At 39.2% G+C, this 72089-nt stretch overlaps 3 protein-coding genes across 6 annotated transcripts in view; 2 read left to right on the forward strand and 1 right to left on the reverse strand.

The window, feature by feature from the left end:
* Window positions 1-3423: 3423 nt before the first annotated feature.
* Window positions 3424-36108, forward strand: RUFY2 (RUN and FYVE domain containing 2; the record flags this gene model as incomplete). Its single annotated transcript, XM_084245204.1, is given in 19 exon segments — window positions 3424-3553; window positions 3556-3588; window positions 5200-5373; window positions 7510-7627; window positions 9819-9920; window positions 12094-12217; window positions 12704-12765; window positions 13287-13352; window positions 16577-16646; window positions 18001-18102; window positions 18229-18345; window positions 18874-19041; window positions 19812-19909; window positions 22331-22450; window positions 29886-30015; window positions 30292-30386; window positions 31101-31149; window positions 35802-35879; window positions 35965-36108. Coding segments are annotated over 19 exon segments (1980 nt in total).
* Window positions 36109-39655: 3547 nt separating this feature from the next.
* On the reverse strand, window positions 39656-44145 carry HNRNPH3 (heterogeneous nuclear ribonucleoprotein H3). Of its 4 annotated transcripts, none has more exons than XM_084245384.1 (9): window positions 43975-44145; window positions 43293-43431; window positions 42601-42785; window positions 42092-42178; window positions 41709-41824; window positions 40867-41002; window positions 40091-40186; window positions 39916-40008; window positions 39656-39793 (listed from the first exon to the last, which is right to left on the reverse strand). In XM_084245384.1, exons 1-9 carry the CDS (start codon window positions 44084-44086, stop codon window positions 39717-39719), a joined length of 1041 nt encoding a protein of 346 aa, XP_084101510.1. In that variant the 5' UTR covers window positions 44087-44145; the 3' UTR covers window positions 39656-39716. The 4 variants fall into 4 exon arrangements, with proteins under 4 accessions (XP_084101510.1, XP_084101508.1, XP_084101507.1 ...); XM_084245382.1 differs by having other exon boundaries at window positions 42646-42785; window positions 43975-44120; XM_084245381.1 differs by having other exon boundaries at window positions 42619-42785; window positions 43975-44120.
* Window positions 44146-54766: 10621 nt separating this feature from the next.
* The window catches only part of PBLD (phenazine biosynthesis like protein domain containing), a gene marked incomplete at its 3' end in the record, with an annotated part of 22103 nt that continues 4780 nt past the window's right edge, over window positions 54767-72089 (forward strand). Inside the window, exons 1-6 of the mRNA XM_084245206.1 lie at window positions 54767-54853; window positions 65002-65101; window positions 65469-65567; window positions 68544-68653; window positions 68745-68774; window positions 71818-71906. Coding sequence (XP_084101332.1) covers window positions 54770-54853; window positions 65002-65101; window positions 65469-65567; window positions 68544-68653; window positions 68745-68774; window positions 71818-71906 — 512 coding nt within the window. The 5' untranslated portion in view covers window positions 54767-54769. The remainder of the gene's footprint in view (window positions 54854-65001; window positions 65102-65468; window positions 65568-68543; window positions 68654-68744; window positions 68775-71817; window positions 71907-72089) is intronic.

Below are 72089 nucleotides of genomic sequence, written 5' to 3' on the forward strand. Positions count from 1 at the left end.
AGATTTCAGGACTAATTTGACTTTATAGATTATTTTATCATATTTTGTTATTTGAAAGATAGGGTAAAAAAATAATTTTTCATTTAAGAAACACAACCTTGTGATTATTCTTTTTGTCAGGGTTTTTCCTGACTTTTGTTTTCTGGTATTATATGTATTTTCCCATTAAATCTAGTCTTTTAAGTTATTATTTATAAATTGTCTTGAAGTAATTTTTTATTTCTTCCATTTTTTATTTTCAGTGTTTGGTGTTTCAGCATCGTAGATTTTGATAAAAAATTTTCATTTGGAAAGAAACCTTGCTGAATTGATGATAAATAGAAAAGGATATTCGTATTTTTCACCTTTATTTTTATGTTCATATGCCCCTTTGTTTTGGGGCATTACTCAATTTTCTCTTTTTATACAATGATGTTTCATAAAAATTTACTTCAGAATGCCTATTTATATATATATATGGTGACAGGTATGTAGTGAATGATTTGGTGTATCCATTTTCTAGGAGAAATCCTTAATTTCTTGCAAAGTTTTTTGAAATGAATGTTAAATATGTTAAATTTGTTAATTCTACCTCAGGTGGTTTCTTTTTTGTTTACTTGAAGTTTTTATTAAAGTGTTTTCTCCTGCTAGATCTTACTGTGTTGATTATTACTATTTAATAATAATTAAGTTCAGTGTTAACCAACATTTTTTCCAGTAGGGACAGGTGAAATATTGATCATGTGCTAAGGATGAAATGAGAGGGTTGACATTTACAAAGGAGGACTCACAGTGAACTTGGTCACAGGAAAAACTGGAAGGAGGCCTGCAATAGAGTTTAAATATTCACTGGATATCATAAAGTAATATAGCAGTGAAAAATCTAGATAATTTCAGTTTCTGGGAGTGAGCTAACCCACTGCAGCAGACCTCTCCTGTTTCTCCTGCTGCCGTTAGCAGTGTATTTCAGTAAATGGAACTGTTCTGCTCCCCACTCTGTCTCTGATGAAACCTTTCACACCTGTGCCCTTCCCACCCCCCACATTTGGCCTATACCCCAGTTCTTTTACATAAATAAAAATCTTCCAGGAATAATTTTTTTAAAAGATTTATTTATTTATAAATACAAGAACTGGGGTGTAAACCAGAGGTGCAGTGGGTGGCTGGCAGTAGCTTGATAGCACTGTGTTTAACCCCTGCACCACCAGGGAGGCCCTGCAGGAATAATTGTTCAAAAAAAAAAAAATATTAGAAGGGGCATGTAAGACCATTGGTGAAAGGATAATGGCCCTATCTCATGTCATTCACTGAAATCAAATCAGGGTGCAATAACAGACCTTGGGGGTAAGGAGAATTTAAGACACTAAAAGTGAATCATAAATTTAACTGCAAGAAAGGAACTTATAAAAAGGTTTCCATAAAGGAAGAAAATATTAACCAGATCTTGGTAACGCATATAAGCCAAACTAGTACATACAAACCAATAAGAAATAGATAACAGGAAAATAGGCTAATGACTTCAATGGGTTTTTTGCAAAAGAGGAACTCCAAGAAGTAAGCATGATGACTCAATGTCATCAGCAATGAGATAAATTCAAAATAAACTCACCATACAATCAAGTTATCTACAAGATTGGTAAAAAACAAAATTCTAACAATTCCAGGCACTATAATGGACACAAGCAACAGAAAAACAACATGGCTGATAGGATTATTATAAGTTTAAAAAACACCTTGGCATTATCTAGTAAATTTAATGAAAGCCATACCTGATTTCCCAATAAGTGTATTCTTAATCAAATGAGATTTTGAACACACACTGGGATGTATGTAGGCCTTGGAAATAACTTAGCGCTATGTGTTATGCCACCTGTGAACGTTCTTAAGCAGGCAAATAGGAAACCTACGTTGTTGAGGGGCACATACTTGTGTGGGTGTAATACACAGCAAAGCAATGAAACGACTCTCATCAGAATAGTGTTCACCCCTAGGGGAACTGTTAAGTGCTCACTTGATCTGGCGGTGGTCACCAGGTATTCATGCCGTGATTCTTTAAACTGTCAATTCTTATACATTTTTATCATGCATGATTATCTCACAATAAAGAAAATTCAAAACCAAAAGAAGTCAAGAAGCACAACGGGGCCTCCCCGGTGGCGCAGTGGTTGAGCCCTGGGTTGCGAAGCTGCCCGCGGCCTCTGCGGCGCCAGTTCGATCCCCGGCTGCTCCCCGGCCACCACAGGAGGGTCCCACATGGCGCGCAGACCTCTCCTGCCGCCCGCTGCTCCCCTCAGCAGTGTACTTCAGTCCTTCTGCCTGCTCTGCTCCCCGCTCTGGCTCTGGTGAATTCTCTCACCCTCCCGCGCTTCTGACTGTACCCAGTGCATGTATAAACAAACAAACAAATAAAACATGCCTCTATAAAAAAAAAAAAAGAAGCACAACGGCACTGATCAAAGTGATGAAGAGAAAAAACATCGTTCAGTTTTGATGAAATAGCTCCATCTGTTTCTTGCTCACTGTGTTGGCATCTGCTGATCCAACTAGATAAAGGCTCCCTCATTCCAAATCGATATAACTTAAACCTGTTACTTGACCATGAGGTTCTTTTTCCTTTGAAATGAGAAAACTGTTCTTGTCTACCTCTTCCCCTGTGATTAGAAAGGCCACTCTTCATTGTTTTTGTTTGTTGTGTGTGTGTGTTTCTAAAACCAATTATTTCCTGGCTTTAGCCTCGTGGTTTGGGCTGTTTAAAATAGTTTCAGCACATTTCTGCCTCCACTGTTCATTGTTTCGGATTTTCTAAATTCCTTGCCCCCTTTACGACTTTGTGAAGATGAAAGGGAAGCGGTCAGCCATCAGATGAAACCCATTCGCCCCCTGAAGGTGGGCTGCGGGTGGCTCGCACGCCCTCTGAACGCAGCCTCAGCTTTCAGGCGAAGCCCCCCAGGGTGAGGAGCCTGTGGTGGGCCAGGGGCCGGCCCTCAAGCCTCCACCCCCCAGCTCTCCTCCCGTTCCTTCTCCTTCCGGCCCCAGCGGCCGCCTGGAGACCCGGCGAGGGCGGGTTTTCTCTGCAGCGGGCTGGCGTCTCGGCGATCCCCCGCCCCACCCGCCGCGCCGCGGGACCGCGCGGGCGTCCTCCCGCCGCCGGGAGCGCTGTGGGCCGCGGCGGGCCGGGTCGCAGGCGTCGTGGCGGCCGCCGCGCGCCTGAAGGGAGTTGCTGGCGGGGCTCAGGGAGCCCCCGCCCGAGACCGCGTCGCCGCCGCCATGGGTAAGGGGAGTGGGTCGAGGGCGCACGCCGGGCCCGCCTTTCTGACTGAAGGCCGCAGCCTGACGCGGAGGCCGGCGGTGGGGAGCGCTGAGGTCGCCGGGTCGCAACGGGGGCCGCGACCCGGCCTGGGGCTGGCGGGGGCAGCCGGGGACGCCCTGGCGCCCGGGGTCGCTATGGCAACGCGCGGCGGTCCCTCCCCCCCGGCGGCGTCCGCGGGGGTTCTGGGGCCCGGGGGCCGAGGCTTCGAGGTTCGACGGCTTCGCGCGAGCGAGGGCAGGGCGGGCCTGAGTTCTGCCGCCGAGTCGGGGAGCGGTCGGGGACGGGTGATGACTTTTCAGGTTTGGGGGTGGCGGAGGGAAGAGGCGGCTCAGGGTTTGACATTGGTGACAGACGCCGAGAGCAGGAGACGGACAGACATGCCGCGTCCGACTCCGGGTGAGCCCTTCGCGGGGGTCCTGGGGGCGCCCCGAGCCCTCTGGGTAACCCCTCTAGGTTGGGAGGGAGGCCGGGAAGGGGTCTAGCCCCGGGCATGATGCGGGGGCGGGCCTGTGGCGGGATTTGGGGGCCGCGACCGGCCGGGCACGGCCTGGAGTCGGGGTGGGGCGCGGCCGGGGTGCGGACGGTCCTCTGCGAGGACGCCGCGGGGGCCAGCCGGGTCCCGCCTCGCAGCCACCGCAAAGGAGCCCTTTGTCTGGTTGTCGCATCGCAGGTTATGGATCGTGATGGGCTCTGTGTTCAGAAAAATGAAAATTGTCACGTTATGAAACATCAAGTGGTTTCGCCCCCGGAAAAAAAACAACCGAGAGGGAGTCAGTCACATCACCATGCAGATTTGAAGAAATGTCGCGTCTGGCTATTTTTCACCAGCCAGCGTATTCATAGCAGTTGTGACTGCGTTTTAAGTTGCTTAGGATTCAGTGTCAAGCTCCATACCTAGCTTTTTGAGCTCAGAACTAGAATACTAGATCATTGGGGATCCTAGATTTTTGTTCAGAGAAGGAAAAACGGACGTTTGGTTTAGCTGGACAGTGCAGTCATTGGTCAGCGATTAGGAAATGTTGTGTACTAAGTATTTTATTTTTATGCATTTAATGTTGTCATCTGTGTTTGCTGAAAATATCGCTGCCATTCACTACATTGATGGGAGTATGGGGAGTCTTCTGGGGTTCTAACACAGTAAAATTATGGGAAAGAAAATATTTCTGTGAATTGAAAATATCAGGTAACAATGAGTTCTTTTGAAAATGCATTCATTAACTTGATATTCAACCTCGTCAGCTGTGCGGAGGGGCAGGGCACTTTTATGTGAAACTGGTTCCTCTTTATTTCCTCTGGGCAAATAGAGGAGTCAAGCAATACAGAACCCACTGCAATGGAAAAACAAGATAGAAAGAGGGTTAAAGTGAGTGAAAGAATTGAAGGTCTTCCTGTAGCCCCTTGTTTATCAGGGTATTTTTATTTACCTTTGGGTCTGTTATAGGAGACACTGAAATCTTAGAATTTTAACTATCTTTTATTGCCAATTTATTTTGAACATTTTTTTTTTGCCTTGAATTCATCCTTGGAACTTTCCTGCTACCCCTCTTTTGCTCAAGACCCTTAAACATATCTGTTACCCCAAAATTATCTCCACAGAAAGTCATTAATAAACTCGTCATTCTTCCCGAAGAGGTACTACAAAAGTAAGATAAATAACAGAGAATGGTCAATTTTCAGGATCTTGAGAATAATTCATCAACTTTGGCTGGAGTGGGCATGGTAGTGTTCTATGGTATGTGTGTGGTGTATGAGAAACATAAAGAGAAGTTAATTAGGGGTTACTTAGGAAGACTGACTTGTTGCTGAAGGAAAAATAAACCACTGTTGGTTTTATAAGGAAAGGAAAGAGTGTATATTTTTCCACTGTCATGTTAGGCAAATGATGTTGGACTCCTTTCTTCTGCTTTCAGCTACAAAAGATCCCACCGCTGTAGAGAGAGCAAACTTGTTAAACATGGCTAAACTGAGTATCAAAGGACTCATTGAATCTGCTCTAAGCTTTGGCCGCACTTTGGATTCGGACTATCCCCCCTTGCAGCAGTTCTTTGTTGTTATGGAACATTGTCTGAAACACGGTCTTAAAGGTATCATGAGATTTTAAAAAATTAACTTTAGAATCTCCCCCTTCATCTTAAGCATCCTTGAAAATGTGATATTTTTTGAAGCCATATTACTTTCATTTAAAAATACTGGGTAGTTTGGTTTGGGGAGAAAATATGCTACTGCTTTGTTTTCTGGTGTATCCTTCAGAAAAATGTTAGTGTTTTATAAATAGCATATTTGATTTTTAAATTTTTTTCAACATATTTTGAACTGGTTTCTATGTTCTAGGATGATTATAGTTATTTTTTTCAAATTTAAACTTGGTGGTTCTGATATAAAATCTTATTCTGATATGAACTCTTAAGAGTTTGAGCCCTATTGATCAAATACTTCATTGTTGAAATATAAACCTCCTTAGTGCATGGAAAGAGATCTAGAAAAATTGTCTTCTGGATTGGGTTGTTGTAGATATTGGAGCATTTTCAAGGGAAAATGATAATAATAGATATTTTATTCTTCTGCATAGTTCATATTGAGTTATTGCTACCAGAAATGTTTGTATTATATTTGGTTACCTAATATACATTGCAAATAACTTAATTATATTAGTAACTACTTATAGTAACAGTTGTTGGCAGTTTTGGTCTCTAGTTCATATGAACAACATCTATGTAGAGGGCTGTGTAAGTAAGGGTTGTATACTGGAGTGTCTGTTATATAGCAAAAGATTCTGGGTTCCTTATTGGTATACTGGACAACTGGGTAAATTGGGAAGACCTAGAAGTCAGATTATGGCACATGAAAGTGGGGTTCAGTGTAAAAAGTAAAAGAGACTTGCCTAAATGTGGTTTTAGTAAATGATTAGTCATTACAAAGTTGTGCTGATTGATTTTCTCCCCTAATGAGAAACCCTATCTTAGTGGTTCTCCTTGGGTGACATATTTGATAGGTACACTGGATCTGCAGAGATCTGGTCAGTATTTAGAAAGAAACATACTGGCCATGGGTTTTTTTTTTTTTTTATAGATTTATTTATTTATTTATTTATTTATACAAGCACTGGGTACAGTCAGAAGTGCAGGAGGGTGAGAGAATGAGCCAGAGCCAGAGCAGGGAGCAGAGCAGGCAGAAGGACCAAAGTACACTGCTGAGGGGAGCAGCGGGCGGCAGGAGAGGTCTGCGTGCCATGTGGGACCCTCCACCGGTGGCCGGGGAGCAGCCGGGGATTGAACCGGTGCTGCAGAGGCTGGGGGCATCTTCACAACCCAGCGCTCAACCGCTGCGCCACCAGGGAGGCCCAGTCATGGTTTTATGTTATTTAAGTTTCAGAATAAAATAAAAGGAAAAGGAAAGTCAGAATTGTTCATGTTTGATCGGAAAATGACTTTTTTGATGTTTTCCTTTTATTAAATGTCAATCAGTATCTATTGAGTTACCTACAAAGTGTGTGAATTATTTCAGCCATCATTTGCAAATTCCATTTTAGCAAGCTGGAGGGAAATAAAGGTCTATATCACTGCCATTAAAAAAAAAAGTTTTGTGTTTTTTTTTTTTTTTTCATGAAAGAAAATTAAAACTCAAGGCTTGAGATCACACTGGTGACTTTCTGATATATTAAAAGGAGTATTTAGAGAATGTTAATATAAAAGGTAAATAATCTAAAAAATAAGATATAAGCTTGAAAAAGAGTAGACAAAAATATGGAGAAACAAACAGTTACAGCCACTATTTTTTTTTAAATAAATCAGAGAGGCCTTCATTAATGCCAGTTCCCTATATCCTTTGACCCAAGTAACTTTACTCCTAGGAATCCTAAAGAAATCCCAGCATAAAAAAAGTCAAGATTAAATAAAAATATTAGGAAAATGACTATTTTTGATCCTTGATTTATTTAATAAACTGATAACAATCAACTTGGTAGGGATTCCAGCCTCTTTTTTCTGTACTGGTAAAGAGGGAGTTCACTTTTTTTTACTTTAATTACTTGCCTGTGTATTTCTGATGTGGAAGAATGGCTTGCATATTTCTCATAAGGAATAATATCAGGATCTTAATTAATAGGTCTATGTAGTGATAACAGAGGAAAGGTCACTGAATATTAAGAAATGTTGAAACTAAATATTTTAAAGGAAGTTATTTTATATGTTGCTGTTGGATGTATTATTTTCTTTTTTCAGTCAGAAAATCATTTTTGAGTTATAATAAAACTATCTGGGGCCCGTTGGAACTAGTAGAGAAACTCTATCCAGAAGCAGAGGAAATAGGAGCCAGTGTCCGGGATTTACCTGGTCTTAAGTAAGTTATTTTATTGTTTGTTCATCCGTAACCACAGGGATATATTTACTATTCCTTAAAAGTACCTCACCTTCTAGTTTATTTTCTTCTCCCAACATTAAGTAGCCCCATTCCATTCTCTTCTAGTAAAATTCTGTTCATTCTTTATGGTTTGGCTAAAATTTAATTTTTTTTCTGAAGTTTTTCTTAGCTTATTCCATACAGTTTAGCTACTCATTTATATTTATGGCTATTCACTCTTTATTAGATCACTACTTAAATTTTATATTGCATTGCAGGAAGTTGCAAGTTCCTTTAAGAAAGAATGTATCAATTTTGCACCTCTGTTTCCTGAATGTTACTTAGTTTGCAGTAGAGGTCAATGAGTAACTATTTGTTAAAGATTGAGCATAAATCCATGGCAAAGGCTCAGGAGATTTGAGATTTTGTTTTTGTTGTTGTTTTTCAGGTTTGAGTTTCAGATAAGCCATTTATATGCTATAGGTCTTATGCAAATTATTTTTCTTCCTCTGACAATTGGGACCTCTAGTGTCACCTGCCGATTTTACTAGACAAATATATATGAAATATACAAAAAGTTTGAATAGTCTAATCTGTAATGCATCTGTGTTGAAAGTTTTGCAAGATAGTGTGTTATTAAGGCTAAGTTCTTATGCTTTTTAGGGTATGATTAAGAGGGAAGAGCTCTGTTTAGTTTATCTTAATTTTTATTAATGAGGCAACTTTTTTTTTAAAAAGATTTATTTATTTATTTATACAAGAACCGGGGTACAGGCCAGATGTGCGGGAGGGTGAGAGGATTCACCAGAGACAGAGTGGGGAACAGAACAGGCAGACTGATGAAATACACTGCTGAGGGGAGCAGCGGGCATGACAGGAGAAGTCTGCCACGCCATTGGGTTGCTCCCTTGCTGGCCGGGGATTGAACTCCTGCTGCAGAGGCTGCAGACAGCTTCATAGGTTGTATCTTAACCCCTTGTGCCACCAGGGAGGTCCCAAACCTAGTTTTAGAGTTAAATAGCAAGCAAGGGCCTCCTGGTGGTGCAAGGGGTTAACCACAGCACTACAAAACTATCCCCACCCTCTGTAGCACAAGTTCCATCCCTGACCAGGAAGTACCCACATGGCACAGCAGACCTCTCCTCTATCTCCTGCTGCTCCCCTCAGCAGTGTATTTCAGTGTATCTGCCTGTTCTGCTCCCCACTCAGTCTCTGGTGAATCCTTTCTCACCCCCCGCCCCCCACACCTCTGGCCTGTACCCCAGTTCTTGTATGCCTAAATAAACCAATCTTTAAAAAAAAATAAATAGCAAATGATGTTCCCACTTGATATTTCTTTTTATTCTTTTTTTTTTTAAGATTTATTTATTTATTTATTTATTTATTTATTTATTTATTTATTTATGCAAGTACTGGGTACCGTCAGAAGCGTGGGAGGGTGAGAGAATTCACCAGAGCGGGGAGCAGAGCAGGCAGAAGGATGGAAGTACACTGCTGAGGGGAGCAGCGGGTGGCAGGAGAGGTCTGCGCGCCATGTGGGACCCTCCTGCAGTGGCCGGGGAGCAGTCTGGGATCGAACCAGTGCTGCAGAGGCTGCAGGCAGCTTCGCAACCCAGCGCTCAACTGCTGCGCCACCAAGGTGGCTCCCCACTTGATATTTCTAATGATACATTTGCTGCAGTGATTTTTAACAATGACAGAGGAAAAAGGGGATTTCACCTCTCAAAAAGAGAAATATGGATTTGGTTTTACTTTAACAGGATTAAAAGTCAAACTCTAAGTAAAAGTGAAAAAATGTTTTCTTTTTTTCAAAAATTTATTTATGTATATAAGAACTGGGGTGTAAGCCAGAAGTGCAGGGGTAGGGGGGAGGTGAGAGGATTCACCAGAGAGAGTGGGGAGCAGAACAGGCAGATCTACTGAAATACACTGATTAGGGGAGCAGTGGGTGAGACAGGAGAGGTCTGCTGTACCATGTGGGTAGCTCCCTGGCTGGGGAGGGGGATGGAACTCTGCTGCAGTGGCTGGCTATAGCTTGATAGCATTGTCTTTAACCCCCACCCCCGGCCTACACCCCAGCTCTTGTATGCATAAATAAATAAAGTAAACCTTAAAAAAAGAGAGAGATATATAGAACATGTAGTTTATAATCTTTGGGGCTATTTTCTGACAAATTGGTTTTGCTTTTCAGGACCCCTCTGGGTCGTGCAAGAGCCTGGCTTCGATTAGCTCTTATGCAAAAAAAGATGGCTGATTACCTGCGTTGCTTAATTATTCAAAGGGATCTCTTAAGGTTAGTACCATTTAATCAAATTCATTTTTATATTTGTTTCATGTCTGTCCAGTCTTCCAAAAAGGATTGGAGTTGTAGTACAAAAGAATATATAACATACAATCAGATAGCATAAAATTAAAGAGGAGGAAAGTGAGAGTGAAAGTCATGGTAGGGACATAACATTGATCAGTAGCTAGCCTTAAAAATGAACACCATATGTTTTTTTTATTAACTAATAAGTGGGAAATTTATATTTCTAAGTTTTACCTTTTCTAAATTACAGTTAATTTTATGGATAAAAGTTTGTGTGGGAATTTAGGCCATTAATTCAAAAGGTTTCTTTTTTGATCTTCAATGTCCAAGCTACTGCTTCAATTTTATTTTGAGTACTTTTTAAACAATTGTTTTAAATTGAAGGCCAGATGATTAACAAAATATATAGTAATCAGTTCTTGAAGGGAATAGCCAATGGGAGACCCTCCATTTGTCCTTGTTCTCTTAGGGTATCTCTCTGATATTTTGGAGAATGTAATCATTTTTGGTGTTATTTGTGACTGTGTTTGTACATCTTGGTTTTTGCATTTGTTAAAATGAGAACAACTGTACTTTAAGCACTTGTAGTTTCTCAGTAATACTCTGAGGTTAATTAAAGTCATTAAAATAACATACATGGAAATTTTTGTGTAATACATGAGATGATAACCTATTCTCTGAATATAAATTGACAAGTCTTATGTCTTTTTACTGTCCTTAATTCCTCCACAACTTTCTTATTTAAACATTTTTAGGATTTTGATATCTATAAGTATCTTTATTTTTTTAATCCAGGTATAATTGACATTTTTTTGGTGTGTATTTAAAAAATTTTTTATTGAAAAATTTTTTAATTGTATATTTTTTAGGTAATTATATTAGTTTTAGGTATATAACATATTCAATATTTATATATTTTGTTGAACATCTATAACATATAGTCATAAATTTTTTTCTTATAAGAAATTTTAAGGTTTAGTCTTAGCAACTTTCAAATATGCAGTACACTGTTATTAACTATTGTTGCCATGCTGTACATTATTTCCCTGTGACTTATTTTAATTAATTAATTAATTATTTATGCATACAAGAGCTGGGGTACAGGCCAGAGATGTGGGGGGGGGGTTGTGAGAGGATTCACCAGAGACAGAATGGGGAACAGAAGAGGCAGACTGACTGAAGTACACTGCTGAGGGGAGCAGCGGGAGAGTCAGGAGAGGTCTGCTGCACAATGTGGGTTGCTCCCTGGCTGGCCTGGGATTGAACTCGTGCTGCAGCCACTGTGGACAGCTTCATAGGTTGTATCTTAAACCCTTGTGCCACCAGGGAGGCCCATGACTTATTTTACAACGGAAATTTGTACCTTTTGACCCCTTTTATTCCATTTCCCTGCCCCACATATTATCACCCTGCCTCTAACAATCACCAATGTATTGTCTGCATCTGTAAACCTTTTTTTTTTCTTTTTAAAGATTCCATGTGTAAGTGAGATAGTATGGAATTTGTCTTTCTCTCTCTTATTCCATTTAGCATAATGTCCCCAAGATCCATTTATGTTGTTGGAAATGACATGATTTCATTCTCTTTTATTTATGAATAATATTCCTTTATAAAAATATAGCGGATTTTCTTCATCCATTCAATTAGTGGATAGTTAGGTTCATGAATATCTTTAACATATGATTATCTATTGAGAACATTTGCAATATACATATCAAATGCCATTGACTTGAATTTTGGCTTTGAAATATTTTGTATATTCATTTCCCCAACTTACTCTTTATCCCAAGAGTCTTAGTAAACCATAGGTTTGAAAATTCAGTCAAATAATTTCAACTAATAAGAAATATTATAATCAGATCAGCAACTGTCATCATGTCCTGAGAGTGAAACGTTCCAGGCCTCAGTGATCCTCTTTTCATTTTGATCCCTCTTTTTTTCCTCAAAATTCTTTCCCTTTTTTATTGCTTTCAGTCTCTTCTGTCAAAACTTTCTGTGTAGGCCCTTAAGTCTTCAAATTTTGGTTACTTACATATAGAAAGGCTGGTTGAAAGTACCTCATTTTATATGGTTTCATGCTTATAATCGGGGGCTGAGGAATTTTAAATTTAGTTTTGAAATTTTTGATTTAAGCTTTTTATCATTTTAATTTTTACAGTGAATTCTATGAGTATCATGCACTAATGATGGAAGAAGAAGGATCAGTAATTGTTGGGCTGCTGGTTGGCCTGAATGTGATAGATGCTAATCTTTGTGTTAAAGGAGAAGATTTAGACTCACAAGTAAGTGCAAGTGACCAGTGCCCCAATGCAGAATGTTCCTATTTGCACTGTTTCTCTTTGATCCAGATATTATTTTTTTTCTTTTAAAGATTTATTTGTTTGTTTATTTATTTATTTATTTGTTTGTTTGTTTGTTTATATAAGCACTGGGTACAGTCAGAAGTGTGGGAGGGTGAGAGAATTCACCAGAGCCAGAGTGGGGAACAGAACAGGCAGACCGATGAAATCACTGCTGAGGGGAGCAGCGGGCAGCAGGAGAGGTCTGTGCACCATGGGGGACCCTCGCTGGCAGCCAGGGATCCAACTGGCACTGAGAGGCTATGGGCAGCTTCGAAGCCTGGTGCTCAATTGCTGCACCCACCAGGGGAGGCCCCAGATATTATTTTAAGTTGTAAATAGTGCTGTTAAATACTAAAGAAGAAATTCAGTTGCATGTTATAAGTAATTCTGATATTTTCCCTTTAAATAAAAATGGCTTTATTTTAGGTTGGAGTGATTGATTTTTCTATGTATTTAAAGAATGAAGAAGATATTGGAAATAAAGAAAGGTATGATTTTCTTAAGTTATTTCACCTGGATTTTTTTTATGTAGCTCTGTATAAATCAGTCTGAGATCCATCTATTTTCAGTGTAATTTTTATTTTCTTTATTCCTCTACATTGTTTTTACTTCAGTTTATAAGCTTTATAATGCAAATGTCACTTGGAAGAAGGAGGCTTTAGTATGAAGTACAACTTTTGGTTACACCCTTATAGTTTCTGAGACCCATTTTAAATAGTTAAGTGTGTCTTATGATAAAAAGGGATAAAACCTTATTTTCTTAAACTTAAAAATGCCGTTTTTTTCAAGAACTAATTGTGCTTTAATTTAAAATACACAAATGGTCTTGTTAAGTCTAGTAAATTAACAAAAGTTACAGTTATTTAGTATACAACTTATTGCTACATGATTACATAGATTCTTGAGTTTTGTTTTAAAAATAATACTGTTTTACCGTTATGGTTTTATAGTAATTTTAGCCCCCAAATACTTTTCCAACTAGCATAAAGCTACTTTGTTCTTTCTCTAGGAATGTTCAAATTGCTGCCATATTAGACCAGAAGAATTATGTTGAAGAATTAAACAGACAACTGAAGTAAGTATTATTGGTACTTGGATACTTTGTTACACTTATGCCTGTTTTAATTTTGTTTTCTCCTTCAGGTCAGCTTACCGCTGTCTTTGTTTCTAAGTATCATTGAGAAGGGGTTAAGGTGATAGTGAACAGAAAGTAAAAATACAGAGAATTATTGGTGATAATTCATTTCCAGGAGAAAATGAGAGTCAGATTTTTATTTTTTTAATTTTTTTAAATTTTTTTTTTATAGAGGCATGTTTTTATTTATTTATTTATTTGTTTGTTTGTTTGTTTGTTTTGTTTATACATGCACTGGGTACAGTCAGAAGCGCGGGGAGGGGGGTGAGAGAATTCACCAGAGCCAGAGGGGAGCAGAGCAGGCAGAAGGACCAAGGTACACTGCTGAGGGGAGCAGTGGGCGGCAGGAGAGGTCTGTGCGCCATGTGGGACCCTCCTCCGGTGGCCGGGGAGCAGCCGGGGATCGAACTGGCGCCGCAGAGGCTGCGGGCAGCTTCTCAACCCAGCGCTCAACCGCTGCGCCACCGGGGAGGCCCAGAGAGTCAGATTTTTAAATAGAATCATCAGACTACTTTAAAATGAAAATTTCAAACTTATTCCTGTAAGCTTGAGAAAAAAGGCTGGATAGGGTGGAAGTTTATATCATTTTGATGGTTCAAAAATTCATTTTTCCTACTTCAAAGGGCTCATATGTAAATGTGAACTGTCATCTTCCATGATAGAAGTTTTCTCCTTACATTGTGATCCGGTCATAGAAGCCATCAGTGAATACTCTGTGAAGAATTTCTGACATCTGTATGTAAAATAGTATAGTGTAGTTCTTTCTAACAGAAATATAATGTGAACATATAGGTAATTTAAAATTTCTAGGGGGTCTCTCTGGTGGCACTGGGGTTAAAGTCTCAGCGCTATCAAGCTATCGCCAGCCACTGCAATATGAGTTCAATCCCCAGCCAGGGAGTTAACCCACATGGCACAGTACACCTCTCCTGTCTCTCCTGCTGCTCCCTTCAGCAGTGTTCTGTTCCCCACTCTGTCTCTGGTGAATCCTAACCCACTGTGCCTCTGGCCTACACCCCAATTCTTGTATGCATAAATATAAAACTAAATCTGTAAAAAAAAATTCTACGATCCACATTTAAAGGGTAAAAAAAAAAGATTAAAATTAGGCAGATTGACTGAAATACACTGCTGAGGGGAGTAGTTGGCGAGTCAGAAGAGGTCTGCTGAGCCATATGGGTCAGTTCCCTGGCCCTGGATTGAATTCATGCTGCAGTGGCTGCGGATTGCTTCATAGGTTGTGTCTTAACCCCTTACGCCACCAGGGAGGCCCCTCTGTCTTTTAAATTTTTTTTATTTAATAGTTATAGCAATATTAGTGATCTATTTTTGTATATTTTATATGTTAAAAGGTTTTATTGTTTTCTAATAAGTGGTTCTGTGCACTTAGAATATTTTAGAAGTACAGAAAACGTAAAGAAAAAAAACAGAATTTACCTATTATTTCTCATGCAAGAAAACCACTAATTGAGACTTTATTTTTTTCAAAGTGCTTTTATTATTATTTTATTGATTCTTATCTAAAAAGCAGGATAAATATTACTGATTAATTTTATAGGTAAAGAAACCAAAGCTCAGAAAGGTTTTATAGCTTTCGAGTTGACACAGAAAATAGAAAAGCCAGTCTTAACCTTCCATTTCCTAATCCTATACTTGTTAAATCTTACTATCAATATACCATGGTGCTATTTCTGAAAAACTCAAGTTTAACCTAAGAATCAAGTTTAACCTAAGAATCTTTATATTTTAAAAAGATTTTGGGGCCTCCCTGGTGGCACAAGGGGTTAAGCACTGCTCTATGAGGCAATCTGCAGCCTCTGCAGCATGAGTTTGATACCCGGCGGGCCAGGGAGCAACCCACATGGCACAGCAGACCTCTCCTTACTTGCCTGCTGCTTCCCTCAGTGGACCTTTTATTTTATTTATTTATTTATTTATAAAGATTTATTTATTTATTTATTTATACAAGCACTGGGTACAGTCAGAAGTGCGGGAGGGTAAGAGAATTCACCAGAGCCAGAGCGGGGAACAGAACAGGCAGACTGATGAAATACACTGCTAAGTGGATCAGCAGGTGCAGCAGGAGAGGTCTGCGCGCCATGTGGGATCCTTGCTGGCGGCCTGGGATCGAACCAGCACTGCAGAGGCTGTGGGCAGCTTCGCGGCCCAGCGCTCAAACACTGTGCCACCAGGGGAGGCCCAGACTTTTTATATAAAAAAAAAAAATAGATTTTGTAAGTATAAAAACATTTTTATTTTACCAGTGAAACTAAAATGTCATTACTTATTTTATAGCAATGGTGCTATAAAATGTTATATATTTATTAGAGATTTTGTAGTAATGTATATAGCACACTGCATTTTATTAGAAAAAGTTTGACATGATAGAATCAAGCATGCCTTGAATAATAGATTCAGTAAAGTCTAAATGATGTCATGTTGATCGTTTCAAACAAAAATGCTAAAAACGTGTGTGTATGGTGCAAACTTTCTTTTGACTATCCCTTGAGACATGGAATATTTGCTCTGTTGAAGGCTTAATTATAAAATGGACATTTGAAGCTCATCTTTTAAAAAATAATTTAAAATTTATTTTTAACAATATTAGTCATTTTTATTTTTGAAGATTTTATTTATGCATACAAGAACTGGGGTACAGGCCAGAGATGTGGGTGTGAGAGAATTCACGAGAGACAGAATGGGGAACAGAACAGGCAGACTGACTGAAATACACTGCTGAGGGGAGCAGCAGGCGAGACAGGAGAGGTCTGCCTCACCATGTGGATTGCTCCCTGCCTGGCTGGGGATTGAACTAGTGCTGCAGAGGCTGCGGATTACTTCATAGTGTGGTGCTTAACCCCTTGCACCACCAGGGAGGCCCACAATATTAGTCATCTTTGTGTGGAATTTCCATTCCTAAATATTATAAATTAAGCGTAAGAAGAACATTTAAGATGAAACAAACAAATGAGCAGCATCAAATGGAATTTTAATGGGAATATTGATTATTTTCTCATAGTGTTTATTACTTTCCTAGCCAAATCAGGTTTAACCACTGAATGAAATTTTCCACATATAAAAATTCAATCAACATAATCCAGAATAACATAGTTTTTCTTGCCATTATATGATTTTGAGTGAGTTTTTTTCTTTATTAATTTCAGCAGCACAGTCAGCAGTCTCCATTCAAGAGTTGACTCATTAGAAAAATCAAATACTAAGCTGATTGAAGAGGTATTGTTACCCAACCATGTGTAATTGTCTTTCATGAACCTAATATTTGTGATCCTTTTCCAATTTAAATATAAATGCATTAAGAATGTACATGCGCACATAAAACACATACATACACATTTTCATTATTATGATGGAATACTTATAGTTGTAATTGATGATTATTATAAGTTTTAAACCATATATTCTTCTAGAAATGGGCTTTCAAATGAAACTGATATAGATTCTTCTATATATAGGCTGATTCTCTTTTTAAAATTGGAATGACCCTGTATTTAATAGTGGAGTCATCTGTTATTAGAAATTCCTGTTTAAATGATGGTGGCCCTCTTGTTCCACTAGTCAGATTACTGTTTTTTACAAGCATCATGGCATGATCATGTCCACCCCTTAATCCACCCTCCTATGAGTAAATTCATCCCATGTGCTCCTGTTTCCTGCATTGTGAAAGTGGCTGTCTGGTGGTCCTAGAGCCAGAAATTATCCTAACATTCTTTTTAATACATTTATACATTTGCTTTTTAGATAATTAAAAACAAATCTATCAAACCATAGAATTTTTGCTTTCTATTCAGAATTCTATTTAATTTTCATTTTAATTAAACTTATTTTTTTAGAACTGGCTTAATTTTATAAAACAGGGAGCACATAATTATTTGTGTGACTGCATTTAAGAAAGCATCCTCATTTTGATAGTTGAACTTCTGGTTAAGAGAGATGCTCAACAGTTTGTGCCTCTTACACGTCTTTGCAGTTTCACTGTTTAACTCATAGTTTACATGCTTGCTTTATTTTCAGGACATGTTAGTTTTTTTTTTTTTTTTTTAAGTTTTTTTTTTTTTTTTTTAAGATTTATTTATTTATGTATTTATACAAGCACTGGGTACAGTCAGAAGCGCGGGAGGGTGAGAGAATTCACCAGAGCCAGAGCGGGGAGCAGAGCAGGCAGAAGGACCGAAGTACACTGCTGAGGGGAGCAGCCGGGCGGCAGGAGAGGTCTGCGCGCCATGTGGGACCCTCCTCCAGTGGCCGGGGAGCAGCCGGGGATCGAACCGGCACTGCAGAGGCTGCGGGCAGCTTCGCAACCCAGCGCTCAACCGCTGCGCCACTGAGGAGGCCCAGGACATGTTAGTTTTAACTAACATAATGGTAGAAACAAAAAGTATAATTTCTTTAATTGCTATCTTGGTATAATATGGGGCACATTTTTCTTATGAAGTTTGCTGTAAATGTGAAAGACAAAATGTTTTAGGATTTTATTTTTTATTATAAAATTTGTAACCATGAGCAAAATAGATAAAGCAAGTGTAAAGATGTTTAAAATCCTCTTTCTTTCCCGTTTTGTAATTTTTAGTTAGCAATAGCAAAGAATAACATCATTAAACTCCAAGAAGAAAATCATCAGTTACGAAGTGAAAATAAATTAATTTTAATGAAAACACAGCAGCAACTAGAGGTAAGTATAGAATAATTACAGTCTGTGTTAAAAAATTCCGCTCTTAGGGATTTTGCATAGTAGATATTTCTAAGCTGTTGTAATAGTAGTGATTATTGAATAAAAAGTTTTATGTTTTCTTTTTAGGTTACCAAAGTGGATGTGGAAACCGAGCTTCAAACATACAAGCATTCTCGGCAGGGGCTAGATGAAATGTATAATGAAGCCAGGAGGCAGCTTCGAGATGAATCTCAGTTACGACAGGTAGATTATATTAGCTAATAATAATAATAATAATAATAATAATAGTAATTATATTGTAAATATGTGTATGTAAATATGTTTGCAACCACCACCAGGGGAGAGTATTGTCAGACTTACTATCTCTTTTGCTGTTTGTCTTTAATGTTAAGGAACTCTTTTCCTTCTGAAATTAAAACTGTGAAATTGAATTTTTGAGTTACCTTTATCTACACTTTTACAGATTGCTTCATTTCATTTTCTTTAAGGAAAATTACCACTAAATATATGAGGCATAAATATATATAATTCTAGAGCCAGCAAAATAGTGATAATTAATAAAGTATAGAAAATACTTTCATTTTAGTGAAATGTGCATTTGAAAATATTTCGATTGTTATTTTGTCTTATAGAATCTGATTGATTGCCTACAGTTGGACTTGTAACTTGAAACCAGTAACATACATATTGAATGGAAATTCTTGATCTCATTAACTGTTGTAATCTGATTTTGACACTCTAAAGTGAATTCAGGATATGTTGATATTGCAGGATGTGGAGAATGAACTGGCAGTACAAGTCAGTATGAAACATGAAATTGAACTGGCCATGAAGTTGTTGGAGAAAGATATCCATGAGAAACAAGATACTCTGATAGGCCTTCGACAACAGTTAGAAGAAGTTAAAGCAATTAACATAGAGATGTATCAAAAGTTACAGGTAAGGAACATTCTTAAATTTTAAATTCTTAAAATTTTTTACACAAGTTGACAGTGAATATTTGTATGAAGGATTTGTTTTTCAAGAGATGAAACCATTTTAACTGTACCATATTAGTAGCAAAATTAGTGACTTTTTTTCTAAATTGGAAGCTTAAGAAATATAGCAAAGAGAAAAGGTATCAAAGAACAAACAAAATCAATGATCTGAATTTGTTTCTTGATGCTGAAAGGTTAACAGAATCCTTTCTTAATACTGAAAGGTAACAAAATAGAAGAGTAATTAACCTTTTAGAAAACTCTCTAAAAATTCAAGACATTTTTGTGGGCTAGTTTACACAGTACAATTCTGATACAGATTTACTTTTGACTAAAATACTTTACTATAAAAATTATTATGAATTTCCTAATAAATTGACATTGCTGTTGCAGACTTATTGCCAAAACCCCACAATTCAATTTTCAAAATAGCCTCTTTTATAGCAGTTTAATCTGTTGTCTTTTAAAAACATTGAAGACTGTTTTTTTCTCTACTATATTTTAAATAAAATGTAGATGTATAATGAAATATGGAAATATAGAATATAGTAGAAATATAGAAATATAGAAGTAGAATGAAATACAGTAAAAGACTAGTAGTACTGCTGCTTCATTTTGTAGGAATATTTTAACCTATTTCAAAGTAATTCCACAGCAAAATGGCACAATAAACTTACAAATATTCAGGTTCCAAAATAAAACCCACTATAGCTTTTATATTTTCGTAAATAGGGTTCTGAAGATGGTTTGAAAGAAAAAAATGAAATCATTACCCAATTAGAAGAAAAAACCAATAAAATTACTGCAGCCATGAGGCAGCTGGAACAAAGGTACAGCATTTCTAATTTGTTTCTTTTTTCATTCCTTTCTCCCTTTTCTTTATTTAATTCTGACACCTGCCACAAAAACCATTAGGAAACTTTACATTAGGACCTGGTTTTTCTTAAGCCCAGCAGAATTTTTGCCTTTTTGTTTTGGTTGTTGCATGGAATCAAGTTGCTTTATATTAGGCTGATTCATTTGAACTTTTCAATTTGTAGATTTTTAAAAAAAGGCCTAATATCAGCAATTTCATGTGGTTCAATCTTTTGCATAAAACAAATACACAAACAGAAACCTTGATAAAATGAATAAAATCCATGGTGGAATTATCCCTATTGATTTCCATGCATATTAATTGTCATATCCTTTATCATTCACCATCTCTTTTTCTGAAATCAAGCTTTCTGAGTTGGCAGTTGTGTTTCTTTGAACTAGGACCCTCAACCCAAACCAAGAAATAATTTTGTTTAAATTGAATTGTTTTATATTGGCATTTTTCACTTTTATTGTTGGAAAATGTAATGTATTTCCATTGACCTGTCATGTTGGTGTCAACATATGTCTTATCATTGCTTTCTTTGAATCTACTTATGAAAAACATAACTATTAATGCTTTATTGACATGAATATTCTTTTATTGACATCCTCTTTCTTCTTTTTTCTTTTTTGTTTTCTTTATCCCCATTTTTACATTTTGGACATCTTTATTACCTTTTTCTGTCTTTGATTTCTGTCCATTCCATTATGAAGTGACAATGATTTGTTAACTCAAACTAGGACAATTGCAATGTCATTGGTCAAATGTGCCAGCAGTGACACTCAGGACCAGTATAAGCTGGTCAAAGATATATCTTTCTGAAAAAACACTTATATTTAAACAGACTAAAAGAAAATCAACAATTCTGTAATATATTAAATAGAAAAGAATTTATGCTACTGCTATGTATTCTAAAAGGGTGTCAGGAACCCTGTGCACTTCTTGAACAGCTGGTGTGGTACTACACTACCACAGAACAGAGTGGGTGCACTTGGATTTTAAAAAAAAAACACATTCTGCAAACCTTGTGCACAAGGACTGATTTGAATATTGACCCTTTGAAGGTCAGGATTTTCAAATTCAGTTTTATCTTTTTAAAGCTACTTTTTGATGAAAAATATGATAATTGTGTAAAAATAAGTTAACCTTTGTTTAGCCATGTGTTGGCACAGATTTCCCCCCCCCCCCTTTTGGCCCACTCTTTGCCTAATGGCTCCTTTACTATTTTTTAATATGTTTTTAAATAGTTTATAACCAGATTGGCCATTCTCTTGTTCTTTTACACATCAGTTTTCCAGTTCTCCTTTGCCCTATGATAGCACAACTTTGAGGCCTACCTCACTCTTACTTTAGTTCCTGTAAATTCAGATTAAAGCTTGGGGCCCCATCCCCTCCTAATATTTTTAATTTAAATTTAGATTTAGAGATAACTTGGATGTTTTTCTCTTTTCCTTCGAAGTGGCATTTATACTTTGAAATATGTGAGGGTTGGCCCATTGGTATGATTTTGAGGAAGAAAAGAGGCACTTTTTTTGGTTGTTGTTAGTTGAATAGAAATTTTTCATTTAATTCCTTAGAAGGAGTTAATATCCCTTGCATACTTTGGAAATGTTTTCTTATAAAAACTTTGAAGTTGAATCTCAGAAATTCTAGATGGCCATAGGAGGCAGGGAGTGGAGCTAAGCATAGGGAGAAGCAATGACTTACAAATAAAAACAGGAAAAATGAAAATCACATTTTTAGCTAATTTTTAAATTCAGCGACAAGGAACAAAAATGATGTCTAGTGAATGTTGCCAACCAGCACTAAATTCTTTTGAATCTTAAAAAATACAAACACGTGCACACAAATGCAAATACAGCTTTCGCATACTTTAATAAACACGTAAATATCCTGTAGGGAGGACTTGGCTGTTATTTGATGTAATTGCAGGTCTTTGCTCTTGGCCTTGTAGCACACTTGATTCCTGGCATATACATCCTAGCATAATATATAACAATGTGGCTTCTTCACCTAGTGTAGACGTAACAGCTATGCTTTTCATGGTTTTGTAAAAAGTCAGTAATGCACCTATTATATTTTGAAAGTTAATTCATTATGCTCTACATAAGTGGGAAAGGCTGTATTTCTTTGCATTGTTAATTATGAACAAGAAATAAAACAAATTTGAAGATAATATACTGGGCATATTATATGTTATATTGAAAAAAATCACAAAACAATTTCTAGACATTGTGTGGCTCTTTCACGTTTGAGTTTGTGAGTTTTCCCAAACTTTGTTTTCATTTAGAAATGTTTCTATTTCCCCATTTTTCTTTTATTTGTCTTCTTCACCCTTTTACACCCTAGTTCTAGCCTCAGTTTTACCCAAAGTTGATTTGAATTACACCAGATTGCAGCAAGCAGAGAAGGCGCAAATGGAAGCTGAAGAAGAGGACAAGAAATATCTACAAGAATGTCAGAATAAATCCAGCAGTCTGCAGAAACAAATCTCCCAAAAGGAGAAACAACTGTGAGTATTTTACTCTTAGAACAAATTCTTATGTTAATATAATTCCCACTACCCTCCTTTTTTGTACATAATGATAGAACACCTTTATTTTCATTTGTTTAATGATATCAGCTAGATCATGGAGATCTCCTTAAATAATAAAAAAAATTAGAAGATATAATTACCATAAAACATGTTTTATTCCTTTTCTTATTTAAAAGCACTTTCAATTCTGTCTTATATCTTATTGCTCTACAAGAGTTTCATTCTTTCTGCTGCTATTTAACACCAATCTAATCACTAGTACATTTCTAGATACTGAATAGGGAAGGCCTTTGTAAGTCCAAGGAGTTTATATTATCAAAGAACATGATGCATTCTGAGAACATTTTTATTAGTATTTCATGTGCCAGCTTTCTATATCACTAACTAGGAAGTGAAGTCAGTATATGATGATGTCAGTATACTTTATTGAGTTGAAAATAACAGTTGCAGCTGGTCTGCTAAGTATGACCTCATTTTTCACAAAATTAAAATCATGCACTTGTGTATATTTACATATACATAGAAAAGAGTTTAAAATAGATTCTAAGAGAACGATTATCTCAGCAGAGTAATGGCAGATTGACAAGATTATTTTAGTTTTTACTTTATATCCCCTCCCCCCAGTAAATATGTACCTCTTGTATTATTAAAAGAAAATCCCCCCAAAAGAGAGTTTTGATTACTGTTTAACAAATCATTAAATAAGACCACATAGCAGGTATGAAGTTTCACTTGCTAAACTGCCTTTTTATCCATTGGTTGAGCTTTTGTTACAGTCTTCTCTGTCCTTGCTGATTTTCTGTATAGTAGTTCTGTCAATTAGCAAGAAAGGTTTTGTTGAAATATCTAACTATAACTGTGAATTTGTATATTTCTACTTTGAGTTCTATCCATTTTTACCTCTTATATTCTGAAGTTCTGTTGTTTGATACTGACGCATTTACAACTGCTAAGTCTTTTTGCTGAATTAATCTTTTTATCCTTTTATAATGACTATCTCTGGTAATTTTCTTTGTTTTGAAGTCTACATTAACTAGTTAAAAAAAGAAGTCTACATTTTTTCTGATGGTAATATAGCCACTCCTGCTCTTTGAGTAATATTTTCATGTAGTAGATAAAGATTAATGTTTGCATTTTTTTCTTTATTTTCAGCTTAACCTTTATCATATTCAAAGTGAATTTCTTATATTTCATGTTTTTTATCAGTTCTGTTACCTCCCTTTTAATAAGTTTCTAACCCATGTAGATTTAGTGTAATTGTTGATATATTAGAGCTTAATCTATTATTTGATTGTTTGGTCTTGTCCTTTTCATTTTCCCTGTCTTCCGTGGGTTACTTGAACATTATTTATAATACCTTTTTAATTTATTTGTAGTGTTTTTGAGTGTATCTCTTTGTATATAGTTCAGTGGTTGCTTTCGACATTATTTGTTTGCAGTTTTTCAAAGTCTACTGTTACCAACATTTTACTACTTTGAATGATGTATGAAAGCCTTATAACCACTTAGATCTTTTTACCATCTCCACTTTATAATTTGCTTAAATATTTCCTCTACATAATATTGAGAACCATATCAGCTGTTGTTACAGTTTGGGCTCCTACCACTAAATATAATCTAGAAAATACTTTCTTTTTGTTCTTTCTTCTTTTCTCATGTTCCAAGATTCATTCTTTGTATCTGAAGAACTTCCTTTATGAATTCTTTTAGAGTAGGTCTTGTTGGAAACAAATTGTCACAGTTTTCTCTCTTCTGAGGAGGTCTTGACTTACTTTCTTTTCTGAAGGATATTTTCAGAATATCGTTAGAATTCTGAGTTGACAGTTCTTTTCTGAGCATTTCAAAAGTGTATCACTTTCTTTGGTCTTCATGGTTTCTGGTGAAAAATAAAGTATTACTTGAATCATTGGCCTACTAATCACTGCAGATTTTTTCTTTTGATTTATCCTTTTTTGACTTTGGTAAGTTTCTTGAATCTTTTGGTTTATCATTACCAGCTGTGGAAAAATTTTAACCATTCTTTTTTCAAATGTTTTTCTGGTCTGAAATGGTTGCTTTCCTCTGGTATTTTGCTGGATATTTATTGTCAAAAAGTTTTTCATTTTATTTTTATCATGCTTGGTTTGTCTCTTACCAGTATTTTGGCTCCAGAGAGCAGGCTTTTCTTTGAGAATTTTTTTTGTCTATGTGCATTGCTGTTTGTGGGTGCAGACTTTTCCAGCACTCAGTCTGAGCTATAGAGGAAGCCAAAAAAAAATCTCGGGAAACTCACCACCATGTTATTCTTGAATCCTGGAATTACAGCTTATCTGCTTTCTTCTTTTCTACTTTTGAAATCTTATGTTTGTTTACACATGATGTCCAGGATTTTTTTTTTACTATACGTAGTTGGAAAGGTAGGGGGAAAGTTGTTTACTTTATTGGTTCGGAAACACAGTTCTAAGTTCCCTTTAAATCTGACACAAAAGCAATATTTTGAGAAGTTGGAAATATTATCTTGGTTGAAAACTTGTATATATGTGTACATTGTGAAATTTTTTTTTTTTATAGAGGCATGTTATTTATTTATTTGTTTGTTTGTTTGTTTGTTTATACATGCACTGGGTACAGTCAGAAGCACGGGAGGGTGAGAGAATTCACCAGAGCCAGAGCGGGGTGCAGAGCAGGCAGAAGGACCGAAGTACACTGCTGAGGGGAGCAGCGGGCGGCAGGAGAGGTCTGCGCGCCATGTGGGACCCTCCTGCGGTGGCTGGGGAGCAGCCGGGGATTGAACCGTCACCGCAGAGGCCGCGGGCAGCTTCGCAACCCAGCGCTCAACCGCTGCGCCACCGGGGAGGCCCTGCATTGTGAAATTAAATTCTGCCCCTCCACAGCAAAAACATGCATCAAACAGACATTTTCTCTTAATTTTAAGACTTTTACAAAAAGACAGCCACCACTTTTAGAGCTCTCTTTGACAACAGAAATCATAAGAGCGTTTTTTTTTTTTTAATTATTTATGCATACAAGAACTGGGGTACAGGCCAGAGGTGTGGGGGATGAGAGGATTCACCAGAGACAGAATGGGGAACAGAACAGGCAGATCGACTGAAAATACACTGCTGAGGCAGTGGGCGAGTCAGGAGAGGTCTGCTGCTCCATGTGGGTAACTCCCTAGTCAGGATCGAACTCATGCTGCAGTGGCTGAGGATAGCTTTGTAGGTTACATCTTAACCCCTTGCGCCACCAGTGAGGCCAGGAGCATTTAAGTCATCAAGTTATTAATGGTGCCAACACAAAAGCAAGACTGGGTCACTTTGCCAGTCGGTGGAGTACTGTCTTAAAACCTTGGTACTCTTGTTACTGAATCACTTTTCTAGAGTTTGACAGAGTATAGATAAGACAAATTTGGTATTTGTTCTACAATGATGTAGGATAACCAAAGGACGACCCAAATAATAATATAGACACCTGACACTTCCCTATAGGCCTTAAGACTTGGGTACATCTGCAGAGAGATGTTGTTTGTCCCTGATGAAATCATGATATTTGGTCTGTTTTTAGTAGCGCATGAACAATTTGAAGATTAGGGGATACCTAATGGATCAGAAAAATTGAAACTGTATCCGTGGAAATGGGCAGTTGGAAATTTTTTTTTTTTTTAACATTAACTTTTTTTTTTTTTTTAAGATTTATTTATTTATTTATACAAGCACTGGGTACAGTCAGAAGCACGGAGGGTGAGAGAATTCACAGAGCCAGAGCAGGGAGCAGAGCAGGCAGAAGGACCGAAGTACACTGCTGAGGGGAGCAGCGGGCGGCAGGAGAGGTCTGCGCGCCATGTGGGACCCTCCTCCGGTGGCCAGGGAGCAGCCGGGGATCGAACTGGCGCTGCAGAGGCTGCCGGCAGCTTCGCAACCCAGCACTCAACCGCTGCGCCACCGGGGAGGCCCGCAGTTGGAAATTTGTCTGAGTAAAACAGATTTTATTTTTTCCCCTAGAATGGAAATAACTTTATTGCTGTCTGATTATGAAAATATTACATACTTTTGGCCAGAAAATAAGAAAATGTGCAAAAATGTTAAGAAAATAAAAATTAGAGCTAACCTTTTAAAAATATATATATTTTTAAATATTTATTTATTTATGCATACAAGAACTAGTGTGCAGGCCAGAGATGTGGGGATAAGAGGACTCACCAGAAACAGAATGGGGAGCAGAACAGGCAGATCTGCTGAAACACATTGGTAAGGGGAGCAGTGGGTGAGACAGAAGTCTGCTGTGCTGTGTGGGTCAGCTCCCTGGCCAGGGATCGATCTCAGGCCTCAGTGTTGATAGCATAATAGTGCTGAGACTTAATCCCTACGCAACCAGAGAGAACCTAAAAATATTTTGATGGATATCCTGCATTTTAGTTTTATAAAAGTATTCATTTAGGTTTACAAAATAATTACATTTGTCTATGTTTTGAAATGATCTTCGTTTTAAGCCTATTTACCATCTTTTCTTAGCAACTTTAAAATCTGTAATATTACTGATTACATTCCACATGCTAATATTGCATCTCCTTGACTTATTTATTTTGTAGCTGGATCAGGTTTGCTGTTTCACCCACCCTCCATCTTTCCTCCCTGGTCTTAACCACCATCTATTTTCTGTCTCCTTGATTTTATTTTGCTTGTTTTGTTTTTTAGATTCCATATGTAAGTGAAATCATACAGTATTTGCCCCTCTGTCTGGCTTATTTCTTTTAGTATAATACCCTCAAGGCGCATCCTATGTTATGGCAATATTCTTTCTTTTTCATCCCTGAAGTAGTCTATCATATATATAGTCCTGACACTTAACAACAGGGAATGCATTATTAGGTAATTTCATCATTTCATCATGTGAATGTCACTGAGTATACTTACACAAACCTAGATGGTATAGCCTATTATTCACTTGGGCTGTGTATAAGGATCACCATCAGATATGTGGTATGTGATCTATCATTGACTGAAATTTTCTTAGGTGGAACATCAGTGGACTTCTAACTTAGGTTGTTTTCAAAGCTGACTACTATAGATAATGCTACAAAGAACACAGGGTGTATGTGTCTTTTTAGATTGATCTTTTAATTTTCTCTGGATAAGTACCAGAAGTGGAATTGCTGGATCATGTGGTAGTCTATTTTTAGTTTTTTGAGGAACTTCATACTGTTTTCCAACAATGCATGAGGGTTCTCTTTTCTTCACACAGATGCCAACATTTATTGCATAAATATTTGTTTTTTAGCAAGGGGATCATGCTGAATGCTCTTTAATGTCTGTTTGTATATACCACATTATGGACATCATATATTATGCCAGTTGATAAAGGTCTACACCATCATATCATAGTTAATCTAATGGAATTCTTTAGCCTGAAAATGATGCTGTATTATTTGACTTTGCATTTCTATGCTTACTCGTGATAGCCTTTTCTATATGTTTTGTGAATTTCCAGTTCATATTACCTACTTTTTCCCCTCTGGGATTGTTAGCTTTTTAATGTTTGTTTGTAAGAGCTCCTTATATATCTACTCTGGATCTTCAAAAAACAGTAGAAATGTTTTCTAAGTTTATTTTAAACTTTGTTCATAGTTTTTTTCAACTAGACATTCAAATTTTTTCCCCCTTTATGGTTTCTGCCTTTGGTGGCCAAGTTATGATATGACAGTGCATTTATATATTTATTTATTTATTTATTTATTTATTAAAACCACTTATTTATTTATTTATACAAGCACTGGGTACAGTCAGAAGAGCGGGAGGGTGAGAGAACTCACCAGAGCCAGAGCGGGGAGCAGAGCAGGCAGAAGGACTGAAGCACACTGCTGAGGGGAGCAGCGGGTGGCAGGAGAGGTCTGCGTGCCATGTGGGACCCTCCTCCAGTGGCCAGGGAGCAGCCGGGGATCGAACCGGCACTGCAGAGGCTGCGGGCAGCTTCGCAACCCGGCGCTCAACTGCTGTGCCACCGGGGAGGCCCAGTATTTATATATTTAAAATAAATTGAAAACAAAATTTTTCTTTTTCACTCAATTTTTTTTTGGATTCTGGATTATGAGGCCTCAGTTGGGCACTCTGTACTTTGGTTCCTTCAGTGTTAGTTACAAAACTTGTCCTTCTGTATTCATTTTTAGCATATAGTGAAATAGTATTTATCAATAATTTACAAATTCCATTATTGAGGTATCTCTTCTCTTCAACCTGAATTATAAAATCTGCATTTCTGCACTGAAAAATAAAGTGGTTGTAGGTAAAAATGTAACTTTATGAAGAAACAATAAAAAGTAATCAATTATGTACACAAAAACATTAAAATGATATAACATTGTGATCTGCTCAGTATTATGATGAAACATTAATTCAAATGTAAAGTGTTAGAAACTATAGCATTATTAGTATATTTCTTGTTAGACCTACTTATAAATAATATTTATCAAAATGATTTTTTTGTCATTATAAAGGATAGAAAATTGACTGCTTTTGTGTAGCCAGCACTTATTGTTAGAGTGCTGTCATAGTATTTTCTCATGTGAACTGGTTTTTCCAGAAGTGTGGGTATTACCTCAGTGCCTCCTTGGTTTAAGGTCTATCCCATAATGGTCAGCTTCTAGCAGTAATCTGCAAAGTAGCACTTTATGCCAGGTCTGATTTTTTTCTGCTACTGCTGTTAAATTGATTTAGTGGTTTCTATAATTCTTATATCAGAACAATAGTTTTCATTAGTTTGTTGTAAAATTTTTCTCATGGCACAGAACTATAAGTAATTAAAATCCATATTTTTCTCCTTGATTCTATGCCCAAGGTGTAACCAATTTTGATTGTATGATGTCCCTTTGACAGGCATTTTCCATGCTTATGCAGCGTTTTTGTATACAGCATTAATAAATGAAAAATTATTAGCAGGCAGTTTTTGTGGTTGGCAAATAAATTGATACTTTGGGATTAGAAAAGCCCGTGCTGCTGAATTTATTTACCAAAAATATTTAAAAAAAATTTTTTTAAGATTTATTTTTATACAAGAACTGGGGTACAGGCCAGAGGCGTGGGAGGATGAGAGAATTCACCAGAGACAGAGTGGGGAACAGAACAGGCAAACAGACCAAAAGCACTGCTGAAAGGAGTAATGGGCCGACAGGAGAGGTCTGCTTCACCATGTGGGAATCTACGTGGCCGGCCAGGAATCGAACCTGCGCTGCAGAGGCTGTGGACAGCTTCACAGTGCTGCACTCAACCCGCTGCGCCACCAAGGAGGCCCCTGTTTACCAAAAATATTTATGGACAAAAATACCTGAAGAAATGTGTTACCAAGCAAAAGTATTAACCCAAAAAAATGCTTTTATTGAAGAATACGTACAACTGTCATATGAGATAGCACTGAGCATCTCTGTTATTTGTCATTCAAGGGTGCAACTGGAAACAGATTTGAAGATTGAAAAGGAATGGAGACAGACTTTGCAGGAAGATCTTCAGAAGGAGAAAGATGCCTTGTCTCATCTTAGAAATGAAACTCAACAAATCATTAGTCTTAAAAAAGTAAATGGTGGTAAAGCTTTCAAAATTATATCTGATGAAAGTTATTTAAAAAGATAATGAAGTCATAATTTACACTGATACCAAGGTAACAGTATTTAGTGATCTTAAAAGACATTACTAATGGAGAATATTGGTAGAGCAGTTATAAAAGAGCTTTGGACTATTCTCCTTTTTTTAAAAAAAACTAAAGGGTATGTGTTTAATTAATGATAGATATACAATGTGGAGTTTCTTGTTTCTTTTAAATTGCATTTTCTGCCTTTCATTGTTTTGAAGGAGTTCCTTAACCTCCAGGGTGAAAATCATCAATTGCGAAAAATATATCATGAACAGGAGCAGGCTCTTCAAGAATTGGGCAACAAACTTAGCGAGTAATTTCTCTTTTTTCCTACAACTAGTCATTGACTTTTTAGGAGGTATGAGAGTGCCAAACCAAATTAGAAAAGAAATAAACTATTAAAGAAAAACAAAACTCAAAGAAGCTTTAAAATTAACAAGTAAGACTATAGATTGGAGAGATTTTGTTGAAAGTTATGTTCAAATTAGTAGATCTTAGCTCTAATGTTGTTTAAATCTTTCAAATCAAAGAATGAAGATGTTTATTTAATATATTTTTCTCAGAAGCCAACATTTCAAAATGTCTGGAGAGATCTTTTTCAGACTGTTTTGAGAAGGAGCCAACATTGTGAGAAGCTGAGGGTATTTTATGCCATTTGGAGTTTGGGCATAGCCTATATATTGCCTGGTTCATGTGATGAATAATACTGCTGTAATTAAATGAAAATGCCAATATCATTTTTAAAATAATGTTTCAGTAAAGTGACTTTGGCCAGTATTTTTTTTTTTTTGGCCAGTATTTCTTTTAAAAGTAATTTTTTAATTTACATTTTTGCTTTAGCACATTTAGAAATATTGAAAATTTAAAAATATAATCCCACTAGCCAGTGAAGATTATTAGAATCATGTAGTATAGTAATCATGTAGCAATTTTATGCAATAGGGAAAACCAATACCTTTCTCATAAATTACTAAATGTTCTGTTTTAATATGTGTACTGAACTTGGACCTATTTGTAATCTTTTTAGATCAAAACTTAAAATAGAAGATATAAAAGAAGCCAATAAAGCATTGCAGGTGAGTAGAAAGTCTTAAGTAGGAAGGTGTAAATGTCCCTGAGTCTCCAGTGGAAGGTAAAATCCTGCATTGTAAATCTAAGGTTGATCATTGTAAATCTAAGGTTGAGGCCTCCTTGATGGCACAGGGTTAGGTCTCAGTGCTGGCAAGCTATTGCCAGCCACTGTGGCATGAGTTCGATCCCTGGCCAGGAAGCTAATCCACATGGCGCAGCAGACCTCTCCTGTCTCACCTGCTGCACCCCTCAGCAGTGTATTTCAGTAGAACCACCTGTTCTGCTCCCCCCTGCATCCACACCTCGGCCTACATCCTAGTTTTTTTTTTTTTTAGATTTTTTTTTTTTTTTTAAGATTTATTTATTTATTTATACAAGCACTGGGTACAGTCAGAAGCGCGGGAGGGTGAGAGAATTCACCAGAGCCAGAGTGGGGAGCAGAGCAGGCAGAAGGACTGAGGTACACTGCTGAGGGGAGCAGCGGGCGGCAGGAGAGGTCTGCGCGCCATGTGGGATCCTCCTCCAGTGGCCGGGGAGCAGCCGGGGATCGAACCGGCGCTGCAGAGGCTGCGGGCAGCTTCGCAACCCAGCGCTCAACCGCTGCGCCACCGGGGAGGCCCTACATCCTAGTTTTATATGCATAAATAAATAAAAATATATCTTTAAAAATAATAAATCTAACGTATTTTATTATTACTGAATCCCAGGTGTATAGAGAAAGAAACACTGAATGCAGAGCTGGGATAATGGGGCTCCAGCTCTTTCCTGTACCTCTTTAGTCATATATTGTAAAATAATCTTCCTTTTGGAAATGACCTTGGAAATAATTTTGTCCACTTTCCTACAGATTGTGACATGATTATAATTGCCTTTGAACTTGAAAAATCCTTGCATTCCCATGCCAATCTATTACCTTTTAGTTTTTGATCCTCAAGTCACATATCCTCATGGAGTTTCAGTTTTTTCTTCAAATGGGCTTTTATTACCAAAAAAACAAAAAAACAAAAACCCAGCAACAACAAAAAAAGCCAAAGAATGCTTAGACTTTTTAAAAAATGGTAGCAGTCTCTTGTTCTTTGCCCCTTTTCCCATTATCAATCCTGCTACATGAGGGGAGTACCTTTCTTTTAGTTGTTTCTTCTGGCATTTACCCTCCCATTTCTAAATGATATGCAGGTATGTGTTCACTGTTAATTTAAAGTCCTTTTAGTTTAGACCTGGCTATTCCCTGGTTCACATGGTGACTGTTGCCCCCTCTCATCCTGACCTGTCTTCTCTTCACTGGCTTCCCATTATAAAGTAAAAGTTCGTGTGGAATTCATTTGCCTTATATTTATTCAGATCACTTAAATAAATACTGTTCTTTGCTGGGCCAGGTATTCCGATTGTGTTTCTCTCGAACTATTTTTTATCTTAAAGATTTATTTATTTATTTATACAAGCACTGGGTAGTCAGAAGCGTGGGAGGGTAAGCGAATTCACCAGAGCGGGAAACAGAACAGGCAGACCGACGAAATACACTGCTGAGGGGAGCAGCGGGCAGCAGGAGAGGTCTGCGTGCCATGTGGGACACTCGCCCAGGGCTGGGGATTGAACCGGCGCTGCAGAGGCTGCGGGCAGCTTCGCAACCCAGCGCTCAACCACTGCACCACCAGGGAGGCACCTCTCAAACTATTTTTTATTTCCTCTGAAATTGCCTGATTAAGTTTAGTTGAATTTTAACATCTGTGTTTTCTTATACTTTCAAACACTTCTCCAAAAGTTTTCTTGATAACCTCCTCCTACAGTTCTTGACTCTTCTGTTCCTGTGGTTGGTCTAGTTGCCCATTCTGACATTTCCCTCTGCTGCCGTTCTTAGAATTCTCTTTACCCTTCTCATGTTAGCTCCTATTACCCGAACCCTACAACTTCTTTCTTGGCTTACTCCCTTGTTTTGGCAATGCATCCTGTAGTTGCTTCTTGGAAATTATTTTAAGATTTTTCACATCTGCATATGCCTTTATTACTGTTCTAACATTTTTGCAGGAGATGGGTATGGATGTCTACCCCAACTCTCATTTAACTGCAGAATATTTTTCATTGTTAAATATATCATGTATATAAGAGTACACATGAAGTACAATTTAAAAATACTGGCATACTCTATTTTAATTTGTGATGGAACATGACCAGTACCTTAGAAGCCCCCATGTGTGTTCCATGAGTGTGTTCTCCTATAGTAACTATCCTTTATTTTGTGTTAGTCATTGTTTAAGGTTTTTTTTTGTCAATCTGTAACAAAATATTATATAGATTTCCCTGCTTTTATATGTATAAAAGTGTATAACGCATTTTTTCTTCCTTGTCATTGACCAGTTGATGGGTCTGTTTTTTAAAGAGTCTCTCACATTCTTGATTTTTTCTGACTGCCTGTTTAATAGTATTTTTAAGTTAGTTCCTCTATTCTTATTGCCTGTAATTTGGGAGTTAGTTAAATATAAAGACTTGGTTAGACTTAGGCAACCTCTTGGTGAGACTATTTACTTCTCCTCCCATATTTTTAATATTCAGCAGACTTTTATTTGCTCAGTTTTCCTCTAAAATAGCACTTTATTATTTTATTGCTTAAGGATATTCACTGTAGTTTAAAATTGTATTTTGCTAACACCACTCTTTCTTCTGAATCCCATTCTTGGATTTGTTTCTTTGGCAGAGCAATCTCATAGCCAAATCGTTCCTCAAATGTTGGTTTTCATTATGAGCAAAGAAATCTTGGAAGCCTTGTGTGTTGGTTGGTAGATAGGGATAGCTTGCTATAGTCTGGTAGATCTCGCTCACCATAGAGAAATCTATTAACTCAGCTACAGTTGAGGACCCTCTCAAAATTATGTTAGTATCTACAAGACTTTTCTGGGGAGTTGAGATTCTTTAACCCTAATATCCTTTCTGGGAAGTGTAAGTTGGGTGGCTGACATTCTGGAACTGGGCAGAAAAAAATAGCCATTTGTTTGCAGAGCAATAGCTTGTTCCCTTCTAGACTTGGCTCTATATATAATCATCTGCTTCCTGAAGGAAGCTACTTAAGCTGTCTGGAACTCAAGTTTCCTCATGTATAAAACAAGAGGTATAGGAGCTGATCTCTGAAGCCCCTTGCCAGCTGAAAGGGTTGTCCTACAATGTACAGCCTTTTCCCTTGGGAGAGGTGCAGGGTTAAGTTGAAATCAAAGAAGTGTGGAAGGCCAACCCTGATGTCAGGACCGTTATTGGTGAGCCTAATAATGCTGCTTGGAGTTTGGCTTCACATCAGGTTCTCCACTCCTTACAGATATACCTGGATTGAAACAAAATTGCTTTTTTTTTTTTTAAAGATTTATTTATTTATGCGTACAAGAACTGGGGTACAGGCAAGAGGTGTGGGGCAGGTGAGAGAATTCACGAGACAGAGTGGGGAACAGAACAGGCAGACTAACTGAAATACACTGCTGAAGAGAGCAGCGGACGAATCAGGAGAGGTCTGCTGCATCATGTGGGTAGCTCCCTGGCCGGGGATGGAACTCGTGCTGCAGTGTCTACATACAGCTTCATAGGTTGTGTCTTAATCCCTTGCGCCACCCGGGAGGCCCTACATGCGAGATTTTTGATTGGAGAGATTTTTCTCTAATTAGGTGACATGGCCCCTGTGCTTCAGAGGTGCTTTATAGGTGACACTTTATCTTCCAAGTTGGGTTGTTATGCTTAGATCTTTGGAAGCAGTAGCATTGTGGCTTGGTTTGAGGCTGTTTTATAAAGAAACATGAGTGAATTGAGATTAATCAGAAGCACTGAGGACGCTTCCTTCACAGGGGTCTACTCATTGTAAAACTGGCATCACCTAACAAAGTTGCTTTCATAAGGGAAAAATGTTTTCTGGTTAAATGAGAAATTTTTAGAATCAGGTTACTCTGGCTTGTTTAGTTTACATGTTTTCTACTAAAGTTTCTATAGTAGTTATTAAGTTTATGAGTTACAGAACTTGAGGGAAATAATAGCTGTGTAAAACTGAATTTAAGGTTAAGCTTAACCTAAAATAAACATGATTTCCAAATTTTCTTCAGATTTTGAGGACTTACTATGTAAGGTATACATAATGCCAAGTATATTTCAGCATGAAAATTTATCTTTAAATATTGCTGGGCTGAATAATTCATTAGTTATTCCCATCAATAGATTGTTTTTTAAAAAAAACATGGAAATGTTCAAACTGACTCTACTGGGGCCTCCCCGGTGGCGCAGCGGTTGAGCGCTGGGTTGCGAAACTGCGCGTGGCCTCTGCGGCGCCGGTTCGATCCCCGGCTGCTCCCCGGCCACCAGAGGAGGGTCCCACATGGCGCGCAGACCTCTCCTGCCGCCCGCTGCTCCCCTCAGCAGTGTACCTCGGTCCTTCTGCCTGCTCTGCTCCCCGCTCTGGCTCTGGTGAATTCTCTCACCCTCCCGTGCTTCTGACTGTACCCAGTGCATGTATAAACAAAACAAACAAACAAACCAGCAAACAAATAAATAAAGCATGCCTCTATAAAAAAAAAAAAAACAAAAAACAAAACAAAAAAAAAAACAAACTGACTCTACTGTGAAGGGTGATTTTTTTTTTTTTTTTTTTAGTGTTATTGAGTGTTAATGGTCATACTTTTCCTCCTACTAGGGATTGGTTTGGTTGAAGGACAAAGAAGCAACGCATTGTAAACTTTGTGAAACGGAATTTTCACTCTCTAAGAGAAAGGTAAGGGGTAGTGAGTCTGTACAAGTTTTGGTGTAAAAATGGCTTCTAATTTTTATTCAGTTTTTCTCATTTTTCCATTTGCTAGCACCACTGTAGAAACTGTGGGGAAATTTTCTGTAATGCTTGTTCTGACAACGAACTGCCTTTGCCTTCTTCACCAAAGCCAGTACGGGTTTGTGATTCCTGTCATGCACTGCTGATTCAGAGATGCTCATCTAACTTGCCCTAAGACTCCAGAACTAAATTCCTACGTATTGAAAGTACCTACAAGGAATGTTATGAACATGTGTAAAACATATTCAGACAGCTCTTCTTAAGCAGCTTTGACAGTATTGTTTTTCACATATTTAACTGATGGAAATTAAAAATTATGTAATTTGTATTTTCTTCTCCATTACTCAAAAACAATTTTCAACAGGTCATGCTTTAAAGTAACTTTAGTCTAATGCCTAATTGATGTACTAATCATGTAATTCTTAATGCCACTGAAAGGCCAGACAGCAGAGCTAATACACATTTGCCTTATTTTATAAAGGCCTTCTTAAAAACAGGGCTTCAGATTGTTTTATTCTGCAGATTGTCAAGTTGATATTTGACAGTGCCTGTTAATTTTAATGCACTTTAAAGCCTCACAGTTCTCAAAGATTGGAAATGAATAAAAACTTTTTTGAAGTATTATTTCAACAGGTTACTCATCAGCTTGGTAAGATTTCTACTTAAACCATTTCTTCTCTCCTTCCTTTGCACATTTTGCATTAGTAAAGGACAATTTTTTTTTAAAGATTTATACATACAAGAACTGGGGTACAGGCTAGAGGTGTGGTGGGTGAGAGGACCCACCAGAGACAGAGTAGGGAACAGAACAGGCAGACTGACTGAAATACACTGCTGAGGGGAGCAGTGGGTGAGTCAGGAGAGGTCTGCTGCATCTTGTGGGTATCTCCCCTGGCTGGGGATTGAACTCATGCTGCAGTGGCTGCAGCAAGCTTCACAGGTTGCATCTTAACTCCTTGCGCCACCAGGGAGGCCCGACATTGTTTTATCCTGTAAAATTCCCTTTAGGATTTCTCTGTCTAGTATCATCAATGTTCTTGCTGACAACTTTCAGATACAGTGGGTCTAAGATACTATTTTTGCCTCTTTTTACCTTAAACTTGGTTATCTTTCTGTAGTAAGCTACCTAATTTTTTTCAGGGAGAGCTCATCACTTTTGAAAATTGAAAACAGATCCTTCCCCAGGGGAAAAAAAAAATATTGCAATAGTAGGGGGATTACAGGCTTCAACTAGGGTCTAAGCATTGAGAGAAATCTAAAATGCTATAAATCTTTGATATGACAGAAAAGTAAAAGAAAACTTTGTATTACATTTCCATTCCAGTAATTTTAGGAAGGTTATCCTGTACTTTGTCTACAGTACAACTCACTAGACTATGCCAGGGTCTAGAGCAGACGAGACTCTGACCTGCCATGACATACTTGAACTGTTTCAAGCATGAAAGTAGATAAACACTAATTGTTATACTGCTGATAGAACGACAAGATTTAATCTGTAAAAAAAGTTACTCTTGTATAATTTGTCTTAAACAGTGATCAACACTAAAGGACCCTTTTTTTTTTCTTCCTATTGTCCAGTTTCAGCCATGCACTTTATAATTTCACATTAAATCCTAGGGGTATCATAGTGACTTATCACAGCCATTCCCTTATTCCTGAAGTTGAGGTCACTTACTCTCCAGGATATTTTCCTAAGTGTATACTGTAAGGTTTAAAAATTAGTTTTCTAAATTGCCAAAGTATGAAACTAACATTTTACTTGAAGACTTTTCTCCATAACTTGGTTTTTGCAGTGTTCAGTTAGAACTGAGATTTTTAGGTGGTCTTTCTGGAATGCTCCAATAGAAATGTTCTCAAGTGATATGTATTATATTCTTGAACTGCTTTGTATTGATGGATTAACATTTTCTATGATTGTGAAAAATGAGAAAAATTTCAATACTAATAGGTAATATTTTTATTACTGTTTAGAACAAATTCTAAAATGTGCTTTTGCTTAAATTTTTGGCTTTATTCCACAAGCCATGATTCTTGGTCTCCATTCAGAGCTCACGTATTGCCACTGACTTGGATTTGTTTTAGAGACAAGCTCTTATGACAGAAGCAATACAACTTAATTTTGGCTCTTATTTAAAAACATACTAATTTTGGATGTTTCAAAACTTTCAAATTGTACTTGTTATTGTTAACCTGTTTACGTAAGGTTTGCCCTCACAAAAGTATCTTCACATACCATTCCCTTGTACTACAACCATGTTGTCATGGTGCCAAGAAATTGATTTTAATTCTTCTCTCCTGCAATGTTTTAAGATGTGAATTTTATAAACCAAATAAAAGTTTGGAAAAATTAGCCTTGCTTTAGAAGGGTAATGTCATTTATAACATTTTATACTTTCACTGCTTACTTTAATAGAGTAATCCTGGGAAAATTAAAAAGCTCTTGATTCTTTAAAAAGGTGAGTCATGTTTTAAATAGGTAATGAAAGGGCATGGATATGGGCAATCATCAAGATGAGTGTTTGATAGCCTCCCATAGAATATCACAACTACCTAACTGCAGAAACCACTCCTTAGGAGTCACTATCTAATCTCCAACAAGACATATAATCGTCTACCAACTCGATTTATAATCAGAAACTGACACAAAGCATTGTAGGACAGACGCCATGCCATTATCTCCCACATTGATATTTATTACATTGACATTTCTAGGGAAAAACAAAACAAGTTCAAAACTGTATTCACATTCACAGGTTTCATTTTGATCCATTAGCCAATGTGGGGAAAAAAGCCTATTGATCAAAGGGATTAAAAATAAAAAGCACCTTTTCCCTTGCTACAGTTTTTTTTTTTTTTTTTTAACACAGTGGACGTAAAACCTCTAACAGATACCAGATGTAGGACTCTCATTTTAATTAAAACTATGACATGGACTTGTCTTACAGTCTTTTAAAGTGATCATTTATACAGTTATTTAAAAATCATAGCTTTAATTATTGGGCAGGAAACTGAAAATACTTATGTGAGAATTATACTTCACAGTAAATACTTCTGTACTTAATTCTCTTTTATCACTGAGAACCTCACCCTAGTCTAAGACATTTTCAGATTACAACTATTACTTTTGGTGCTTTAGTCACGTGCTGAGGGGCTTTTATTCTAAAATATAGGTCTAGAATTTAAACATCCAATACTCCCCAAATCCTTAGGTAACAAATTATCAATATTCAGAAATGCAGTTACCTTTTAGATGATCGAGATTTTTCAGAGCTATGCCTGATTTTAATTTAGAACTACCTGGAATCAGTTGAATTTATGCTTCCGAAGCAACCTAACTCATTTTTAGGGTTATATTTACAGTACTGTCCAGAAGAAATTATTTTCCAAGCTTTATTCCAGATGTCTGAATATAATAAGACTTGCAATTTATGCAGTAGTGAGCTACTGCCCTCTGAAACTACACTATACTACTTGCAATGCTTAATAGTAAAATACATCAACCCAAATCTTATGAAAGCAGCACAATCCTTAGGAGTAACTAGTATATAAAAAGTATCAACATCAGTGGTTTGAATATAAAAATTTATTTTAAGTCAAAGTATGCAACAAATAAAACCTACAGAAAACAGATTTCCCATCACAATCTGTTGCTTTACCAAATAATATTTTGAAAACACATTCCTTCAGTCATTATAAAGTTCTTAAAATACAAAAGAAATTATATCTGTAAGAAAGTCTAGTAGACCAGATGCTGTTGTCAGGACTTATGTTGACGGTTTTGCTTTAATACATCCCACGCCATCCACCTCCACTCATGCCACCTTGGCCATAGTAACCTCCACTGCCACCACCACCACGACCTTAAGAAAGACAGCAAGAATGAGATTATCAATGTATGTATGATCTCAAGAATAACATGAACTTTTCATTGTCTGTACCACATGTGGAGACTAATACAAACAGGATCAGAGTAATCACTTACCATAACCACCTAAGCCATCAGGAGTGCCATATCCACCACTGTAATTGTTCCCCATTCCCATTCTTCCAACTGACCCATAAGCGCCTTGATTATCTTTAAAAAATAAAAATAAAGTAAAAATTTGAGGTTGTTTCCTAAATGTCTAACTTTTCTTACTTAAAAAAAATTCACATACCCATTCCATCTCTGCCGTAGCCTCCCATTCCAGAACCTCCCATTCCAGAGCCGCCTCCAGGAGTGGAATTCAAAAAGAGTTCAATGTATCGATGTTCTTAAAGAAAAAACAAGAGTAATACAGGAGAACAGAATGACGGATCATATTCATCAGTAAAAGTGTAAAAAGGTTGATCAACTATTTTTAAACTGAAGGTATACTTAGAAATTCTTAGTGATAAAATGCCACACAAGACTAAAATCTAGGTTTCATTTAAAACATACAGCCTTGAACAAGTATTTGGAGGTCTGAGTTTTCTCAACAAAGGGCTGATTCATTATTTCAGAACCAGCTATTTTATGTCTTAAAAATATTATCCTAGGCTAATCACAGAATGGAATTAGAATCATGAGGATGATATCTGAGAAATTTTTTTTTAAAGTACCAAATGACTGATGTGTAGTCAATTTAAGAATCACTGGATGAGGTAAAATTTAATTGCTTCAAAACTGGTAAGGTGACATGCAGGAATAACCTGCACAAGTTGATCACTGTATAAGTTAACAAGTGCTGTTAATTTCCAAGTGGCATGGGAATCACACACATGCAAGTAACATACCTATCTCCCTCCTTTAATAACTGACTTAGCAAGTCATTGAAGTCTGAGATAAGAAGCCATATGGTTTCAGATTCCAGTGACTGGCCAGAGTTACCTTCATATCTGAGAATCTCTTGCATATTTTATAATCAAGTTCACAGCTAACAAAGATAGCATGCACGCCAAGAATACCACTTACGCATGTTATTCTTATCTTTAGACATGGCAGCTACCGCATCTTCATGTGTCACAAACTCTACATCAGCTTCTCCTGTTGCTCTGCCATCAGCTCCAATATCAATATGAACTCGTATTGGATTTAGTGGTGAGAAGAACTAAATGAAAGAAAACACCAGTCATTTACTTTTTTTACTTAGACTATAAACCATCTTGGGGGTGGGGGGGAGGGAGATTGGATCCTTTTTAAAATAAGCTAGGGGTGATAAAAACATGTAACACAGAGAACAGTTTGAGCTAAACAGATGTTAGTAAATATAACTACCCTGAAAGACATAAGGAACTTGGTGCAAAGTCTAAAAAAACCCCCCAAAACTAGACGTAAGTTGCATAGTTTTGTAGGCCATAGGTATCTAACTCTAGCTCTTCAATAGGCAAATGGGTGTGACTAGATTTGGTCCATGGGCTGAAATTTGCTGACTGATTACTTAATCAATTAGAAACCAATCGGATTCTATTTGATAATAGCATCTACTCCCATTATTTCAGCTCCTTGGTTTCTAATTACCATACATCCACTAAATTTTACTTTTTACATATTTACACTTTCAAAACTTGACACAAGGGAAATAGTCTTCCAGTTATTACCACTGTATGCTGATCAGTCTTAAACTAAATTTTTATGTTGACCCAAGGACTGTAGCTTTTATTTGACTTAAATCTCAATCTAGGTCAGTTCATAATAGACACAAAAATAGCCATTAACTGCAGATAATTATTTTCATAAAGGATTTGGCAGTAACACTAAAAAAAAAAAAAAAAAAGAAGAATACTTCAAAATTTAGACACCAAGAAATTACTCACATTAGCAATGTCATTTTCAGTTGCACGAAAAGGTAATCCTCTCATATGTACAAAATGACCACCATGAAAACCTGAACTTGCGTCACCAGCTCCACCATAGCCATGCCCTCCCATACCTAGAGATTAAAATTTCCAAAGGTTATAAATTGACACATGTAGAAAAATCTCACAAAATATTTCTTCCCCATAAAATCTTAACATACTTTTCTAAACACTGAGTGGTGAATTTACCAGTCAGTATACATCCATATTAAGTCCTACTTAGCTGTATAATGAAATAATGCCTGAGCTGATTTTTTTAAGTCACCTAAATTAGCAGTAATTAGATGTAAAGCAAATATTAAAATTCACCTTACAATGAATGTCTTTAATATTTATTTTACCTCTTCCATCTCTCATTCTGTCATCAAAGCCATCATTTCCATAGCCATAATTATTATAGCCACCATAGTCATCAAAACCTCCATAACCTGTATAATGTAAGGAGAAATACATAAATATACTTTCAAGAGATCAATTTTGTAATTTCATTCACAAAAGCATACTTTATGGTAAGTAGTTTGGTTAACTTAGATTACAAGTTTGCAACACAACTTTAAAAAAAAGAGCAGTCAACGTGATGCAAATAAAAAACCTCAAAAGTGTATCATCCTATGCCAAACAAAGTGCCCAAACATACCAGTATCTTCATTTCAAATTCTGTGTTAACTTAGATAGGTGCCAATATGTGCATCAACCAAGTCCCATTGCTCATCATGGGAATTTGTATTTTCATGAACAGGTTTTAAAACCTAGTAGGTACTGAAATTACTGCCATTTCTGTATTTCTTGACAAAGTGTCAGGAATATTAAGAAAATGACAACAGAACCTTTGTTCATTAGATACACATACCACCATCATATCCATCACCTCCTCGTCGCATTCTGTCATACATACTTCCACGCCCAGCTCCATAATAACCCCCTCTTCCTCCTATTGGTCTATCATATGGTCCCGGTCGCTGTCCCAGCAATCTTCTTGGAGGATCATAAAATCCTTTGATTTCACTCCTGCTACTTCTGAAGATCTCAATATACCTATTTAAAAATGGTTTAAGGTACAGGTTTCAGCATAAATGTATTAGAGTAATTAAAATATTGGGCAAAATGCAGTAAGATTTTCTACATCTAGATACATAACCCAATTTAAATTGCCTAAATACACATTGTTAACATAGTTTACACCTACAAACTTAAATAATTAATATTTAAGTTTTACAGACAAATTAGTCATTTGAAGACAATTCATAAAATATAAATATAATTTTAGCTTGTTTCCTTTAGTACATAAGTGTTTAGAGAAAAGTTGATTATACAAAAGCAAGTATCAACAATATCCTACACAGAAATGGAAACAATCTAATTTTAATTTAAGCAAACTATTAGCATTAATTCCCCACCCAAATCTGTAGTTTCCAAGTTAAATTTAGATAATTATCATTTTAAAACTACCCCAGAAAAATGTTGTTACCCCCCCATTTAAGCAAGTGACCCACAACCCCCAAAAATAAAAATTTAACACCATCCCAAACTCTCCATCCCCACCTGTGCCCTATTCTTTCCTTGTGTTTCCCCAGAGCATTTTCTGCTATCTCCTTTGAAGCAAACTGCACGAAGGCCTCCCCTGTGCTTCTCCCCTGGTAGTCCATCGTCAATGTTATCCCATTTGGCACGATTTCCAACCCTTTAACCCAAGGACAAATAACCCCATCAAGGGGAACAGTGTTAAAGGCTGAAACATTCCCATCTGAATCAAATATTTAAAACAAGTCTAAACAAAACAAAACAAAACAAAACAAAACAAAACAAAAAAAGCTTAGTTTCCCATCACCCCATAATACAAACGGAAGATTGTTTTAAAATATTATTGGATTACATAAATTTTTTTCTGTGACTAACGTCTTTTAAAATTACATACTCTAAAAGCCCACCTATTATCACATGGAAAAAAAAAAAAGGCTACAAATAAAAACTAACTATGCTCCATATAATTCATGGTTCATTTCATCACAATTACTCTCATTTAAGTTCGCTACACATTAGTTAGGTTTTACATATTCTACACATACTGTACTGAATATTAAATGGAGCACATTTCAAAACATTAACCAAGGTATCATTCTCAAAATAAATCCCCCAAATAAATGGGTTTTACAACTATAAAAACTGAGTAGAATACAAATATAACATTAAAATACTACTAAACTTTGACTAATACTAGAGGTACCTTGAAAGAACTGAACTATTTCCTCTTTGCTGCAACCAAATGGCAGTCCACGAAGTCGTACTGTCCCATCACTAGCGTCATTTGGACCATTATGTTTCATAACCCAATCCATCTCAATACCGTTTGATTTTAATGCTATAAAAAATAAAACAAGCACATAAAGCAGTCAATCAAAATATACTCTTGTCAGAGGTACTGAAGAAACACCTCTCAACGGTGCACAACAGGAATTTAACATAACTCAGTGATGCCAGTAACAACTTTCTAATTTGAAGGTAGGCAAAAACTGGGAAAAGGAACTGAAACCTGACCCCTCCCCACCAAAATTTCTAAGGACCAATAACAGAAGGCCAAAACTCTATGAAGGCCAACTCTTGCCTCCTTCCTCATCTCTTAAATATCCATTCATATTTCCCAGGTTTGATGATTCACTTGAATAGTTATGAAAATGCCTTAAAACTTAAATTACTTACAAGTTGTGAATAGTACCGTCATCCACCTACATTAAGAGCCTCAGTCAAAAGTACTTAAGTGCTTTCTTGGAAAACATGGTAAATACAGAAGCCTAAACTTATACTAGATGTTCAGTAATTTTAAACACATCAAACTGTTTTTGCAGGAGGGAAAAATTCCCTTCTCTCTTTAAATCTGGAATAAACACTTTAAGAACAAAGTTTTAAAGGGACTACGTTAAATTGAACATTAAAAGGTCACTCAAAAATGAACGCCTTCTAGTATTCTGAAGCCATCTGTCTGGAAATTACTTTTATACTGAAAACCAGCTTACTCCTTTATTTTTAAACACTTTTTAGAAAAGGTAATACATTTCAGAAAGCATTAAAAAGGATAGAGAAGCCCTCCTTCCCCTCCAAAATAACCCACCCAGTTCCATTCCCAAGAAAACCATTTTCTTTTAAAATTCCAGAACATTTTAAAGAGGCTAATGCAGAAGTCCTTCAGCTGCAGAAACTTACCAGACCATACAAATTTCACTATGCAGCTGTAGGAATCCTACTCACCTGAGTATTTCAAACCTTTCCCTCACCACTTCCTCCCCTGTAAACAAAACAATTTGTTCACTTGATTCCTTTATGTTTGAGGATTATATTTCATGTAAACAGTAGTCACTAATATTTAATATCATATCTATTTATCGGGGCTACCTAATTATGTGATAGGGATTATTTTCTGCAGAATAAAATTTTTTCTTCCATTTAGAATCCACACATTTAAAATAAACACTGCAGAAAATTTTCAAAATGTGTCAATTAGTCAAGTAGCTATATGTATCACCTTTGGTACCTGCTTTATTTTTAAAAATACATTCAAACAGCAAAAATGCAAATTTTTAACTGACTTTACAACTAATTCCTATGCACACAAATAACCAGCATGAGCTTTAAAATAAGAGAAAATAAACTGGGTTTGGATTCCTATCCTGCCACTTAATTCAAGCAAACGAAACCTCTCTTTTAGTTGTAAAATATAGCAGTGATGCCTATACCTTCCTGGACTGTTTTAAGAAGTCACTGTGCTTGGTTAGCAGCTTTCTAATTATTCAGTGGTGGCCACTGCTGACTAGAGTTTAAAGGGCCTTGTAAAACTAATGAAATATACCACAAAGTAACTGAACGTTTAAAACAACAGAGTCTTAAAGGAAAATAAGGACCGGTGTACATCTTTTCCAAAGTCAACAAAGGTCAATTTTTTTGTTTTCTTAAGAGTCATCAAAATCGGGGTTGGGGGTGTTTATTTAAAAAATATTTACTGTAATGTGCACATCAGCTAGACAATTAAAAAAAAATATCGTTTTAGAATAGTTGGAATCTAGTACTTCCAAATTGGCATGGGAAAAAAGGATGATTTAAAAATCAAATGTTACTTCCTGTGAAAAATTTAATGTTACAAAGCCAATCTAATCTGCTGAAAAAAAAAACTAGGTGTTGCTTTTTGATCTTTCAGTGTGTGTGTGTGTATATACACACACACACAGAGTTTTAGAAGATAAAAAGATGGAAATTTACTATAAATGGTAGCACTTTCCAATACTAGCATGCCAACTAATTTTGAATTAGCCTTTACCAATGAGACCTATATAAAAACAAAAAAATTTATTATTAAGTGTATTAAAACCACACTGAACTGTTGAAATTTTAAGTTGAGGGAAAGTTAACCAGATTCAAAGACACAACTATTTTATAGAATACTATCCACACCATGTTTGTGAAAAGTACACCCCCCACACACTATTACCTCTTCAAAACTCCAACATGTGAGTTTTAGAATTTTATTTACAATACCTGAGTAACACTAAAGGCATAAAAAGACATCAGCTCTAATACTTTATAAAGCTGGCTCACTACCTAGTAGAATCTACTAATGATTCAGGATAATCCACCTCAATTTTTGCAACAATGTCACTGCTAATCACAATTCTGCTTTACTAATTCCAACCATTATCACTAATTAAAAGCACTAGCAATCTTTAGTCAGTTTTATTAGAGTTTAAATATAAATTCTTAAATTTTATGCTAAGTGAAGTCTGTCACAAAAGACCATAGATTATTTTAAACGGGTTAAAGTTTATGTGAATTATATCTCAAAGCTGTTGTAAAAAGGACTCTAAGAAAGGCCAAGTAAAATATAGAATTCCTCTAACTAAAAGGCTTGTATTATTTTTGGGAGTGTAATACATAATGTAAGTAAGGGTTTGATGCATCAAATAACTTTCTAGATGGTGGTTCACCGATCTAAAAAAGAATGAGAAAACGTCATTTTTGGCAAAAAAGTGATAAACATGGCAACACCACACCATTTCCCCTTTCCGATATGCTTGCTATTTAAGTTAAAACAGTTAAAAACCATCTAAAGGAAGTGAGGTGTCTAAAATGATTATGAACGAGTTCTAGCACAAAGTCACCACCTACTGCAGTTCAGCCACTTGTTTACCAAAATAAAGATACCCAAAAAATAGTTACTAAAAACATGAAGGCAATGGATTTCCAGTTTATGTAAAATGAAAGGGCAGGAAAAAAGGTTTCTGGGGTAATCCAATCAGGAAAGCTGTTAGTTACACCACATACCGTATTTCACAGGAAAACTCTGGGCTGTATTTTCAAAGTACACTAAAATCAGAGCATCTTCAAAATTAGGATCTTTGTTTTTAAGGCTGGAAAGTAGGTAAGACTTATTTTAAAGATTCAAATCCATTATTGGACACTCTTATTCTCAGGCCCTTCCTGTCTCTCTTTACAGTCTTCAGTGCAAATTACCGACCCAGTTCTCTTGTTCTACGAACTTAAAATCAGCTCAGCAAGCGTCTTTCCGCTGAGTTGGCTTATTTCCTTCGTCAAATTACTATAATCCTGCACTAAAATAAAACACATGCTTAGCTACCAAAAGAAAAAACTAATTGTAATATGAACTATTTCACCTCCACAGCTTTAATACCACCTTCGAGATTTAATGTTGAAAAGTCAGCAACTCAATTCCTAATGTGTACACGCATACATTTTTCTGGCCATCACTGGTTTTAACAACTATTTAAATTCTAACCCGATGTGTGCCAGGCTTACACAAGCATCAATGCACCACCCCCCCACACCCGCCCAAAAGCTCACTACACCGTGGTTCCGAGGCCCGACGACCTGTTTGAAGTATGCCCACATCTTACATTCATTCCTGTGACAAGTCACCCATTTTTCTGCTTAAAAGTCAACTACCCACTACGACTTTAAGTTTAAAAGCGTGAAGAAGAAGGAAAAAAAAAAAAACCGTTGGAAAATGAGTACGTACTCTTTTCGAAGTTCCAACTCTGGAATATAAGGGCTGGCTAAGCGTCCTTTATTCCTCCCCGGAGACACTTCGTTTACCTAGCGGCCCTAGAGACCGGAGAGCTCGGAGAGCACGCCCCTTCCCTCCCCGTCCGGCGGCCGGGCCTGGCTTAAAAACCTTCGCCACCGGGCGGCGGGATTACAAAGGAGGCCGTCCGCCTCCTTTGTCCTGGATTTGGGAGGTGAGCGCCTTCGTCGCCATTGGCTTTCCTCCCCCAGCTCCAGTCTCTCTCATCTTGGCAATCTGCGTCAGAAGCCACTCGCGGTCCCGCCAGCCCCGGCGGCCCTGCCGAGACTGCGGAGGAAGGGAGGCCAGGCCCATCCGGCGCCATTTCAATCGGGAGCGCGCGCGACAACCCAGATCCTCCCCCCCAGAGCCCAGCCTTTCCCTGCTCGCACCGCTCCCCACCCTCACTCCTTCCAGGCCGCTTTGCCCACCCCCCGGCCTTCCCAGTCAGCGTTCGGAAGTTGAGGGGTAAAAGCAGGAGAGAGAGATGGGCGGGAAACCGGGGTGGCCAAGCCACCGTACTCAAAATGGCGGAGGCCGAGCCAGCAGGGAAAGAGAAAAGCTGGGTGACCCCCACTTCGGGGCTCGGCCTCGTCCACTGAATTCCACTCGAGCAACTTCTGCGACCCACACGACGCCCTCCTTGAAGTGGGAGATCGCTTGGGAGGCGCAGCCTGACCGCCTCAGGGCCGCGACCTCCACACTCCCCCCCCCCCCGCCCTTCCCCAGTCTCTCGTCCTTCTCCCGATTCCGTTCTCGAAACTACCGGCCCAACCTACCCCCTTTTTACTTCAGATACCCTGCCGGGCGACAGTAGTGCCAACTCCGGTGCTCGCGGGGTCCGGTCTGAGGAGGGAGCAGACGCCCGCCTCGTGTAGCGCTCTCCACAACGGTCCTCCCAACCGTCTCCGGCGGCGGCAACCGCTATGGGAGCTGCGCAGCACAGCGACTGGCTTGGGGGGATGGGAGAGAGCGAGCGAGAAGGAGGGGGTGGAGCGAGAGCAACGAAAACCGGCCTTGCCCGCTCTCGCGATGCTAGAGAGTCCCGCCGTGGCGCGAGCCGCAGTAAGGTGCGCGTGCGCACTGCTGCGCGCTCTCTTGGGTTAGGGGGGAGGTGGCAAGAGCGCCGGCGACTCGGCTCTTGTTGCTTTCTTTGGCGGCATCACATTCTCTCGGTGTTTCTCTCGTCTTTCTGCCACTTAGGGGAGGTTGTAAGGTGGCAGCGGTCGTCCCTCCAGAGTGATTTGAAGGGATTGTTTTGTGTTTCGGAAACGGCAAGTACCCTGTCCCACCTAGAACAAATTCCTGAAGGCCCCGCCCCAGCGCCGCGCCACCTGCGTGGACAGGGTGCCACGTGATGTGGCCGCCGAAAGCCGGGACGGCGCTGACTGTCCACCATGTTTGCATTATGCAGGAAAAATGTTTCTCTGCAGTGATGCTCACTGTCCACCAGGCTTGGTTTCTGCTCTTGGGCCGGAGCGCCTCCTCACCCGGGCCCTGGCCCCGCGGCGCTCCAGCTCTTGTCCCGGGTTTGTTTTTTTTTTGACCATGCTTTCCTTTTAAATTGCTCCTGGCTTTCGCATTTTTCTCTCGCCTTTCTTCCTCCCTCCTACTTCTTTATAACCTCAGTGACCAATCACCTACTCAAGGCAGCCGACGACGTAAGGTTGTTGCCACAATAGGGTTTTGCATCCTTGAAAATTGCATCAAGTGATGCATAACTCTTTTTGGCTGTACTGCCATATTACAGAGCTTCACACTGTCCCCTTAGGGCCTTTCAAAGTGTCAAAAAAAAAAAAATGCAAGTCGCGTTTCTGTGGGTGGAGGGCAGTCCTGGTGAAGAGATCAGTGCAAGTTAAAATGTAAGTGTATTGCAGAAATGCACGTGAGGGGGAGGAGGAAATGAATTTGAGCACAGTCCTTGTTCCTTTAGCTTGGAATTGTGGGCGAGACTAGGTTGTAGACTTTGAATATCCAGACTTTGGACATTGTGCTGTAGATACTGGGAAGCAAGTCGAGGGTGAGGTGAGGGAGTTCATGGGGCATTAGCAATGGAAAAGCATAAATAAACTTACACCTTATAGCTTTAATTTAACCGCAAGCCTACTTAAGATAAACATATGACACCAAGAATTAGGTAGGACACGGTGGCCCTACTACCTTTCTGGAGCCCACTCTAAAAACATCCCTCAAAGGAATGGAGGAGGGATCGTGTGGTCATCATCACAATGATACTGTAATTTTAGGTTTCTGGGTCTAGTCTCCCAGCCAGGAACGGATCCCAGGCTGCGGTGGCAGCGCTGAGACCCAGCCACTAGACCACCACGGTTGGTGTCTCACAAAACCACAGCAGGAACTTCACTGATGTTTAGGCAAATAAGGGAAAGGAGGCAGATTTGTTTAGCGAAATAGATACAAGGAAAGGTTTATTAAGGAAAAAAAAAACAAAAATAAAGCGGGACTCCCAGGTATGGCAACAGGCCAGGAAGGGGCAAGGAAGCTGCTGTGGAGCCTTCCTTCGGGGAATATATACCTTCTTTCCCTAATTATTCTAAAGCATCTTCATAGTTCTCTGTGGTCTCAGTTATTCTGTCTTAATGACTCTGTGTCCAGAGTTATATCTTGCATCTCAGCCCTTACAGTCCTTTTGTTGTATGGGATTAGCTCAGGACATCCTTTCTCTCTAACACTTTTCCTTTATCATCTTTGTGTGGAAATGTCCTATTGCCCCTAAGGGGGGAGGGGTTGGTGGGGAGAGGGGGTTCTTTAGTCCCCTTTGGAATTTGTTATCCTTATCTCTGGAGCCTTCCTTATTCCTCACAGGCTTTTCCTATTCTATTCTGACCCTAGTAGCTATCCCTTTGCCCTTTGACTCAACAAGAGGTAGAAAATCAAAATCAGGATAATGTGATAATAGAGATTCATTGGAAACTTTCTTGTGACTCTTTATTAAACCCTGAAAGTTCACAGTAACCTTTTAGAGATAAGGTGCTTGAGTCCTAGAGAAGTGAAAAAAGTTGCCTGAGGCCACATACCTCACAGAAGTTAGGATTTGAATCCAAATGGTTTTACTCCAGGGTCTGGGTCTTAAAGCACTAGGACCTTCCTGGGGTTGTAAATAATTTTTATGAAATCAAATCTCATTTTAAGCACATTGAAGTTACCTCTTCTGACACTGGAGTTACCATCTGAGGAGACCTGCAGTTACCATTTATTGGCACTTTATTGAAACTTGACAGTCCTGGTGTCACAGTCCAGGACTTGACGGTCCTGATGTTGTGAGTAACCCTCTCTCCACTCCTTTCTTTTTCCTTCTCTCTTTTTTAATAATTGCTTTAAAAAAATAAATAATTACGATTTTAAATAATAACACTCCAAGTCCCACTCTTCAAATGGAGTCCTTCCTTGGTTCTACTTCCCTGGGTTCCAGTTACATTGCTACTTTATCAGGTCTTTCAGCCTGATTTGGTAGATGGAATTCTGTAATCCTCTTCACCTCTTGCCCGAATTCAAACAATCTATTCACTGCTTGATTGAATTTAGTATTTTTTTCACATATTTACTCTATATGGTTATGAGCCACAACTTTAAAATCATTCCAATGACTTTTCACCACCAAGCTGTCATGTTTTCTTTGCTTTTGGCAATAATTTATCTGTATTGGATACTCTGCTGTTTGCCAGTATGGACACTTAGGGAGAACTTGAAATTAGTACATGCAATCTTTTTGCCTTTTTGTTATTTTATATTATTATTACAAGGAGTAGGAATTTTTGAGTTAAAAATGTACTACATTGGAGTAAACCTAATTTTTATTTGGTGTTCTATTTTACTACTTTTATTTTTAAAAAAGCCTATCAACTATTCCCATTTACAGATTGAATCCTGTAAATAAAGCTTGGTGAGATTAGCTCAACACTGCTATAGTGATCCCTACTGAATTGTTTCCAGATTGATCTCTGTGGAATTGTTTCCATAGAGATAGTAAGAACTAAGGGCTCCCGGCAGCTTTTGGGATTTTTTTCTTTGTCTTTCTTTGGGTCATTTCAGTGCTTTTCTATTAGCATAGAGATCAGAGGGACCTTGGAGAGGATCTTGTTAGAGGCTATAATAAGAGAAAAGATGAAAAAGGAGAAGGACATAGAAGTACCCACACTACCCAAAGGAAAACAAGATGACGAACATGTGACCATGTATTGCACCATCAGGATGAAGAGCAGAGGAAAATTCCATGCAGAGCCCAAAAGAAAGAAATCGAAAGAGATTGTACTCTTTTTTTTGGGGGGGGGGGCGGGGAGAAGGCAATTTAACTAAAAATTGGCTAAGATAGTTATTCCCATACCCACGATGGCATTCTAAAATAACATAAAGGAAGGAGGGGAAATAATGTAAAAGCTGAATTATAATCTTTTTGTCTGTATGCAAAGCAAATAAGCTAAACACATACAAAAGCCACAAATATGTTTTTAGGAATGTATCTAATTAAGGTGGCTAATATCTTTTGAACACTAGAGGTCTGCTGTGCCATGTGGGTTAGCTCCCTAGCTGGGGATGGAACTCATGCTGCAGTGGCTGGCAATGGCTTGATGACACTGAGAGTTAACCCCTGCACCACTAGGGAGGCCCTGATACTTTCAGTTTCTTCAAGTCATTTAATTGTTTATTCCAGGTCTATGTAACTAAAAAGTCTCATCCAGTTGTAGTAACTATACACTAAGTAAGAAAATGGAGGGAAGCCTTAAACAATTTCTCTAACTTTTGAACATCATTAAAAGTATTAAACTTTATGTTCCAGTAGATTACTGTGGAGAACAAGGAAAATGGCTTCAAAAGATAGCTACTTTAAGGAATTTTGTTGCATTGGGCAACACCACACTGACAAATGGGAGTCATGGAGCAGGCTACATAATGCAGGATGCTGCTGAAGAGCAAGATCCTGGCCCTTTTATTGACACACGTAATTGGTTTTTAGGAGATTAGGGAGATTAAGGAAAAGGAAAGGGTGTAGAAGATTAGGGATTGTGAGTCTGCCCTCCAGGCACTTCTAATCTACTTGATGCTACACCCTAATCCCCAGCCATGGTTCTAATCTCATCAACAAGGCCCTCCACTGATCAGCTTCTGGGGTCCCTTGTCATACATCAGTCCTCGCCCCCCTGGGCATTCTGGACATACCTTGTGATGTCTAACCTTCCCAGTGTGATCCAGCTTTGTGCTCTTGTTTGATCTGAAGGGTTTAAGGGTTAGGGCTCCTGTTCCTAATTGGCTGGACCACTTTGACCTTGTTTAGGTGACAAAATGGTGGCCGTATAGGCTGCCTAGGAGTAGCAGACCCACAAATTTAAGTCTAATTATCACATTGCTTTGACTGTGTCATAAGCACATTCATAACTTAGAAAGCATGGCACAGATGATATGCAAGTAACAGACTATTTCCTCTTGCACATGATTTTAAATTTTTGAGTGGTAGGTAAAATACAGTTTTCAATTATATATGTATCTATGCCTCTTATTGTACAAGCAATGATGGTCACCGGGGTGGGGGGTGGACTTACCTTAAGCAACTATTTTTTAACCACAGTCTAGTAAAGTTACTATTTTATGGCCCAAGAATAGAAAATCAGGAGACAAAGAAATACCCCAGAATTTACAAAGAAAATGGCAAAACTTAGAATTGTCTTCATCATCAGGGAGTCATGAAGGCCTAGGTTCCAGTTTGATAATTCCCTACCAGCTGTTTGATTCTAATGCAGTCAAGTTAACTTTTCTGTTTCTTAATCTCTAAATGAGTTGTTAAGTTGTTATACAGGGTAGAGACTGTGGGCTGGTAGTTTCCTAATCTGCACATGTGAAGTAATCTGCATGATAAACCCCTCTTGACTGCACCGAGGGAAGATGGTTTTACCTGAGAAGATATTTTCCTTTGCTATAACCTTGACCCATCTTCTGTCTATAAATATACTTCATTTTGTGTAAGCCCTTTAGGCATCTAGATGGGATGCTGCCAAATCATATAAATGTTTTTTTATTAAATATTTGTTTATTTATGCATATAAGAGGTGGGATACAGGCCAGAGATGCGGGGTGTGAGTGTGAGAGGATTTACCAGAGACAGAGTGGGGAACAGAACAGGCAGATGTACTGAAATACACTGCTGAGGGGAGCAGCGGTCGAGACAGGAGAGGTCTACTGCACCATGTGGGTCACCTCCCTGGTTGGGTGTTGAACTCATGCTGCAATGGCTTCGGGTAGCTTCATAGTGCTGCATCTTAACTCCTGGTGCCATGAAGGAGGCCCCAATTTATGATTGGTTTAATAAAGCCAAGTAGATCTCTAAATTTGTGATTTTTTGTTTCTTAACACTATTTTACCTATTAACACTGATTCAAGAGAGAGTGAAATTCCACCAGAGTTTTACAAAGAGATTGGATAATCTTTAACCGTGAGAAGTATAAAAATTCTAATTCAATGAAATTATTACAATATTATTACAATGAAAAGATTTATTTTAATAAATCTATATCATGAATTCAAGAAAGTCTGCAAAGCATATTTACAAAATATCATGATATTTACTAAAGCATGAGCCTACTTTGAGTATGTTGAGTCCAAGACAAAAATGTTTTTGCTGGTTTGCATGGTTATATGCTTTTCAATTTTCCAAGTTATTTATAATTAGAAAAACATTCTTTCAAAAGGGTAGTAATTTCATTGCTATAAGCAACATACCTGCTCCTTGAACATTTCACATATCTCATTAAAAACTTAACCTCAGGTTTCACATGCCTTTAAATGTAGATGTGTTAATACAATTTCCTGACTTAGTATCTGGAACTGCTGATGGGTTCTGTATACTAAGTAAAACATTAACTTTTTTTTTTTTTTTTTTCCAACGACAGGGAAAAAAGCAGGCTACCAGCAATTCTGAGAGCCTGGAAAACAGCTTGCAAGGAAAATGAAGCTTCCGATTTTCATAGCAGATGCATTCACAGCAAAAGCATTTCGTGGAAACCCTGCTGCTGTTTGCCTCTTGGAAAATGTAAGTTCTTGGCTTGGAAGTGCAGATCCTAAAATTCTAGACTCCTCTAGAACCAAGCATTTATTAAAAAAAAAATCAAATCCACCTGTTTACCTCTTCGGTTTGTGTTGTTAAATATTAGCAACATTCTCTGCAAGTTGATTTCAAACAAACTATGTGGTGAGCATTCTTACATGTAAGTTAAATCTAGAGAAACGAAGATTCATGTAAAAAACTAGAGTCAATTTAAAGAAAACTGCAGTTTCCTTTTAGACATAAGATTTTTACTTTTGTTTTTAAATTATTTATTTATGCATACAGCAGCTGGGGTACAGGCCAGAGATGCGGGAGGGTGAGAGGATTCACCAGAGACAGAACGGGGAACAGAATAGGGAGATAGACTGAAATATACTGCTGAGGGGAGCAGCGGGCGAGACAGGAGAGGTCTGCCTTGCCATTTGGGTCGCTCCCTGGCCAGCTGGGACTGAACTCGTGCTGCAGAGGCTGAGGACCGCTTCACAGTGCAGTGCTTAACCCTTGTGCCACCAGGGAGGCCCAGATTTTTACTTTTTTCATTTAATTAACACCAAATATGGAGGAGAATGAAATTTAGATGAGTTTTATGTGACTGGATATATCTGGTAATACATTTAGCATAAAAGATTCTAAGGGGATATCTTTTTTCCCCAAAGATTTAATTTTTTATGTTTTTTTTAATGCATACAAGAGCTGGGGTACAGGCCAGAGTTACAGGGTGGTGGTGAGAGGATTCACCCGAGACAAAGTAGGGAACAGAACAAGCAGATTGACTGAAATACACTGCTGAGGGGAGCAGCAGGGGAGTCAGGAGAGGTCTGCTGCGCCATGTGGGTTGCTCCCTGGCAGGGGCTCTAATTTGAACTTGTGGTGGCTGCGGTTAACTTTGTAGATTGTGTCTTAACCCCTTGTGCCACCAGGGAGGCCCTCTAAGTGGATATCTTTAAACTTATATTGTGGGTAATTAAAAATTCTTCTCAGAACCAGGAAAGTGAGACATTTTCCAGGAAATTAAGTAGAAAATAGGAGCATTTAAGTTCTAATATAAGACGAACCTTATTTACTTTAAGTTTCACTTTAAAATGGTTTGTTGATGATGATATATGTTAATAGAACTATTCCTTGACCTTAGGAGCTTTGTGTTGTTACCTGGGCTTTAGGAAACATGTTAAGGTACCCCTCAACTTAGAGCAATTTTAGTGCAAGTTTGGGTTATCTGAGAATTACTTCAGAAACAGAGCGGGCAATGGATGATCTTGTTTTTTAAGTTGGACAAAGTGTGTGTTGGAGACTTCCAGTTCAGTGAATCTCAAGCTTGTCTACACATTAAAATCACCCAAGGAGCTTTAAAAATTCCTATGTCCAGGGCCTTCCTGGTGGCCTATGGGTTGTCTCAGCACTATCACCTGTATGGCCTGAGTTCAATCCCTGGTCAGGGAGCTAACCCACATACGGCACAGCAGACCTCTCCTGTCTTGCCTGCTGCTTCCTTCAGCAGTGTCTTTGGTCTGTCTGCCTGTTCTGCTCCCAGCTCTGTCTCTGATGAATTCTCTCACCCTCCAGCGCCTCTGACCTGTATCCCAGTTCTTGTATAAATAAATAAATCTTTAAAAAAAAAAAAAAGAACTGGAGTGTAGGTGGGGGGTGGTGTTGGGGTGTGAGAGGATTCACCAGAGACAGAGTGGGGAGCAGAACAGGCAGATGTACTGAAATACACTGCTGAGGGGAGCAGCAGGTGAGATAGGAGAGGACTGCTATGCCATGTGTGTAGCTCCCTGGCTGGGGATGGAACTTATGCTGCAATGGCTGGCAATAGCTTGATAGTGCTGAGACTTTAACCCCTGTGCCATCAGAGAGGCCCAGACATACCTTATTTTCTCCCTCAAGCAGAACAGCAAAATAGTGATTCACAGTCCTTCTCTTACCTTAACGATGCATTCACTATGCAACCTTGCAACTGCAACTGGCATTTTCCAACTGCAAAATGCAGAAAAAATAAAAATTAATAGGCTTTATCAAGTTACACAAGTGCTTGGGAGAATTCGCGGGAGAATAACAGCCAGATCCTAAATCTTTTTTTTTTTTTTTTTAAAGATTTATTTATGCATACAGGAGCTGGGGTACAGGGCAGAGGTGTGGGGGGTGAGAGGACTCACCAGAGACAGAGTGGGGAACAGAACAGGCAGATTGACTGAAATACACTGCTGAGGGGAGCAGCGGGTGAGTCAGGTGAGGTCTGCTGTGCCATGAGGGTTGCTCCCTGGCTGGGGCTCGAACTCATGCTGCGGTGGCTGCAGTTAGTGTCATAGTTTGCATCTTAACCCCTTGTGCCACCAGGGAGGCCCCCAGATCCTAAATTTTGAACTTTCTTTAGAGACAGTCAGGCAAACAAAACTTTATGTCAAAGATTTGTGGAATTGACTAAAACTGCTTTTGAAGAGTCTCTATATATATTTTGCCCCAATTTCCAATGTAATATCCTTGAAGAGTTTTGAAAACAGCATCAATGATTTATGAACTTAGTTTTTGCCAGCTAGCAAGAATTATTTCTTGAATTAAGAATTATTTCAAAAATTATTTCTCAATTTACTCCTTTTATCTCCAGCAACTCGCTAACCACCAGACTTAAGGATCTCTTTCTCCATTAAAACATATTTTATATATTATTTACATATTTGGAAAAACTAGGACATAGAATTTAGGCCAAGAATTTAACATAGTTCAAAGCACTATACTTCAGTACATATGGAAGAAAGAAAAAAAAAATGAGAAAGTCCATGTTTTGAGGATGCTTTTGAAATAGTCTGTTCATTTACTTTTTTTTTTTTAGACCTTTTTTTTTTATAGAGGCATGCTTTATTTGTTTGCTGGTTTGTTTTGTTTGTTTTGTTTATACATGCACTGGGTACAGTCAGAAGCGCGGGAGGGTGAGAGAATTCACCAGAGCCAGAGCGGGGAGCAGAGCAGGCAGAGGGACCGAAGTACACTGCTGAGGGGAGCAGCGGGCGGCAGGAGAGGTCTGCACGCCATGTGGGACCCTCCTCTGGTGGCCGGGGAGCAGCCGGGGATCGAACCGGCGCCGCAGAGGCCGCGCGCAGTTTCGCAACCCAGCGCTCAACCGCTGCGCCACCGGGGAGGCCCCTGTTCATTTACTTTTTTGTGTCTTGGGCCTATGAACCAGGCTAATTTGGTGCTCTATGAGGGACAAATGAATAGATATCTAAAGATTTTTTTGCTAGTTTTCATTTCTCTGAGAATTCTGTTCTCTTGGAGGCTAATTTAGCACTTTCCCTAACTCACAAATAATAAAATTAAGTGTACTTACATTTATAAGTAAGCTTAAAAATAAGTATAAATGATGACTTCTGTCCTTGGGCTCTTTTATCCTTGACTGAAGACAGTGGATATGCAAAACACTTAGAGAGAATAAAAGGTATCTCAGGACAATAGCGACAAGTAAGTATAGGCCTAATCACAATTCAGTAGGCATTCAGGCTTTCATTATTAACACAGTCTACAAATATTTATCGACCTCTTCCATGAGCCAGGCTCTGGGCTAGGGACAGGAGGTACAAAGATTAGTCAGTCTGGCTGTCTTTGAGGTGCTCAAAGTCTAATGGGTAAAATAGACAAGCAAACCTGATCATTATTTGGTAGTCCCCATAGAAGCTAAAATGAGTGCCAGGTAAAATGGAAACTCAGAGGATGGAAACAGCATTTTATGGAGGGGAAAATACTTCAGGGTATAAATATTGGGCTTCAAAGGAATATTCTTTTTTCCCTTTAAAATTATGTGAAATCTGGGCCTCCCTGGTGGCGCAGTGGTTGAGTGCTGGGTTGCTGGTTCGATCCCCGGCTGCTCCCCGGCCACTGGAGGAGGGTCCCACATGGCGCTCAGACCTCTCCTGCCGCCTGCTGCTCCCCTCAGCAGTGTACCTCGGTCCTTCTGCCTGCTTTGCTCCCCGCTCTGGCTCTGGTGAATTCTCTCGCCCTCCCACGCTTCTAACTGTACCCAGTGCTTGTATAAATAAATAAAGATAAATCTTTAAAAAAAATAAAATAAAATAAAATTATGTGAAATCTGACAGAAAAGAAACTAACCACAGAAAAACATGGTGGGCAGACTAAAGACTAGGTAATTGCACTTTGAACTTTTTGAACACTGGATAAAAGACTGCAGGAAGGGAAGTAATAAAAATAATTCTGGGTAACAAAGTTCTAAGAGCTTCTATAATATTCTAAAGTTCATTTTTTTGGTTTTCCTTTCAAGCGAAATTCATTAAAAAATTTCCATACTAGGAATTTATAACACTGTACCTGAGGTAAAAGCAACAAAATAATGCCTAAGGGGGACCTCCCTGGTGGGGCAGGGGTTAAGTTCTCAACACTGTCACCCTATCTCCAGCCACTGTGTATGAGTTTGATCCCCAGTCAGGAATCTCACTACTTGGCCGCAGCAGACGTCTCCTGTCTAGCCTGCTGCTCCCCTCAGCAGTGTATTTCAGTAGATCAGCCTATTCTGCTTCCCACTCTTTCTTTGGTGAGGTCACCCCCTACTCTTCTGGCCTAGACCCCAGTTCTTGTATGCATTAAAAAAAAAAAATATATATATATATATATATATTTCAAAGAGCTGTAAAAAAAAGGTTAAATGGAACATGAAACAGGTTTTTATAGATTTTTTTTTTTTTTTTTGGTGGGACCCTTGCTGGCAGCCGGGGAATGAACCGGCGCTGCAGAGGCTGCGGGCAGCCTCGCAGCCCAGTGCTCAACCGCTGCACCACCAGGGGAGGCCCTGAAACAGGTTTTTAAAAAAATATTTAAATGTTAAAGAATTAATAGTATCTTCAAATGCCTGACAGACCATGGAGAGTCATGGACACTGTATAGACACAAAGCAAAAAATATGAAATGCATACATTAGATGACAGCTGTGTAAGACAGTACAGAAACTCTTGATAAGTATTAGCGATCAGAGGGCCATGGTGTAATATTTAGTGAAAATAGCCTTTCAGCAGGAATAGGGGACCCAGATTTATTCTCCTTCATACTCTGTTTCAAGCTTTTTTTGTTTTGTGTTATTGTGGCATTGGTGATGGTGGGCGGTGTGTGTGTGTTTAGGACAGGGTTTCTCAACAGCAGCACTGTTGACACTTTGGACCCTACTGTTTTTTGCTGTTCGAGGCTGTCTTGTATGTTGTAAAACATTTAGCAATATCCTTGGCTGCTGCACAGTCAATCATAGTAGTACCCCCTTTTCCTCCAGCCATGACAATCAAAAATCATCCCCAATTTAGAAAACTGATTTACTGGTTACCTTTTCTAGAATGATTTATTCCTGAGTGTTCCTGTTAAAATTATGTTTTGTGCTCAATATGTACGTTTATTCCAACTCACTGGCATTTACTGGCTGTCTACCAGGTGCTGGAAGCTGCTAGGGTCAAATGTAATATCCATTCATGTGCTTTTTCTTTTTTTTTGAAGATTTATTTATTTATGCATACAAGAGCTGGGGTACAGGCCAGAGATATAGGGATGAGAGAATTTACCAGAGACAGAGTGGGGAACAGAACAGACAGACTGACTGAAACACACTTCTGAGGGGAGCAGCTGGTGAGGCAGGAGAGTTCTGCTTCACCATGTGGGTTGCTCCCTGGCCGACCGGAGATTGAACTCGTGCTGCATAGGCTGCAGATTGCTTCATAGTGTTGTGCTTAACCCCTTGCACCACCAGGGAGGCCCTACTGGGTTATATATTTAAGGAAAAACAGGTTTATAAAAATACTGTGTTTATCCATGCTTCAGCTCACATGGAGAAACTTATGGTGCACTGGCCATTTCCTTCCTTCGAAGGTCATTAGCCAGGTGTGATCACAGTGGGTCAGAGGTTCCTCGGGTTTCTAGGATGTTCCAATCTCATATCTCATTTTTATGCCTGTAAGAGGGATGAGGAATGTGGAGAAAATCTCCCAGGACATTGAAAGGTTTTCCTTTGCCCAGTTATGCAGGAAGTATGCAGAGGAGGAGGAGGTGTTAATGTAGGAATTTCTGCTTCTTAGAGATTCTCACTGGCTTTTGGAGCATAATCCTTAGCTGTGATAGCAGTAACTTCGGCAACTACAGTCAAATACTGTGTTAATTGTTTTTTATATGTTATCTCATTTCAACTATCTAACCAATCTATGAGTAGGTCTTATTATTATTACTCCCATTTTACACATGAAGAAATTGATGCAGGGGAAGGTTAAGTAATTTGGCCAAGGTCACATGCTTCTAAATGACTGACTTCAGGATGCTACCTCAGCTCTGCCTGACCAAAGAGCCCCTCGAGCAACCATACTCACTATTAGACTGGGTGTCCTCTCCTTTTGTATGCCCCTTCGGCACCCCTTATTTCCCAGTTGGTAACACAAATCACTCTTGAGATTCACTTAATACTTATCTTCCTCATTCTTTGATATCTTAACCCATTTTAGACTTTTTTCAACACACCTGGCCTAGTGCATGGGGAGCTCTAAATAAGCATCTGTTGAATGAAAGTAAAAAATATTAATTAATAAATTATGGCAAAATCTATTTTTAAGAGTTCCAGTTAACCAACAATTGTTGGCCTTATGTTCTCATTAGTGCAGGGGGTGAGTGAGGTATGCAAAGTGAGTGTGAGCTTTGGGATTTATGAAAGAACTGGGAAGATGAGGCATCTGTAAGAAGCTTTAGGGACAGCTGAAGGTGGCCTACAATTTGAATGCTGCTTTTTTTTTTTAATTTTATTTTATTTTTAAAGATTTATTTATTTATATAAGAACTGGGGTAAAGGCCAGATGCGTGGGAGGGTGAGAGGATTCACCAGAGACAGAGCGGGGAACAGAACAGGCAGACTGATGAAATACACTGCTGAGGGGAGCAGCAGGCGAGACAGGAGAGGTCTGCGGAGCCATGTGGGACCCTCGTCAGCCAGCTGGGATCGAAGTGGCGCTGCAGAGGCTGTGGACAGCTTCACAGCGCTGTGCTCGACTGCCTGCGCCACCAGGGGAGGCCCTGCTTTTCTTTTTTTAAGATTTATTTTTATGCAAGAACTGGGGTACAGGCCAGAGGCGCGGGATGGGGAGAGGAGTCACCAGAGACACAGCGGGGAGCAGAATAGGAAGACAGACCGAAGCACACTGCTGAGGGGAGCAGCGGGCGAGGCAGGAGAGGTCTGCTTTGCCATGGAGAGGTCTGCTGACCATGTGGGTATCTCCCTGGCCGGCCAGGGAAAGGAACCCGCGCTGCAGAGGCTGCAGACAGCTTCACAGTGCTGCGCTCAACCCACCGCGCCACTGGGGAGGCCCTTGAATGCTGCCTTATGTAGACATAACTTCAGGATAGGAAATCTAGGAGACTCAGAAGGAAGCTCCTGGTTGCTTTAGAACTTTCTACATCAAAGTGCTTTTCTTTTGTTGGAATCTTAGCAGAGGGACAAATGACCAAAGATAAAACAGGACTGTCCTGTTTAGATTGTTATAGTTCTAAACTGCCACAAGATGGGAGTATTTTAAAACTTTACTAGCTGATTTTCTGATCATTAATCTCTTCAGGGCCATATGGTGATAGAACCTCAGTGTCTCAATACCATACCTTGGAACTCAGAAAAACAAACAAGGCTCTGTTTTTGCTGCTGGATATTTGATTAATGTGAAAATGCCAAAGGGAGATGGGTATTGCTACAGGAGAGTAGCTGTTGGTTTGTAACTGTTGTGTATGGCATGTGAAAATAAGCTTGTAGTATACAATGGAAAAATTATTTGCACCAAAATTTGGTATTTTGAATGAATGCAATCTTTCTTTTGTTTTTAGAGCTCTCAAAGTTGAAGCAATACTAGTGTTCTCATGATTCATCTTTATCTCTGGTTTCTATGTAGAATTCAGCTTTCGGTGATGTACAATGAGGGCTGGTACTTTACACTTTTTACATTGTTTCCGATTCCTTAGGCAAATAGGTGCATTTTAAGTGTCCTTGGACAAAAATTGCAGTTATAGAAATTCAAATTGCAAATGGTCCAGTATATCAAAGTAGAGCGGATTGAATAGCTGATGGTCAGTGAAGTGTGATGTGCAAAAAACCCTATTTGCAAAGAAATCTATTACAAATAGATGGTGAGTTTAGTCGCATGCAGCATGCTTAAATGCTTTTATTTTTATTTATTTATTTTAAATATGAAAAATTTATTTATTTATGCATACAAGAACTGGGGTACAGGCCAGAGGTGTGGGGGGTGAGAGGATTCACCAGAGACAAGTGAGGAGCAGAACAGGTGAATTGACTGAAAATACACTGCTGAGGGGAGCAGCAGGCAAGACAGTAGAGGAGAGGTCTGCTGTGCCATGTGGGTAACCTCCCTGGCTGGGGATCGAACTGATGCTGTAGTGGCTGTGGATAGCTTCATAGTGCTGAGACTTAACCCCTTGCGCCACCAGGGAGGCCCTTAAATGGTTTTAGATAGCCTTTGTATAGGTCAAGAGAAGCAACAGAAAAAGAAAGAACAAGGATAGGCAGTTTGGCCGGATCAGATAGCTAGAGGGTTGGCAGTTACTGCAGATTCCTGCATCCAAATCCAGGAAGGCAAATGCAGGAAGACAAGCACAGACTTTCCCATCTCACCCTATAATTACCATTGAAGCTTATGGTTGAAAACTCCACATCAGAATTAAATGACCAAAATTTCTCTCAAATGTTGTATGCATGGGCATATGGGTATATGGGCCAATCCCCACAGAGAACATTCAATAGGCCATGTGAAATAATAGTTCAGTTCTTAACTTGGTGCCTCCTTCCCAGCAGCCCACATTCCCCTCCTCTGTGTAGGTGGGACTTCTCACTCCCTATGCCCACAGGTCCACACATATGAAAGTTTCTCATTTCACTCCATTCCTACCATCCGGCTTCTCCTTACTTCTCACAGAATTCTAGCGTATCAAAGGTTTTATAGGTTAGTCACTGATTTAAAAGAACAGAAGAGGGCCTCCCTGGTGGTGCCAGGGGTTAAGACGCAACCTATGAAGCTATCCGCAGCCACTGTAGCCCAAGTTCTATCCCCTGCCAGGGAACTGACCCACATGGCGCAGCACACCTGTCCTGACTCGCCCGCTGCTCCCCTCAGCTATGTATTTCAGATTTCAGTCAATCTGCCTGTTCTCTTCCCCACTCTGACTCCGGTGAATCCTCTCACCACCCCCTCCCCCACCTCTGGCCTGTACCCCAGTTCTTGTATGCATAAAATAGATAAATCCAAAAAAAAAAAAAAAAAAACAGAACAGAAGAGAGGTCAAATGATCTGTCCAAGGGCGGTGGGAGGGAGGTGGGAGGGAAGCCGTGTCCGCGAAAAAAAAAAAAAGAAAGAAAAAAAAAGATCTGTCCAAGAAGCCCAAATACAAAGGTCTTTGCCCACATTTTCCTATCCAACTCACCATAATCTGCCCTTTTTCTTTTCTTTTTTTTTTTAAGGTTTATTTATTTATTTATACAAGCACTGGTTATAGTCAGAAGCGCGGGAGGGCGAGAAGATTCACCAGAGCCAGAGCAGGGAACAGAACAGGCAGACTGGCGAACTACACTGCTGAGGGGAGCAGCCGGTGAGACAGGAGAGGTCTGTTGCACCATGTGGGACCCTCTCTGGTGGCCGGGGATCGAGCCGGCGCTGCACGGCTGTGGGCAGCTTCCGCAGCCCAGCGCTCAACCGCTGTGCCACCAGGGGAGGCCCCATCTGCTCTTTTTCTAAATCTACCTCAAAGCCTCATCTTTAAATTCAGAGTATTTATTGTTAAGACCTATGCATCTCTGAGTTTGTGGCAATTCCAGTAGGGGTGATTCTCTTTAGAAGAGCACACATGCTCTTAGACTAGACGATAATCTGGCAAAAGATAGGCAGGCCATTCAGTTCTAGTTTTGTATATCTGCAACTCATAACATGCTGTTAGCATGAATTTCTGAAGAAAATAAAACCCTTCATAAAAGTGCCTTGAATGCCTTGATAATTTTTCCTTTTAAGCATGTAGCTTTTAATATGAATAAACTGTTATTAACTAGTGGCAGTTAGTGTCCAAGAAAGTCTGATTTGTGTTTCTGGAGTCTCAAGCTTTTGTTTCTAATTCAGGAATTGGATGAAGACCTGCATCAAAAAATTGCAAGGGAAATGAACCTCTCCGAAACTGCTTTTATCCGAAGACTGCACTCAACAGACAACTTTACCCAAAGTAAGTATGCTTTTTTTTTTAAAAAGCCAATTTTGAATGGTACCCGAAGTTGCTTTTCCAATGGTAGAATAATATTTAAGGGAAAGGTCCAGTTACTTACTATTTGTTTGCTCCAGGAGATAGAGGGAGAGATTCCAATTTGGTTTTTAGTTCATTGGGAAATGGGTGTTGGTTAATTTGAAGGTTTCATCTCCAGATCTTGCCCTGAGGAACCCTAGGATGTTTGTCTAGACTTTACCTGTCCTTTCGCAACATCTCAGCTATCAGTCACATCAGTAAACTGCTTAGAAAAGAATAAGAAATGGAAAGGTTTGAAACCCATCTGTATGTGAATGACCTGGTCTCTTTGATTTTTCTTCCTCTGAAGGTTCCTGCTTTGGATTAAGGTGGTTTACTCCGGCAAGTGAGGTCCCCCTCTGTGGTCATGCTACCCTGGCTTCTGCAGCTGTGCTGTTTTACAAAATAAGTAATATGATTTTACTTTCTGAACCTATCACTTATCTGATAGCAAATATTTAAAAAATTCTCACCATCTTTTTCTTTTCTTTTTTTAAAAAAGATTTATTTATTTATGCATACAAGAACTGGGTTACAAGTCAGAGGTGTGGGGAAGTGAGAGGATTCACCTGAGACAGAGTGGGGAACAGAACAGGCAGATTGACTGAAATACACTGCTGAGGGGAGCAGCAGGCAAGACAGGGGAGGTCTGCCTCACCATGTGGGTTTCTCCCTGGCTGGCCAGGGATCGAACTTGTGCTGCAGAGGCTGCTGATTGCTTCATAAGCTGTGTCTTAACCCCTTGTGCTATCAGGGAGGCCCTCACCCTCTTTTTCTGATGAACCAAAGAGACTGGTATAAAGGTATCACAGTTTATTTCTTGTAATTCTTGATGGAGAAACAAAACTGACAAACTTTGGTAACACTTCTGTTGGCCTTTCTGAGTACATGTCAGGCGTCTTTGGAAATCATAGTTGTTATTCCCTGGAATCCCATTTTATTTTACATAGAATTTCATTCCACAATAAATTTTAAAGCTTCTTAGTCCTGATTATATACATTTGCCTTTGATGATAATAGAGCATATAGCACCTTAATCCTACCAGTTTCCATTTGAGCTGCATTTAGTTTAATAGATAAAGATCATGGCTTTGTGGGAGTGGGACAGAGGAGAGATGCCTGGCAATGCCCTAAAAGGAGTGACAGAAGCAGCCACATACAAGCATAGATAACAAATAGAAATTTCAGCAAGGACTTCAGCAGGATGATATGACAGAGGGTAACTGCAGAGTGTGAGGACTTGGAAAGGAGGTTCCTTGAGGAAATTACTTTAGATAAGGAGAGTGAGGGAAGGTGTTGCAGGACAGATTCCTCTAGGAAGCAGACTCTGAGACACCTTTGCATGCTGTTAAAACTGGGGACAGTTTTCCTGGGATCAGTAATGGTAGGAGTGTAAAGAGAGCAGGACTAAACTGAGAGAGATGTTCAACTACAAATTGGTAGCAACAAAGAAAATTCTAGGCCAAATCCACAGGGAGGCCTGAAGCTAGGAAGGTCCTTCAAGCAGGATAGTCCCAAAAATAAACAAAGATGCATGCCTTTATGCCCTCCATTGACTAGTCCCTAGTTCCCGGGAAAGCCTGTGTGACTTTGGGTAAAGTAGCTCATTTAGTCAAGGCAGTTCCTAGAGCAGGCCTCTTGGCAGCTGAGTCAGGATCTGTGGAAGTGTGATAAATCGAGGCCTGAAGGTGGGTGTCTCTTAAACTTTTGTGCCTCCTGTCTTCCCTGCCTCATATAGTTCTGGCCCTGAGAGGAGAGAGGATGAGATTCTAGACACAGCATCCACTAGAGAAGGGAGTTTTGGGGCTACAGAATAAGATGAAGCCCTCTTTGTGAAGAACAGAAGTCATCATTGAGGAAGAGCAATGTGGGCAGAGGCAGCAGCAAATGCAGAGCCTCTGGGGTGCAGTGTATATAACCAGGGCAGCTGGAGCTTTCTGAGGGAGAGGTGGATGGGCAGGAGACAATGTTGAGAGTTAAGCGATAATGTAATCCATTATATATCTTCAAAAGATAAATTAGGTTTATGTGGATAGGGGATAAGAATGGAAGGAAGGAAACATCCTGAAATGTTGTTTAGTAACTCAGTCTTGAAAAGTTGCTTTTATTGAAGTTGGATTGTGTGACTTTTGAAAATGCCACCCAGTATGATGCTAGGTTTGGAATGCTAGCTTTCAGATCTCCCAAAGAATTCTCTTAAAGTTAGAAGAGATAAGGTCCCCCCAAATACTTTGTGAACGATGATGCCTTATACCAATTATAATGAGAAAAATTAAACTTCTGGCTTCAGAATGTGAATTTTATGCTCAGTAAAGTTGACAAACAATGTTGAATTTTCTCACCTTTAAGATATGGTACAGTACTATAGAAATATTGGGGGTGGTGGTGGTGGTGAAAAGAATTAGGTTACTAGTATTTCTTTTCACTAAAAATGTTGCAGATTGAAGTGAGATAGGTGGCCTGAGTTGTCTCAGTAACTTGGGGGGTATTATACGAACATTTGCAATCCAATCTTTTTTATGTACAACTTGTTTTATTTAGAATATATCTGATTTGTTTATAGTAGACTGTCATACTGTGTATGTTCTAATGTCATCCTTTTGGCATACCTTAGACTCCTAGAGTTTATCACTATAGTTACTATAGGTGGATATTTTAAAATCTACATTAGAAAACTCTATAGCATCTCTCTGAGATTTAATTATTATCCTGTTTTACAGGTAAGCTGAAATTTGGATCAGTTTAAATATATCTCATTTTATTGATGAGAAATCAAGGTTAAGGAGGTTAAATAACGTGTTCAGGTGTACAGCTAGTAAGTGGAAAGCAGCCAGGATGTGAAACGTTGCCGAATAAGTCAAGTCCAATCCTTTATGCTCTTAGTTCTCAAATTAGCATCTGATAAGCATTTTCGACACTCTAGACCCCAGCAACCCAAGTGAGGCTGCCTTCACAGGAAAGGACAACATTGCCAGAAAGCCTAAGATGGCACAAAGCAAACATACATCAAAGTTTGGCTTCCTATTTCTTGATTCCTTTTCTTTTTTTTTTTTTTAAGATTTATTTATTTATGCATGCAAGAGTGGGGGTATAGGCTACAGGTGTGGGAGGGTGAAAGGATTCACCAGAGATAGAGTGGGGAACAGAGCAGGCAGATTGACCGAAATACAGTGCTGAGGGGAGCAGCAGGAGAGTCAGGAGAGGTCTCCTGCGCCATGTGGGTTGCTCCCTGGCCAGGGATCAAACTCGTGCTGCAGTGGTTGCGGTCAGCTTCATAGGTTGTGTCTCAACCCCTCGCGCTACAAGGAGGCCCCTTTTGATTCCTTTTCAAACAGTTTTTTGATTGTTGAATTATGACCCCCCTCCTTTTTTTTTTTTTGACCAGAAAACGTGAATAGCACGCTAACCTTTGTCACTCTGAGTGGGGAACTAAAGGCCAGAAAGGCAGAAAACGGTATCATCCTGGACTTGCCTCTTTATTCAACCCAGCCCCAGGTCAGTGCTTTTTTAATCACTGCTATAAATGGTGTACAAACCAACAGCTTGCCTATTTTACAATGGTTTTGTCTTTTTCCCTCCCACCCAGGACTTACCTGAAGTAGAGAAGCTGATAAAGGTAGGTGAAAAGAATCAAATCAGATCTTGTGTGATTTCTCATTTGTTACAGATTGAATACAAAGATGTGATACCCCTAGAACAGGACTTTTATCAGTATAAATATTCCAATCTAAGCTGAAATGAACAGTGTGTGCTGCATTTGAGGTTTAAATTTTAATGTTGAATCTATTTGGTGAGAAGTCTGGCCAGTTCTTCCTGACTTTCCTGATAGCATTAGCCTCCACCACAGGGCGGAGGGGGAAAGAATGGAAACTGCTTGGCAGCTGTTGGTGTTCCCAATCCTTCTGCAGTGAAGGATGAGGCTGAGATGGGGATCTGTGCTTTGATGGAGGAGAGCAGGAAAGCCTGAGTGTACCTTCACAGAGGGGACACATAGCCTGGCTGCCCGAAGGGGTCTAGGTGGGGGGTGGGGCATAACAATGATAGCAATAAAAGAACATTTAAAAAATAGATTTATTTATTTATGCATATAAGAACTAGGGTGTAGGGCCTCCCCAGTGGTGCAGCGGTTGAGCACTGGGTTGCGAAGCTGCCTGCAGCCTCTGCAGCGCCGGTTCGATCCCTGGCTGCCGGGCGAGGTCCCACATGGAACACAGACCTCTTTTGCCACCCGCTGCTCCCCTCAGCAGTGTACTTCATCAGTCTGCCTGTTCTGTTCCCGCTCTGGCTCTGGTGAAGTCTCTCACCCTCCCGCTCTTCTGACTGTACCCAGTGCTTGTATAAATAAATAAATAAAATTTAAAAAAAAAAAAGAACTAGGGTGTAGGCCAGGGGTGCTAAGAGGTAAGAGGATTCACCAGAGACAGAGTGGGGAGCAGAACAGACAGATCTACTGAAATACCCTGCTGAGGGGAGCAGCAGGTGAGACAGGAGAGATCTGCTGAGCCATATGGGTTACCTCCCTGGCTAGGGATCGAACTCATGTTGCAGTGGCTGTGGATAGCTTCATAGTGCTGAGACTAACCGCTTGCACCACCAGGGAGACCCCTAATAAAAGAACATTTTTGAGAGCCTTCCCTGTGTAGTACCACTTGCTAAGCATTGCACATGCATTATCTCATTTAATTTTTCACCTTGATCCAGTGAAGTTGGCACTTTAATTGTTCCACAGGGATTCCAAAATATTATCATTTTGTATTCCTAGAAATTGTCATTAAGATTTCCAACTGAGGGCCTCCCTGGTGGCACAAGGGGTTAAGCACAGCACTATGAATCTATCCGCAGCCTCCCCAGCACGAGTTCGATTCTGGAGCTACCCATATGGTGCAGCAGACTTCTCCTGTCTTGCCTGCTGCTCCCCTCAGCAGTGTATTTCAGTCAGTCTGCCTGTTCTGTTCCCTACTCTGTCTCTGGTGAATCCTCTCACCCCCCACATCTCTGGCCTGTACCCCAGTTCTTGTTGCATAAATAAATCTTTAAAAAAAAAGATTTCCAGCTGAGAATTAAACATTCAAATTGATGTAAGAATCCATGCAGAGAAGGACTAGATGACACTTTAGAGGGACTGAAAGGTCCTGGAGACCAGATGGGATCTGGCTGCAGGAGTTTCTATTTCTAGAGGGAGGTACATTCATAAGCCTCGATCACAGAGGCAAATAGCCCAGGTACCATACCATTTAGAGGGAGCCTTAACCTTGGGTCCAGAGCATCTCAGTCCCTAAAGAGGATAAGAGAATCTGAAGTCTCCTTTGATAGCCACACTACTACCATTTAATTGTCATTTACTCTGCTGGAACTTGCAATAGTACCAAAGGATGACTTGGAGGGCCTTTTATCCCCCTATAATCTCAGCACCCCAAACCATCAAACAAAGAAGCAAACAGGGTTTCTTGGATCTGAGCAAAATTTTATGTAGCCTTAGCTAAAGGGTGAATCAAGCACTTTATAAAATGTTGTTTTGTTATTGATCTACAGCAAACAACCTAAGTGAAAATAGTGTTTGTCAAGCAGAGCAGTATTAGCTGAGTGCTATAGTCTCCACTTCCAATCAAATTGCTGCTCCAGAGTCCTTGATATGTAGAATGTTTTAGTTAATCCGCATCTAGTCTTCATAACAACTCTAGGAGGTAGGTATAAAGTCCTCCCAACTCCCACACTAAAGACAGTAATGATTCAGAGTTGTTTTTTTTTTTAATAGAGGCATGTTTTATTTATTTATTCATTTGTTTGTTTTTTTGTTTATACATGCACTGGGTACAGTCAGAAGCGCGGGAGGGTGAGAGAATTCACCAGAGCCAGAGCGGGGAGCAGAGCAGGCAGAAGGACCAAAGTACACTGCTGAGGGGAGCAGCGGGCAGCAGGAGAGGTCTGCGCGCCATGTGGGACCCTCCTCCGGTGGCTGGGGAGCAGCCGGGGATCGAACCGGGGCTGCAGAGGCTGCTGGCAGCTTCGCAACCCAGCGCTCAACCGCTGCGCCACTGGGGAGGCCTATGATTCAGAGTTTTGACTCACAAAACACCTGGGATAAGTTGTAAGTGTGTGTGTGCAGGTGCATGCAAAAATGTGTGTGTGTGTGTGTGTATGATGCTGGGCCTCTCTCCTTGTCTGTGAGGAAAGATCTATTTTTTTTTTTAAAGATTTATTTATTTTTATACAAGAACTGGGGTACAGGCCAGATGTGCGGGAGGGTGAGAGAATTCACCAAAGACAGAGTGGGGAACAGAACAGGCAGACTGATGAAATACACTGCTGAGGGGAGCAGCAGATGAGACAAGAGGGGTCTGCCTCGCCATGTGGGATTCTCACTGGCTGGCTGGATCAAACCTGTGCTGCAGAGGCTGCGGACAAGCTTCACAATGTGGTGCTCAACTGCCTGTGCCACTAGGGAGGCCCGGAAAAGATCTATTTTAAGCCTCTGTGGTCACCAGGAAATTCACCTTCCTTGAGTAACATTTTGAGTTCCCAAACTTAACTGCAACCCTTGGGACTGAAGATGATGGTGCTCCTGACACACAGCAGATGCTCATGAGTGGTCATTTGCTATCAAGAGGACCACAGACTTGACCCAGGGCATCTCCTGAGTTTCTGGTCTGTCCCCACAGACTGCCATAGGTGACACCAGGGTCCAGGACATCCGCTATTCTCCAGATACCCGAAAGCTCCTTGTCCGGCTGAGTGATACTTATGACAGGTAAACAAGATTTTTGTCTGTCTGCGCTACAGGAGGGTTCAGCCCCCAGATTATAACTCTGGTTTGGTCTGGCTGTGCTACGTCCACTCAAACCATAATTTATGTAGCCAGAAAAATTGTTCCCTAGTAAGAAGTTAAAACGAGTTCTCCCCTCCCATTCGCTGAGCTGTTGGGGCAAGCTGC

Source organism: Talpa europaea, assembly GCF_964194135.1.
Source record: "Talpa europaea genome assembly, chromosome: 10".
NCBI classification, from domain to species: Eukaryota; Metazoa; Chordata; class Mammalia; order Eulipotyphla; family Talpidae; genus Talpa; species Talpa europaea.

What these genes read in the sequence shown, in the direction of transcription:
- HNRNPH3 (XM_084245384.1), bottom strand. Translation starts at nt 44,086, where the DNA reads ATGGATTGGGTTATGAAACATAATGGTCCAAATGACGCTAGTGATGGG. An exon ending in AATAGTTCAGTTCTTTCAAG is followed by an intron (nt 43,432 to 43,974) that starts GTACCTCTAGTA and finishes CTTGGGTTAAAG; the next exon opens with GGTTGGAAATCGTGCCAAAT. An exon ending in AGGTGATGGATATGATGGTG is followed by an intron (nt 42,179 to 42,600) that starts GTATGTGTATCT and finishes TACATTATACAG; the next exon opens with GTTATGGAGGTTTTGATGAC.